General features: G+C 36.8%; 6 protein-coding genes across 12 annotated transcripts in view; 2 read left to right on the top strand and 4 right to left on the bottom strand.

Annotated features, from left to right (window-relative positions):
• Positions 1–13,280: 13,280 nt before the first annotated feature.
• LOC130950550 (disease resistance-like protein DSC1) lies at positions 13,281–20,507 on the bottom strand. The gene is made up of 7 exons (XM_057879075.1): positions 19,920–20,507; positions 18,038–19,085; positions 17,623–17,925; positions 15,985–17,521; positions 15,806–15,876; positions 15,159–15,513; positions 13,281–14,323 (listed from the first exon to the last, which is right to left on the bottom strand). Exons 1-7 carry the CDS (start codon positions 20,393–20,395, stop codon positions 13,392–13,394), a joined length of 4,722 nt encoding a protein of 1,573 aa, XP_057735058.1. The 5' UTR covers positions 20,396–20,507; the 3' UTR covers positions 13,281–13,391.
• Positions 20,508–30,570: 10,063 nt separating this feature from the next.
• LOC130950551 (disease resistance protein TAO1-like) lies at positions 30,571–36,661 on the top strand. The gene is made up of 6 exons (XM_057879076.1): positions 30,571–31,161; positions 31,763–32,804; positions 32,889–33,188; positions 33,277–34,933; positions 35,223–35,377; positions 35,524–36,661. Exons 1-6 carry the CDS (start codon positions 30,677–30,679, stop codon positions 36,553–36,555), a joined length of 4,671 nt encoding a protein of 1,556 aa, XP_057735059.1. The 5' UTR covers positions 30,571–30,676; the 3' UTR covers positions 36,556–36,661.
• LOC130950552 (TMV resistance protein N-like) lies at positions 34,256–42,682 on the bottom strand. 5 transcript variants are annotated; one of them, XM_057879081.1, is made up of 5 exons: positions 41,522–42,682; positions 39,770–40,853; positions 39,380–39,688; positions 37,697–39,280; positions 34,256–34,426 (listed from the first exon to the last, which is right to left on the bottom strand). In XM_057879081.1, exons 1-4 carry the CDS (start codon positions 42,595–42,597, stop codon positions 37,706–37,708), a joined length of 4,044 nt encoding a protein of 1,347 aa, XP_057735064.1. In that variant the 5' UTR covers positions 42,598–42,682; the 3' UTR covers positions 34,256–34,426; positions 37,697–37,705. The 5 variants fall into 5 exon arrangements, with proteins under 5 accessions (XP_057735064.1, XP_057735062.1, XP_057735061.1 ...); XM_057879079.1 differs by lacking the exon at positions 34,256–34,426 and adding an exon at positions 35,905–36,143; XM_057879078.1 differs by lacking the exon at positions 34,256–34,426 and adding an exon at positions 36,026–36,162.
• A 337-nt stretch (positions 42,683–43,019) lies between these two features.
• On the bottom strand, positions 43,020–43,768 carry LOC130948984 (putative wall-associated receptor kinase-like 16). Its single transcript, XM_057877830.1, has 2 exons — positions 43,746–43,768; positions 43,020–43,560 (listed from the first exon to the last, which is right to left on the bottom strand). Exons 1-2 carry the CDS (start codon positions 43,766–43,768, stop codon positions 43,020–43,022), a joined length of 564 nt encoding a protein of 187 aa, XP_057733813.1.
• A 16,569-nt stretch (positions 43,769–60,337) lies between these two features.
• On the top strand, positions 60,338–61,519 carry LOC130948983 (uncharacterized). The gene has a single exon (XM_057877829.1). It carries the CDS (start codon positions 60,338–60,340, stop codon positions 61,517–61,519), a length of 1,182 nt encoding a protein of 393 aa, XP_057733812.1.
• A 4,237-nt stretch (positions 61,520–65,756) lies between these two features.
• The window catches only part of LOC130950555 (wall-associated receptor kinase 3-like), a 6,005-nt gene continuing 5,765 nt past the window's right edge, over positions 65,757–65,996 (bottom strand). For all 3 annotated transcript variants that reach the window (XM_057879083.1, XM_057879085.1, XM_057879084.1), the window contains one exon: positions 65,757–65,996. This exon is cut by the window's right edge. In XM_057879083.1, coding sequence (XP_057735066.1) covers positions 65,870–65,996 — 127 coding nt within the window. In that variant the 3' untranslated portion in view covers positions 65,757–65,869.

Below are 65,996 nucleotides of genomic sequence, written 5' to 3'. Positions count from 1 at the left end.
ATCTCACTGAGGGTAAATTGTCTTATTCTTATAATTGAATTGTTTGAGTTTCTGTTTAATGAAGATTCATAAATCTGATTTTTGTTATTTTTTTATGATGGTTTTATAGTTCTATTTGCATTCTATAATTTATACTTGTTTTAATATGGTGTATTTTGGGTGTATTTCGTAGCCCCTCTATGGTATTGATGAGCAGTTTGTTCTCCACATACAAGCATTTTTCTCATACAAGTCTTTACAAGTCTTCTCCTCCTTTTATTGTTTTGAATCTAATCAAGTGGTTGAGGTGTGGTTCAATTTAGAAGAAAAAAATGTAGCATTAGAAGAACATTTTTCTGTATAAAAATGCTATTTGTACACTAAAATCAGCCACCAATGTATTTGTGTATAAATACATGTGTGGTTTAATTTATTTTCAATGTATATTTGTATTCCAATGTGTATTTTATACTGGTGGCTAACTTTGGTGGCTAATTTTAGTGTACACGTAGCATAACTCATTTCTATATTTGCAGCAAATTTGAGTGTAAAACGAAGATATTTAGGTGTAACACGAAGATATTTGGGTGTATTTGTATTCTGATAAGTTCTGCATAATTCAAAATTCTTCTTCTTTCTCATCCTCATCTTTTGCTGATTCTTTTTTTTATCATTATCACCATCTTCTTCTTCTTCTTCTTATTCATCTTTTTCTTTTTGTTTTACATTCTCAAGTTTCTTCTTGTTTTACTCTCTTAACAATAATAAAAACAAAAAAATCAAACAAAAAAGAAGAAGAAACACATAATGCTGCAAAATTACTTGGAATAAGATGAACTTACATTCATTTAACTAAAAGAAAGAAAGAAATAAGGAAAAGAAGAAGAAAAAAATGCAGCTTTAGAGGAAATATTTTTCTGTACAAAAATGCTATTTGTACACTAAAATCAGCCACTAAAATCATCCACCAATGTATTTGTGTATAAATACATGTATGGTTTAATTTATTTTCAATGTATATTTGTATTCCAATATGTATTTTATACTAGTGGCTGACTTTGGTGATTGATTTTAGTATACACGTAGCATAACTCATTTCTGTACTTACAGTAAATTTGGGTGTAATACGAAGATATTTGGGTATATTGTTATTTTGATAAGTTCTGCATAATTCAAAACTCTTTCTCTTCCTCCTCCTTATCTTCTGCTATTTCTTTTTCTTCATATTCTTATAATTCTTTTTAGGAGAAAAAAAATTAAACAAAGAAAAAAATACATAATGTTGCAAAATCAAAAGAAGGAGAAGGAGAAATACGACCATGAAGATGAAACACGCGAAGAAAAAGGAGGAAAAACACAAAGAAGAAGAAGGAGGAGGAGGAGGATAAGAAACGCGAAGAAAAAATGACAGTTGTGGTTTTCATTGAGAAAGAAGAAGAATAGTCGTTCATAATGGTAAAGGAGCGTTTTGGAAACGTGGTGCGTGTGTTAACACGCTTTTGTGGGCGAGCATAGCTTTTGTTGAGTTTGGCCCAACTCGTAAAACTTGTAAATCAAAAAGACTTGTATATGTAGTACAATTAATATTTTTAAACTGCATTCTATATTAATTAATTATCATTAATTAATAATTATTTATATTTTTAAATAAAAAATTAATAATTATTAATTACAGTTGCTTAAAATTAATTAATTAAAAATTATTTACCTATATTTTTTTATATCTTTATTTTTATGCAAATAATTACTTTTTTAACCCATGAATTTATATAAATTAAGCTAGTATGTTTTTAAACAATAAAGCTAGACAGCCAATTTTTTTTTGGCCAAATCTAATCAAGTTACACGTGTGTATTTTTTTTTTTTAATGTTCGCCTTGTTTCTTTATTTTTCTTCTCTTTTTCCGTTTGATTTTTTTATTTTTTATTTTTTTTCTCTTTTTTGTGGTTGTCTTCTTCTATTAACACCATATGGTAGAACATAGAACAAAAAAATGAAAACAAAAAAATTAGAAGCAACTATACAACTCAAATTGCTTCGTTATTTCTAATATTGGCATTACCAACTGTTACGGTCTGGCCCAAACCACTCGCGGGTCGGCCCGACCCACTGAGGACCCGACCCGAACGGTCGGGCGCGTACAACCCACTTCGCGAACTGGACACGCGTCCCTGACAGCTTTCCACTGCAGCTGTGAGGAAGCTTCGAGGAAGGTGGGCCTGTCCTTGCAGGGCCCACCTCTGACACGGTATAAATGGGGAAGGACCTGCCTTTCCCCTAAGGTACGTCACTTTTCCATCCACCATTTCCCCTGCCTGCACATTAGCTTACTAGAGCGTCGGAGTGTCTTTGCAGGTGGCACCCCCTCTCTCCTTCACAACGGGAGCTCGGCTACGCGGCAAATCCGGACCTAGTACAACCGCGATTGAGGCGTTCTCACCCCATCCTATAACCACCCGACCTGTCCGGCAACCGACAACCGAACATTGGCGCCGTCTGTGGGGAGCCTTAATGGACGCTGTGCCGGGTCCCGGAGACCAAGGCCGAGGAGCCGGAGCAGAAGGGGCGGCCTCTGTTGCCTCACTAAGAGGACGACGAAGGTCCCCCCGACAACACACTGAACAACACACAAGGACGCGACCTTTCGGGGGAACGGGCGGCGACAGCGCCATAATAATGCAAGAGCTACGTCACAGGGTCCAGAACCTGGAGCGGCAACTGGCCGACCAGGAGCGTGACGGACGAACTACCGATCCCAGCTACACCCCATCCTCCGAAAGCCAAGAAAGAGACTCCCACCGAAGTCGTCTGCGACGCGCCTCCGCATCCCGAACGGAAGCGGAGAGCACCCGGGAAGAGTCCCCGATTCCGAGGAGACGAAATGACACGATTATCTACTCCCGAGGCAGGGAAACGCGCCGCACAGCACGAGATCACGAAGACGGGAGGTCCGAGAGGACACGACAACCTGTGATAATGGGCGCCACCCCATTCCACCGGTCCATCCTCGAAGTCTGGTTGCCGAAGCACTTCGACAAACCAACGGACATGAGTTACGATGGAACTCAAGACCCTCTAGAGCACCTCACGGCCTTCGAAGCGAGGATGAATTTAGAGGGAGTAGGGGACGAGGTGAGGTGCCGAGCCTTCCCGGTAATCCTCGCGGGACCCGCGATCAGATGGTTTAACGGCCTCCCGCAAGGGTCCATCTACGGGTTTTCAGACATCAGTCGTGCATTCCTGGCCCAGTTTACAACACGAATAGCAAAGGCAAAGCACCCGATCAACCTTCTAGGGGTAACCCAGAGACAGGGAGAGCCGACCAGAAAATACCTAGATCGGTTCAACGACGAATGCTTGGAAATCGACGGCCTAACCGATTCGGTGGCCAGCCTTTGCCTGACGAACGGCCTCCTCAACGAGAACTTTCGAAAATACCTTACCATGAAACCAGTTTGGACGATGCACGAGATCCAGACGATAGCCAAAGAGTATATAAACGAGAAGAAAGCCACTGCCGCCGAGAAGAAGGTCACTACTGCCGAGAAGAAGTTGGAAGAGTCGACCGCCACGGTTTCGCGACTTGTCGAGCGTGAAATGGCTTTAGAGAGTCAGGTCGGCGCGGCACAAAAACGGGTGGCCGAGATTGAGAAGGAGAAGCAAATTGCGGAGGCTGAGCTGGCAGCATTGAAAACAAAGTATAAAGACGTCGTCAAGCAGGGGAAGGGTGCGATCCTGGCGACCAAGGAGGCCCTTAAAGCTCAGGTCAAAATTGTTGCTCCTGATTTCGACACGTCGGCGATTGGCGTCCTCAAGGTTATTAAGGACGGAAAGATTGTTGACGTTCCCAAGAAATGAATTTCCTGTATAAAACTTTTTGGTTTAGCCGTTTCGCTTTGGCCTTTGTGAACAATTGACTTTTTAGTCGTTTGCCCGTTTTAACGTAGTTAATACTTTCTTATTCGCCTGGTTGTGTTATCGTTTCTATTAACCGTTATTGGTTTATAGCTGTCGTCTGTATTAACGGGTCGTGGCCTTTTAGTGTAGTCATTTGCTATTGCGGTAGTTGATGGGCTCCCGGGGTGATCAGTCCCGGGGCCGCGCATCGTTGTCGAGTTGTGACGGAACGAGTTGTCTAGAAAAAGGGGTGAACAAAACAAAAGAGAGAAAATTTGCACAAGTATATCTTATTCGGTAATTGCATAAAAGGTCCCTAGGACATAACGAAAAGTACAGATCCGCGAATTGATACTTAGCTCGACTAGTCGGTATGTCGCCCTGTGTACTAGGAGTAAAATCTTCTCAGGTTGTCTGCGTTCCAGGTTCTTGGGACTTCCTCGCCATTGAGCCTTTCTAATTTGAAAGCCCCTTTGCCCATCACCTTTTTGATTCTATTGGGGCCTTCCCAGTTTGCCGCCAGCTTGCCCGCTCCAGGGGTCGGTGGGCCGATGTCGTTACGCCTTAGGACGAGATCGTTCAGCTCGAATTCCCTTTTGAGCACTTTGGTGTTGTAGCGTAGGGCCATTCTTTGTTTTAGCGCTGTCTCCGTCAAATGGGCCATTTCTCTGGCTTCATCTATTAGGTCCTTCTCCACGGCTTCCTCCACTCCTTTCAAAAGTAGCCGGGGGCTCGGTTCCCCGATCTCCACTGGTATCACCGCATCTAACCCGTATGTCAGTCGGAAAGGAGTCTCCTTAGTGGAGGACTGTTCGGTTGTTCGGTAGGACCAGAGGACCGAGGCTAGTTCGTCGGCCCAAGCACCTTTTTTATTGTCCAATCGCTTCTTCAGCCCTAGCAGGATAATCTTGTTCGCAGATTCCACCTGTCCGTTCGTCTGGGGGTGCTCTACCGAGGAGAACTTCTGTCTTATACCCAGGCCAGTGAGGAACTCCGTGAACTTCTTGTCGGTAAACTGCGTGCCATTGTCCGAGATGACGACTTTCGGAATCCCGAATCGCGTTATCACCTGCCTCCACATGAATTTCCTGCAATTGGATGAGGATATGCTGGCCAACGGCTCGGCTTCTATCCATTTGGTGTAGTAATCGATGGCGACTATGAGATACTTGACTTGCCCAGGACCGACTGGGAAGGGTCCCAAGAGGTTGACTCCCCACTGCGAGAATGGTCGGGAGGACGTTAACAGGCTTAATTCGGAGGCTAATGCCCTGTGAAAGTTGGCGTTCTCTTGACACTTGACACATTTTTTGACGAACTCCTTGGAGTCTGCCATCATTGATGGCCAATAGTATCCGGCTCGAATTAATTTCCTTGCTAGGGCTTTGCCTCCTATGTGGTGTCCGCAGCAGCCTTCATGGACTTCCCTGAGGACGTAGTCCGTTTGGTCGGGGTGTAAGCACTTCAGTAGGGGCTGGTTAAACCCTTTCTTAAATAGTTGTCCTTGGATGACCGCGTATTTGGCTGCTTCCCTTCTCAGTTTCACGGCGTCCTTTTCATCGTCAGAGAGTTTGCCATTTTCTAGGAAGCTGGTGATGGGGTCTAGCCATGAAGAGCCCATCCTTGACAAATGCAAAGTGACCACCGGCTCCCTCATCATACCTTGGATGAGAGATCGGTTGCCTTCTCCCGGTTTAGTGCTGGCCAATTTTGATAGGAGGTCTGCCCGTGTGTTTCTTTCTTTGGGCACGTGGTGGACCGTGACCTCTTCAAATTTTTAGCTTAAGTTCTTGACTTTTTCCAAGTACTTTTGTAATAACGAGTCTTTGGCTTGATAGCTCCCGTTTACCTGGGAGGTGACGACCTGGGAATCGCTGCATATTTCCAGCCTTGTTGCTCCGACTTCCGCTGCTAGGGTTAAGCCCCCTATAAGGGCTTCGTATTCTGCCTGGTTGTTCGAAATGGGGAATTCGAACCTGATCGACTGCTCGTATACGACTCATACCGGGCTTTCCAGGATGATCCCGGCGCCGCCTGACGTCTGGTTGGAGGCTCCGTCCACGTAGAGCTTCCACCGTGTGCTCGTTTCTTCGGTTGGATCCCCCGTTACTTCTACTAGAAAATCTGCCATTGCCTGCGCCTTGATGGCTTGCCGGGGTTCGTATCGAATGTTGTATTGGGAAAGTTCAATGGACCAAGTCATCATCCTTCCCGCCAAGTTAGGTTTTTGAAGTACTTGCCGGATTCCCTGGTCCGTTCTTACGACAATCTGGTGACCTTGGAAGTATTGCTTTAACCTCCGTGAGGAGGTCAAGAGTGCTAGAGCTAGCTTTTCCAGTTTGCTGTACCTTAATTCTGCCCCTTGTAGGGCTCTGCTTACGAAATAGACTGGTTGTTGAGCCCTCCCTTCTTCTCGCACTATAACTGCGGCCAGGGCTTCTCCTGTTATGGCGAGGTACAGGTATAATGGCTCCCCGTCCTTTGGCTTCCCGAGCACAGGGGGTGCCGCCAGGATTTCCTTGAAGTGCCGAAAAGCTTCCTCGCATGCGGGTGTCCACTCGAACGCTATCCCTTTCTTCATGAGGTTAAAGAACGGTAGGGCCTTTGTTGCCGATGCTCCGAGAAACCGGGATAATGAGGTCAGCCGTCCTGCCAACCTTTGGACGTCCTTGATACAACCTGGGCTCTTCATCTGGAGTATCGCTTGGCATTTCTCCGGGTTGGCTTCTACCCCTCTCTGAGTTATCATGAATCCTAGGAACTTTCCAGCTTCCATGGCGAAGGCGCATTTGAGGGGGTTCAGCCTCATGCCGTGTTGTCGGAGAAACGCGAATACATTTGCCAGATCATTCAGGAGGTCGTCGGGTCGCGTTGTTTTCGCGAGGATGTCGTCCACATAGACTTCCACTGTCTTGCCTATGAGGTCGTGGAATATCCTGTTCATCAGCCTTTGGTATGTTGCCCCTGCGTTTTTTAGGCCGAATGGCATCACCTTATAGCAGAAGGTTCCCCCCGGCGTTATGAACGCCGTCTTGTCTTCGTCTGGTCGGTGCATCGGTATCTGGTTGTAACCGGAGTAAGCGTCCATGAAGCTTAAATAACGGTAGCCCGCCGCAGCATCGACGAGTGCGTCTATGTTAGGGAGGGGGAAACAATCCTTAGGGCATGCTTTGTTAAGGTCAGAGTAGTCTACGCACATTCTCCACTTGCCGTTGTGCTTTTTCACTAGAACTACGTTCGAGAGCCACGTCGAGTAGTCTACTTCTCGTATGAAACCTGCTTCTAGAAGGCTGGCCGTCTGTCTGGCCACCTCCTCCGTCCTCTCCGTTGACATCTTTCTCCTCCGCTGGGCTACCGGGCGTGCTTCCGACTTGACTGCCAGATGATGTGACATAATTTTTGGGTCTATGCCCGGCATGTCGGCTGGTGTCCAGGCGAACAAATCCCTATTGGCCCTTATCATTTCGACCAAGGGCTCCTTCAACTCATGCGGGAGGTTCTTGTTGATGAACGTGAATTTTTCTTCCGTGTCACCGATTATGAATTTTTCTAGGTCTCCTTCTGGTTCCGGCCTGGGTTTGTCGTCTACTCTAGCGTCCAGGTCAGCTAGGAACACGCCGGACGCCTCTTTGGATTTCTTCCTTAGGGAGAGGCTGGCATTGTCGCAAGCGACTGCCGTCTCGAGGTCTCCCCTTATGGACCCTATAGATCCGTCATCGGTAACGAACTTCATGACTAGCAGCTTCGTGTTGACTATCGCTTCAACATCGTTAATCGTCTTCCTTCCCAGGATGATATTATAGGCGGTAGAATCTCGGAGGATCACGAACTCGGCCATCGCCGATCTTCGGCCTTGAGCCTGTCCCACTGAGATTGGCAGAGATATTACTCCATCAGGTTTGATGAAGTGGTCGCCCAATCCGATGACCCCGTGTTGGTGAGTCGTCAGATCGGCGTCCCTTAGTCCCAGCGCGTCAAATACGTTGCGGAACATGATGTTCGAGTCAGCCCCTGTGTCGACAAGGATGCGTTTGACGAGACCGGTTCCTACTCTGGCCGTGATGACCATGGGAGGGTTTTCCGGGGCGTCGTCGAACCATTGGTCTTCCGGGCCGAAAGAAATGGATGGAGGCTTCTTAGAGTTTCGCACCAACGAGGAGGAGACCGCCAAGACCTTAGCATCTTTCTTGTGCGCCGATCGTGACCTTGGCGCGGCGTTTTTGGCCGTCACCACGTTTATCACGGTGAGGCCGTGGTCTCTGTCTTCTGGCTCTTGTCGCCGCTTTGCCGAACGGATTTTGCCTTCTTCGTCTTGGTCGCGATAACGCCTCCTCGGCTCCCTGATAAGATGGGAGAATGCCGCTAGCTTACCTTCCCTTATCGCTTGTTCTAGCGCATCCTTCAGGTCAAAGCAGTCCTGTGTTTGGTGACCGTAGCCTTTGTGGTAGTCACAGTAGAAGTTCTTATTTCTTCCCGTACGGTCCTTGAGTGGTTGGGGCTTCGGCAGGATTCCTTTCTCGGCTATTTGCTGGTAAACTTCCATGATGGGAAGAGTGAGCGGGGTGTAGTTGGTGAATTTCCCGACCCGGGGGAACGACCTGGGTGCCTTGCTTGGCGCCTCTTCTCTGGCTTGTTCTTTTAGTCTTTCTCCGTTACCTTGTTGCCGAGGTTGGTTGTAACCGGACTGCCGTTTATTGGCAGCCACGACTCGGCTGAATCCTCCTCGTTTATATACTCTTTGGCTATCGTCTGGATCTCGTGCATCGTCCAAACTGGTTTCGTGGTAAGGTGTTTTCGAAAGTTCTCGTTGAGGAGGCCGTTCGTCAGGCAAAGGCTGGCCACCGAATCGGTTAGGCCGTCGATTTCCAAACATTCGTCGTTGAACCGATCTAGGTATTTTCTGGTCGGCTCTCCCTGTCTCTGGGTTACCCCCAGAAGGTTGATCGGGTGCTTTGCCTTTGCTATTCGTGTTGTAAACTGGGCCAGGAATGCAGCGTCGAGCTTCTCATTTGATTGGGTCAGCTGCTCCCGGAGAGTCTCAACTTCACCCTTAAGCTCATTATTAGCCTTCCCAGCTGATTCCAACCTCCTGCGAAGGGCCTCCATCCCGGATAGTTCAAACTCGGCTTTCCGGGCTATCACTGCGCCGCGCAAGAGGGTACGGTACATCGACCTCGCTTGCCCGGCAAGGGACGACTCATGAAAATGCTCCTCAGTACCGGGAATCAACTGGGAATCAATAAAGCTCCCGGCATCAAAATTCTTCTCCATCACAGTAAGAACCCCTTCAGGGCTGCTAGACATCTTCCTCTTCCTCTTCAAGCTTGGAACCTCCTCCACATCTTCATCGGCAGCAGGGTTGGACGTCGACCCCCCAGTACCAACCACTTCAAGAATCGGGGAAGCATGAATCGCCGTGCCGCCAGGAACCAAGGTATCCTGAGCCGAGGTGCCGGTCTTCTCGACCGTGGCCCCTTGCTCGGAACTGGCCTTGTCCTCCGGAGCAGCAGCAGATTTTTCATTACCTCCCTCATCGTCACTTGCGCAAAGGAAGGTTTGGAACAAGTTAGGGAGACCCGTGATCTTGGCAGACATCCCCACTGGAAAAAAGGAAGAGAGGTCGGTTAGTCGCAACGAATTGTTAAGAAATGCAAGAATCTAAGATACGAAACAAGTAAAGGCTTCTCACAAATATAATTACGACCGGCCTCCCGATCACCCATGAGGAGGTGAGGATTCACATGATTCCTCCCAAAGACTGCCATCAACACATCGGCAATCTTCCTATCCACCGCAAACATGCCCTTATAAGATACTTTAACAAAAGCATTGGACCCTGCCCCGAAGCTCCAATAAGTCGGGATAAGGCGTGCTCCCTCCAGCGACAACCAAAAGGGATGACGACCTTTAACAGGGCGGACCTTGAAGTATTTATCCTTAAAACCGTGATAGGAGTCCTCAAACAAACCAAAAATCCTCCGACCTTGGGCTGACCGGAAGGACATGAACCCATTCTTATGTTTCCCCTCCTTCGAAGGGTTTGTAAGGTTGAAAAAGAAAAGAAAAACATCTACAGACACCGGCAGCTCGAGGTATTCACAAACCATCTCGAAACAGCGGATTGAAGCCCAGCTGTTCGGATGCAACTGCGACGGCGCCACGGAAACCCGACCTAGAAGCGCCATTTGGAAGGCGGAAAATGAAATACGAACCCCAACTTGAGTAAACATGGATTTATAGAACCAAATCCAATCGGCGACTCGGGGAGCGTTGAAATTAAGCTCGTACAAGCGCTCATGAGGAGCCGGGACAAAGACGTCATAGTTGGCTTCCTCATCGGTCCCTCCGCACAAGTACTCGGCCTGACGGAACTCGGTGAGCTCCTCCTCGCCCATTTGGTTAGGAGAGTCCTTTACGTCGAAAACGACCCAGGCGTAGGGATCGTACGCCGCGGGAGAAGGGGAAGCCCAGGAGGTCGTGCGAGCCATACCTACATGGGGGGGACCACCCAGTCAGTCTAAGAGGCCGGTTGCTCGGGGCGAATATAGATACTACCCCCACTACTCCTCAACTAAGACTAAACACAGTTAAAAACATAAAAGCCCCAAACAGAACCTATCCTGGAATGGTACCTCCCCCAACACATCTAACCAACATCGAAAGGCTACATAACAACAAAAATCTAACAGATACAAGTAACAAGCACAACATAAAAGGGAAAGGATTCGAGAATTACCTGAATTGGTTATAGGAGAAGGAGGATGAAGTTGTAAGAGAAGAAGGATGAAGGGGGGACGTATGGGAGCACTACAACAACGTTCTGGAATTTTGGGGAGGAAGTAGCACGAAGATAGAAGAAATGAGAGTATGCAGAAACACAGAAGCATAAAACCAACTGTTTAAAAACTGCCTCCCAAGAAGCGCGAAAAACCTGGGGGCAAAATAGTCTTTGCGAACAGGGTTTTTTCACCCCATTATGAGCATTCAATGCTCGGCGCAAGGAACGAGGCGCCAGAAACGGTTGCTTATGCAACCAAGAGACACGCGCATTGGGGGCATGTCCCTCCGACGAGCGGCCGACCTGACGAGAATGAACGAAACGCGAGACGACACGCCATTGATAGCTCCCACGACTACCACTGGCGCGTGGGGGCACTGTTACGGCCTGGCCCAAACCACTCGCGGATCGGCCCGACCCACTGAGGACCCAACCCGAACGGTCGGGCGCGTACAACCCACTTCGCGAACCGGACACGCGTCCCTGACAGCTCTCCACTGCAGCTGTGAGGAAGTTTCGAGGAAGGTGGGCCTGTCCTTGCAGGGCCCACCTCTGACACGGTATAAATGGGGAAGGACCTGCCCTTCCCCCAAGGTACGTCACTTTTCCATCCACCATTTCCCCCGCCTGCACACTAGCTGACTAGAGCGTCGAAGTGTCTTTGCAGGTGGCACCCCCTCTCTCCTTCACAACGGGAGCTCGGCTACGCGACAAATCCGGACCTAGTACAACCGCGATTGAAGCGTTCTCACCCCATCCCATAACTACCCGACCTGTCCGGCAACCGACAACCGAACATCAACGAAAGGAATTTCGACCATTTCATTCTTGATAGCGTTCAAAAGAACCAACACTATCTATAGCTTTGTTAAAAAAAAAATTATTTCCAACCATATAGTCATATACACCAAATAGTGGAGACAAATCCAATCAACAATTTTTTTGGGTGATCCTTGCTCAATGGTACAACAATCCAATTTTTGAAATGCTCCTTTATTGTTCTTGGTAATGTCTAAAGACGCTTAGCATCAAATATTCAAACACATTATGCATGTCAAAAAAATTCATAAGCAACAAATAAGTGGGGCACACTTTTAACATTTTTATTATATGATATACAGACAATAAATCGGTTTAATAATATTCAATTTACTCAATTTTTTTTTAGTACTAATTCTACTATCTAAGACTAAATAATTTAACTCTTAGTGAAATTAAGCATCTCCATATATACATCTTTAGTGAAATTCTAGCTAGATATATCTTCTAATACTATTTTTATCCGCAATACCTGCACAAAATTACAAAAAAATTAGTAGTAAAAACACATTTTTTATTATATTTTCACACCATAGTGTCTTTTGTTTTCCTTATTAACTTTACTGATTATAAGACACCATGAAATTAATTTCACAGTTATAACTCTCATTGATAAAGATCTTTCTATTCTATTCTAAAAACTACATCTTTTTTTCATAACAGATCTATTATTACTTAAACAAGAAGGCAATATTTTGAATCACTACATCACCTACTCTTTAACCTCCAAATTTTTTAAGACTTTAAATTATGTCTCATCTAACTTAAGCAATACTTCGTTCATATATATTTAGCAAAACTATTAAACAAATTTTAGTGCATAACATAAAATAACACTACAAAATTTTAAAAGATGACTTATCCAATCAATAAAATATTTTGTGCAAAAAATGTTTGATGCTAGGAAACAGCAAGAATTATTAAAATAAAAAACGAAACAATACAAGTTTCAAGCAAAAAGTGTTGATAAAGAGGTTGAAGATCTTGACGAACAAATTCACCTTATTATTGAACAAACAAAAATCATCCAAATGAAAAGGATCAAGTTGAATAAGGACTTGGAAGAATGTGATGGCAAAAGGAGGAAACTAACAGATGAGGATAAGAATTGGGTAGCTGAAAGCAAGGAGCTGATGCTGACAATTAACAATTCTAAAGTCTCTTGTGCATCTGAAACATCCAAGCAGGAAAAGTTGAAGTTTGAAATGGGAAGGTTTTCGAATATCCTTTTCACAGAACTCAATAAGAAGTTAAACAAGATCAATGTTGTAGCAGGAGTTTTAAAAAGGTGTTTTCACAAGTTGCTTTAACAAGGTGTTTTAATGTTTGAATCTTTGAATGTAAATATACTTGTAATTAATTTTTTTAAACAAATGACATAACCATTAAAATCTATATACATCTATTATTATAATCAATTAATGGAGACTAAGATTTTTAAAATTAGACAAAATCAAGGATATTTTTAGTAAGATAATATAAATAGAATGTTTATTAGTAATTCAAGAGTGCGTAATTAGTTCCTCCAAGATGCTAAGAAGCTATAATTCAATGGCGTAGTCTACTCATCTTCACCTAAAAACCTCGAACTCTAATCTCACTCCTAGCTTAAAAAAAAATCTCTCTATAGACGGGCACGGTCAAAATTTAAATCTTGGGATAAAAAAAAAAAAAAAACTACCGTTAGGGAGCCAATGGTACTCATCCCAAAAAGTTAAACTGATTTTGAGATTCACCAAGGATCAAACTCTTGATCTTTCGGATCTAGAACTCTATCATCATGTCATGAAACTACTCATCCCAAAAGTTTAATCTGATAGAAAAATATAACACTAATGGTCTTTAATATTTTCTAAACCTTCATTGTACACATTATATAAAATTTCCATTGGTTACCTATACTTTCTCAAAAAATAATTTAGTTGCCACGGGCTTCGTCATGACCACCATTGTCAAAGTTGCTGGTGTCTTCTTCACTTTCAGTCTCCTCCGTATCAGATGGGGATACTATCTGCCCATTTTGAATCTCCTTGAAAGCTCCAAGCCTACTTAAATCAATGTCAGGGTACAAAATGGAAACTTGCGACCTGCAATTTTCAAACGACCAAACCAACTGAATTGCCGCCTCCGTAATCAGCTCACTCTCTCTTCTTTTCCAATAAGATTCTCTCTGAGCTCCTACATCTTTCTCATCTTCAAGTTTCTTTTCGGTTTCTTTCAGCGACTTTTCAGTTTCCTCATATTTACTTCTCCAAGAAGCCACCTCAGAATTCAAATCCTCAACTCTTTTCTCCAACGATTCAACATGTGAAACCCTCTCCTCCATTCTTTTCAATGCTTCTTCAAACTTTGCATTTTCTTCTCTTGCAACTCTTAACTCTTCCTCTCTTTCCCGTTTGGCCGCTTCGAACTTCATCTCTGCGTATCTCGCAACGCTCACTGAACGAAGACCTTGAACTTGAAGCCAACGACAAAGTGCCGAAACATCAAGGTCTTTTGTTATGGAATGATCATATGGATACAGAATATGATTGTCCACAAACTCTGTTATTTGGAGGCGTTTCGCTGATGCATCGAAGTGTTTTAGCAACTCCAGAGCAACTTCAGGATCATCCAAGGAGGGAATGGCAATTTTATCATGAGTTTGTGCAATAGAAGTAGAAGCATTTTCAGTTGGAACCTGGTTCAAATGGATATCTTCTACTCTTTTGCCTTTAATCTTCGAACGGGAAGAAAGAGAAGTTACCATAGCTAAATTTGTAGCTGGGGTTACTCTTTCAGGGTTGGCTTCAACCTTTGCCTTCAAGTGACGGCGGAGTTCTTTAAGAGGCAACTTAGGAGCCATGATCACTGCAAAAAATAGATCAAGGTAGTTGATATGTGTTTGGCAAAGTTAAACATGTGTTGTGAAACTAACTGTCACAACTTGATAAGAATTTTATCAAGGGTTATGTTAGGTATACACCAAAATCAGCTATCAAAGTTAGCCACCAGTATAAAATACATGTTGGAATACAAATACACATTGAAAATAAATTAAACTACACATGTATTTATACATAAATATATTGGTGACTGATTTTAATAGCTGATTTTAGTGTACAAATAACATTTTCCTTTTAAGTAATTAGATTAATGACAGAAAATCAATTTGATTCACGACTCAATGACCAAACTGCACATGTGTAAACTTAAAAAGACCAAATTGATTATTAAATGAAAACTCTAACACTAAATTAAGTCTTATCTCATTAAAACACTTTTCATTTATTTATAATCGGGTAATGTGAAAACTAATTTCCTTTAGATAATTTAATTAAAAAGAAGAGAAATATAGAGCGAAGGTTGTGATAGTTATCTCCATGTGATTTCAAGGATTCAAGGTTATAGGTTCAGATATGAAAGTAGCCACTAATATTTTTATTAGATTAGTGCTGTGTTACATGATAGCTTGTGATGCAAGTCAAGTCAGAACTAGAAGTTAGTTAGGATGTTTGATTATTTGTTGAGCCCACGTGACTTCTAGTTATAGTTAGTTATCAAGTGGTTGATTCTGTTACTTAATTGTGTTGCTCAGAATTGTTATGGAGGTTGAATATAAATAACCGAGGTGAACATTTCTGTTAAGCAGTACATTTCATCAGCATAATGAATGACAGAAAGGGATTGCTTAAAGGGAACTCACCGCCATGCGAAGGTATACTGGAATTAATGGTTTGAGCATGCTCAATCATTTCTTCTTTGTGTAGCTCTTGCAGTTTCTTAGCATCTATGTTTTGTTGTCCAAGATTTTTCGTTTGTTCTGCATTTGGTTCCTTTTGCTTTTCTTTGTATGGTTCATCAGCAGTCATATCACGCATGTTATGATGAACTTCTTGTAGTTTTTCTTTCAAATCTTTGACCTCTTCCATACCATTTGGCTGATCATAATAATTTTCAATTGAAATGTCCTTGGACACATTTTTATTGACTGAATCAATAGATAGAGGGGGTCCAGCTTCAGATTCAGTTGGTGATTCTAGATTTCCTTTGCCTTTGACCTGCACAATGTAATTGCAAAATAGGTATAAAATGATTCTACCTGTGTTTGTAATTATGGCATGTTTTGAGTAACAGGAATGAAGTCAACAAAGCTTTTTCAATACTTTTCTAAGAACTCAAGATCATAAAAGTTTCTACCAATAATGTTATGAAACGGTAAAGAATTATGGCAGAGTGATATACAACTATTTTTCTAACTTTATTGACTGATAAAACTATTTTATAATGTCAGAGTGTCGGTATATAAAAATTAATGTCTCACATAAAATAAAAGAAATTCTTTTGACTTACTATGTTGTTCTCCTCATGGCTTTCTCCACCACTAGTCTTGTTTTCATTGGGAGCAAATTTCATCTTCTCTTCTGCATGAAAATTATCTGAACTCTTAGTATTTGTACTGAATGGTTATTGAAGATGTATAATAAATTTTTTTTATTAAGTACATATTGAAAAAAATATTCAATGTGTACCTGCACCCAGTACATTGCTCTGCTTCTCATCAAGTCTTTCTTTCTTCAAGTATTGAGGTGGAGTCTGGACATGGCTGTCACTGTGATTTTGATATCCATGTGGTGCATGTAACTGCTGCTTTGATGATTCCTCCTCCAAGTCCTTTTTCTTCTTATCTAATTCCAGTAAAAATCTTTGCAATTCAGATTCATTTATGATTTGAACACCACATTCTTTAATAGTGATGGAGTCATCAGCTTCCCTGGTGTCCGTTGCAACACTGAACTCAAGATGAAAACTTGTCCCATATTGTCCAAGAATTTTGTCAGTGAGGAATGGATCATACCATATATATACAATATCCGAGTTCAATTCACTTATGGTTATGTCCTCCCACGAAGAATTCTTGCCTCCTGCAAAGTTGTATTCGCATCGGATTTTGGCACCGTGCATCTTCATTCCATGAGGCGGTGAAAGAACCACTGAATAGATAAAGCCAAGAAAGTTGGAAGGAGAGTCAGGGAGTTCAATTGTTATGGAGGAGGATTTCTCCGTCTTATATGCAAATTGCTCTGGGATTGTGTCTCCTGGCAAGCAGACCTCCACACTATTGTAGTTGTAGCTATGGACATCGGTTGCATAGCTTCTTACCGTGACATTGCTAGATACAGCACTCACCATTGTTGAATGGATGCTTTCCATGATTGAATGCAATGTGTGTCCGGCCGACAATTTCAAGCTATTATTGAAGGAGATGCGTTTCGTCTTTCCCACCATCTTTGTTGCCAGAGTGTTTAGAGCTGATACAGACTCCAATGAGATGCAGTTATCGGCTGAGAACTCCTTGACAGAGGATGGAAGCTCAGGCAGTGTCTCAAGAAACCTGCAATCCTTTAGGGACAAAATTTCCAACTCTTGAAGACGCTTGATGGATGCAGGCAACCTGGTCATATTGCTTCCATCTAGCCTTAACTCGCGCAATTTCGATAAGGCATCAATGTTGTCAGGGAATTCAAGTAAGTGATTACAATCCTTCAAATGTAGTATTTGTAGAGATGATAAGCCGTTAAACAGTTCTTGCAACTGATGCTTCTCAATTACTAGTTCACTGTATGAATGCTTCAACTCCTTGAGCGATTTTAGGGTTGATAACTGCTTTGGAAGATGCTTAACTCTTGAACCTTCTAAATTGAGGCATTTGAGCTTCTGTAGCTGCCCAATTGATTCGTCCAGCTTTTCAACCTTTGTGTTACTCAAATCCAAGTTTTCAATTAAATCTGATGATACTGCAAATTCATTGAGATTTGAGCAGCCTTTGACACTTATGTGCTGCAGAGACTTCAGATGCCTTTTGGCCTTAACACACTGCAAATTTGTGCACCTATCCAGTATCAAAGAAACAAGTTCGTTGGAGGAAAATACAGATGAATTAAGAGTAGGCAAAGTCTCGCAGCCAGAGAGATTCACCCATTTGAGACTTTTAGCCTCAGACAAATCTGGAAGCTCTTCTAACTCTCTGCATTCACTTAAGTCAATCCCTTCTAAATTATGGAGTTCCTGTTCCAATCACACAAGGAGCTGAGCCAAAAATCTTCATATTTGAATTTAATAAAAAAAGAAAATGTGATACTCATGAGTATGTATGTTTATATCTTTACCTGCTTCTCATTCCAAAGTTTCTTGACACGGCTGTGCGGCATGTGAATCTCAACAAGTAACTCAGCACAAAAACTTGGTGGAAGAGTGTTGAAAGGGTACTGATGCCACTCAAAGTACCTTAATTTACCAGAAAACGGTTCAAGGTGTGTAGGAAGGATCATCTTACCAGAACTCTGACCCGAGGGGATATATAATTTTAGAAATCTCAAGCTATTCATCCTTTCGAATGTGCCAGGACTCAAACGCAAGTCTTTAATTTTAGACAAATCTAATATTATGCCTTCAACTGTATCAAGACTCTCCTGAAAAACAATGTAACCAAAAAATGCAAAATAAGCTATGATATAATGATATAATATCCAAATAAAAAGGTATGCAAAACAAGAAAGCATACAGATACAACCTGTTCTTTACCTTGTTATCTTTGAGTACAACACGAATTTCTTCAGTATCCCTCAGTCGGCTACGTTTTCTAGGGTCTTTTTGTTCCTTGCGTACGATCTCGTAAGCCATTTCTCTTAGCAAGCCATGCATTTCGATTGTTTTTTTATACGGAATAGTAGTAATCAATGCCTTACATTGAAGGATATCTATTCCTCTTGTCGCTGATAAATCACAGGCATTTAATATGCTTGTGACAAGATCTATCTTTTCTCCATGGAAAAAGAATGCAATGTCAAGAAATATCTCCTTGTCTAGGTCTTCCAATTCATCATAAATCTTTCTAAAGGCAGTATGAATGCGCTGATCTGGATGCTTCTCGAGCTTTTCCAAAGTACTTTCCCAGAACTGAATGCTTTTGGATCGAAGATATGAACCCAAAAGGTTCAGAGCTAATGGAATTCCCCCGGCATACCTAACAACCTTATTTACCAGACTCTCGTAAGGTTTTGGAGGGATGCTTTCCTCAAATGCTTTCAGGCTAAGAAGCTCTATAGATTTTGAATCGTTCCATTGTTGAACTTCAAATATCCAATCAACTCTGTTTTCAAGCAAATGCTTATGTGTTGTTGTTATAATAAGTTTACTTTCTCTACTATGGCTCTTGTACCCTTCACACACTGCTTCTAACAATGGTTGATCAAAATCATTCACATTGTCGAGGATAATGAGAACTTTCTTATTGCTAAGGCTGCTAATACTGAATCCGGTTACATCAGTAGAAATTTCTTCCCTCAATAGCTCTGAGAGAAGCCTTTGAGGCGTATATTCTTTCGCATTTTCCGCATAGCAAACATGGTCATAATGAGGAAAGGATTTTGCAAATAACATTTTAGCAATGGTTGTCTTGCCTATTCCAACCATACCCCAAATTCCAATTACTCGGTGTTGCTTCATGTAGAATTTAACATTTTTACGGATTTCTTCAATTCCAACCAGGCCTGTTGGTACAATGGGGTGCTTTAGAATACGCATTTTCAATACATCATTCACAACCTTTCTGATGAGCTCATGATCGTCCCTACAATGAGTTGAGAAACATAGGATAAACATAACTATGAAATTAAATAGAAAAAGTCTAGACCTAGCAGTTTTATTAAAATTTAGCTAGTACTTAATTGAGAAATTTTACATGATTAGATATAATTTTATACCATTAAAAACATTAATAATGGTTAATTAATGAATATAAATCACAAAATTTGTGAGCTTTCTAATACTCCTCAATTAAATAATCACAAATATTTTAAAATAAAAAACCAGAAATAGATTAATTGTCATCTCAAGTAATTCAACTTTTATTAAAGTAGATTTTATTATTATTTTAATATATAAAATTTTCAAAATTAAAAAAAAAAATATTTTTCTTTAGCCGGTGTTTTATTTCTCTATAGACACTTATTAGTTAGCTAAAGTAACCAAAACAAGATGTATTCTAATTTAATTATTTTGAAACTAAAACTTTATGTAACTTCATTTTTTTAATTAATTTACAAATTTGATCACAAAAATAATACAAATTTATTAAAATACCTTTTTTTAAAAAAATGGTAAGACAATATAGGCAACATTAACCACAGGTTAATAATAATAATAATAATAATAATAATAATAATAATAATAATAAACAAATTTTCCAAATTTATAAATCATGTGTGGTCTCTCAAAACAAAATATAAAAGTCTAAGGAACTAATATTAATTTAGTTAATTAATTTTAAAATTAGTCAATAAAAAAAATAAAAAAGAAACAAAAAAAATAAAAACAATAAAAATATTTAAAATTCAAGTAAAATTAATATCTGAAAGTAAAATAAATTAAAAATAATATAGAGTTTCTCATGATATATACTTACGCATAGTTTTTGGAGTGCCATCCAGAAATATTAGCTGATTTCTTGAGAGCCTGTCTCCAGTTGCTTATCTTGTCTCTGTTGGATTCACTTTCTGCGAGATCTCTTTCGTATTTTGCAAACGCCTTCTCAAAACTCCCACTTTGGTGGCGTATATGTGACGGATCTGTTCTATAGAAAACTGGGATAACAACCTGACCGTGATCTTCCCTCCATTGAATAATCTTGACGAGCTCTTCCAAGCACCACTTTGAGGTCGCGTAGTTTTCTGAAAAAACCACGATGGACATCAGCGAGCTCTCGATGGCTTTCTCGAGTGCCGGCCATACTTCGTCTCCTCTCTGGAGAAGACAATCCATGTATGCCCGGATTGTCTTGTTTTCCAGAGCGCTAAACAGATGGACAGTGAATGTTTCGCGGGTGTCCTCACCTCTGAAGCTGATGAATACATCGTATGTTGTTGTACAAGAAGACGACATATATTATCGTAATGCACCTCTAATTAACTACTACTCAGATGATTGCAGACCTGCATCGCCTTTTAGATCTCTTTCTACTAAGACAAAATCTTTTGATCTCACGGCAGGTCAACCATTGCTAAGGTTATTATTAAAATTTAAAAACAAATATCTTATGTTTACATTAAAATCAATCATTAAATTTATTTATTATATACTTTTATATAAATTATAAATACATATTGAAATATAAATATACGTTAAAAATAAATTAAATTACAGATATATTTATATATAAATATATTGATAATTAATTTTAGTGTATAAATAATATTTTTATATTAAAAATTTTAAATATTTAAAAAATATTATTTACATACTAAAATAAGTTATTATATATACATATATATATATATATATATATATATATATATAACTAATTTTTAGTATGTATTTTATATTTTTATATATATTTTATTTTGATAATTGATTTTAATTGTTAATTTTGATGTAATTTAACATGGTTGTAAATTTTTGTATTAAAAAGTTATATGCACCATGTTTCCTGCATGATCTCTTGTATATTTTTTTATTTTGATATTAAAAACAATTAATAAAAATTTTATTTTTACATAAAAATATAAAAAAAATTTATGTAAATTAAGTCCATTCCTCATATATTGCTCGTAATTTTCAAGTCATCATCTAGTGACACTAGAAGAAGGAAACAAGATAATTACCTACAACCAAGACTGAAAATTAAATAAATAAGACCAAGAACACTTTTAAAGTTTGGGAATATAATGGCCGGCTAACAATTAATTAAAAAATGAAAAAAATGTAACTAAAAGACTAAAAAAAATGAAAGCAGTTGAATGAATTATGGAGCAAAGCACATGACAAGTGCATAACAATGATGTTTGTCCCTGGTCCAGTGTTGAAATACTTTGGTTTTCCCATCTATATATTTATATTTATTTATTATATATTATAAAAATTGATACCAAACATATAATAGAACGAATTTATGCCATATTACTTTTTGCATTTGTATCACATTAGCAATTTTGCATAGATAATAATTTTATAATATAAAAATTAGATTTTTTATAGTATTGATATGTTATTGGATAAAGTATATTTTTTGTCTTTTAAGTTTGGTAAAAGTTTTAAAAATATCTCTAAATTTTATTTTGTTTCAATTTTATCGCAAAAGTTTTCGATTTGCATCAACTATACCCCTGGCCGCTAATTTTTCAAAAAATTTAGCACCAATTTAACAAACAATTTCATAAGAACAACCTTCAACATAAGCAAATCAAGCATAATTTCATACATTTTTGTTAGATTGGTCTTAAATTTTTTGAAAATTTAGCTATCGGAGATATATTTGATACAAATAAAAAACTTTTGGAACAAAATTAAAACAAAATAAAATTTATGAATATTTTTAAAACTTTTACTAAACTTTAAGGATAAAAAATATACTTTATCCTATATTATTTATCATCAACCATTATAAAAATTGAATTAATTTTAATATGCCACTAAACAAAATTTAAAACTTCTTAATCCATTAAATTTAATACATAGCATTATTATTACTCAATTGAATTAAAAAATAACAATTAAATATAATTATTATCTTATTAAAGTAATATATTTTTCTTTGTATGTTTTTGTTAAATAATTATATTAAATCATATACAAATGGCCAAATAAATATTTTGTCCATTTTTTTATAAATTAATCTTTAAATTTAATATTAATTTACATATTATCAAATCCATCCATAAACAATATAAAAATTTAAATTTATACTATATTAATATAGCTAAGTTAGCTCAGGCAGCGACTCACGAGAGAGAGAGACATGCAATGGGGAACTTGAAACAAAATTTTGGGGGTTAGATAGAAGATAATTATTAAAATATTTTTAATATGAATCCCATTTAAAATAAGTTCGTCTAAAACCTCATCTCTCTTATTTGGGTGATATTGCCAAATTTAAAGTCGTTTATCAGAGTCTCGTTCCAAAGAATTAAGGTCAAACTCATCAGATGCAACTCTTTAAATTTTTAAAAGTTGTAACTCATTTTCTTCGTGATTCATTAAAGTATAAGAACTATCTACACAAGTTAATATTGTAAAAGTTATATGTTCTCCGATCCTTTTTGAATATTAGTCCTCTTCTTAAAAAATGCATCAATTCTTTGATTTTTTTTATGATTCTTTTATATAAAATTTTGAATATATATCCTATAAAATATGTAAAAAAGAAGTAAGAAGGACAAATATTAAAATTTATAATATTTATTAAATTTTTTTATCAATTTATACAAATACAATAATATCAATACTTATTGAATATTCTAATATTTTTTATCATATAAAAAATTAAATTAAATAAATAATAAAATATAAAATAATATTAAATTACATAAATAAAAAATATCTAATTTTTTATATTTGAACTCAAAGGTACAATGAGTGTTGCTTATTGAATAAAGAGATGCAAAATGTGAATATATTCAGTTCAGTTTACATTTAACATGTTTTGAATATTTAAGCTAAAAATTATTGTGGAATAAAAATAAGAGATAAAAATTAAATTTTAATATTTTAAATCATAATAAAGTATTTAAGATAATTAAATTATTTTTTATTTTTTAAAAAAATATTACTAATTTTTTTAATAAAAATTTGAATTGTCTCACCTAAACTCTGCCCTAGAAACATGGAAGGATGGAAACATTTTGTTATTTTTCTTTCTTTGCAACTCGACTCACAAAAAGTTTACGTGGGAATAGCATTCCAAAAACATGATTCCCTTGCATTAAGGACATCCAGCAACCATACATAAATGTAACTAAATAACAAAGGAAAGAGTAGTATTAAGAATAGCACTGCCAAGAAGATGAGACGGCCACTGTTAGAATTAAATTAAGGAAAGAATGGAAGGTCAAACACACACACACACATATATATATATATATATATATACCTATTCAATCCATACGCATTAGTGCCATGCCATTTATAAGCAAATCTCCAGCCACATGGCTACACTTTTTATTAGTTATGCTTACAAAGTATAGTCTTTTCTAATAATAGGCTATGCTTTGGACCGCTTTTTATGTACACTTTTTGGTATAAATCCTTTTATAGTGTGTAAGAGATAATTTTTTTTTATAATTTTTTATTTGTTATCAATTTTTTTTTAATAGAGATCACTTTAATAAAGACATTAAAAATATCTTTTTTTAAAGACGATTACATATGTCAAATTATGATAGGATGTTTTAAATAAACCGGTTAATAATATATTTTTTGATAAATCATAATAAAATCGATTTATTATAATAACAATAATAAATTCAATTATTTGTATTATATTTATTAGATCCAATTTAATCCGATTAATTTATACAATTTGAACCGAATTATATTTAAAATGTATTATAAAAAGATAAATATATCCCTAATTTTTTATTTTACGAACATTTAAATCTCTAAAATTTAAAAATACAGTTAAGTCCTTTTTTAGATCAAATTTAGGCCCAGAACCAAAAAAACACGGGTCAAACCCGGGTCCGGATTCAGATTTCAAACTTCTTCCTCCTTCTCTAGGTTGCTGCATGTGTGCTTCGCGCCGCTCTAACACCTCCGAACTTCCAAGAAGACCTTCATCCGCCGCGAACATGCCACTGTCGCCCGCTTCACCGGCTAGGCCGGTTCCTTCTCGTGCTCGCATGACCGTCACGACCGTCGTCGGTTCCGCAATTGTCGGTCTTTCCTTTGCGTTGCTTCTCTGGTTCCATTGCAGCTTTGGTGACACTTCCACACCGCCGTTCGCATCGCCGTCCACCCCGCCATTTGTTTAGCTTCAAGCCCCTTGTACCTGTCCAAGCCCAAACTATATAATGTTTCATATTTTGTTCCCAGTGTGAAACTACCAAGTGAAACTAGTTAGTTTGTTACTTGCAGGATGTCTTTGATCTTCTTTTCCACATGGCCAGAGATCAGATCGAAGAAAGTCTTCGAACCAAGATGGCTTCCTTAAAGGTATCTATATCTTTCGATCTGTAAGTACTTTAGATAGAATTGGCCTGTTTTGATTATTAATGCTTGAAAGTTGAAATATGAAGGAGTGCATGCATCAATTGCAAGATGCTCAGAAAGGGGCTGAAGTTACTTCAGAGGCTACTGAAAGGGAACTTGAGCTTGAAGCACAACTTGTTGAAGCAAGGAGCATTATACAGGAGCAGGTAATGTTTCATACTCTTGCAATTGCAATCACAAGTTAGGAAAATCAAGAACTAACTATGAAAATTGAGGAAGAATAGAATAAATAACCTTGTATCTAGTCAAATGGTTTTTTCTTCCAACAAATCCAAAGTCTTTCTCTTAATCACTATTTTCAATGTAACAACATAGTTTCTTGGTGCTGGTGTGTATGTGAATTTGACAATGCATTGCCTCTCTAGGACTGAGAATTGTGATAATGTGTATTTGCAGGCATCCATAATGTCAAAACATCTTTCCAAGTCTGACCGGCCAAGGTACTCTTAGATTTGTTAAGATCTGTCAAATTATGCATGGATACAGCAAATTAACTTGCTTCAACAACTTTTACAGGGACTCTATCATCCCATCGGCAGCTGAGGTATGTATATTATAGTATGGTTTCATTTTTTTTTTCTTTTTAAAAATATTTTTTCATACGAGAATTCGGTTATAGATTCTTTTTAATAACCAAGACACTCTCAATTCATCAGTGAGATGCTGAGGGTTTTTTTAGTATAAACATGTGGATTTCTTGTGGTTGATTGATAAGTAACCATGGGCAATAATTTGCAATGCGGTATACGTTATTTTGTAAAATGATTAGGCCTCAAACAAACATGATGTTTCGTTTTACGCAGATTTCCGGTTGTTGAGTCTACTATCCTGTTTTACTGCAGTGGTATAGCATAGACTATTCTAGTCGTAGATTTTGCAACTGTAAAATTTGACAGGACATTAATACAAAGATTTTGCAATTATTTTTGAATAGTCTGAAAATATAGAAATAAGTTCATCTTTGAATATAAATTAACCAATGTTCTGTAGAGTGATAAGAAAAAGAATAAAAGAAAAAATAACACAAATTATTGCTGGAATAACCTATCTCGAAAATGATGAACGACAATGATCAATACAAACTAAGAAGTGTATATAGTTGCTATATGTAAAGAATGAAAAAAACCACGAAGAAAGCAAATCAATTCATATCAATAATATAGCAACATCTTGGGAGAAAGCAACAATTCATATCATTGATGACCTTCTATAATTTACTGTGACTTTATTGAAAAGAAAGGCACATTCATTAATTCATATAACAATATTATGAGGTGGATGGATACTAAAAAATAAAGGAAGATGGGAGGAAAATTTCTTGAGAGATAAATTCTCTATTATAAAAAGCTTATTTAAAAATATACAAATAATATATAATGTTCAAAATTATTTTAGGCGAAAGAATCTTTTTCATTCTCCATTCACAGTTTCACATTTAAAAATCAACAACAGGTCACATTCAAAAATCAACAACAGCGGGGAGTGAAGAAGAAGAGAAGAACCGAGGAAGTGAAAGCAGTGCCACTTACCTTCGACGGCGACATGGACAGCGCTCGGCAAGACGACAGCGAGTAGCGACACAGCAGGGAGTGGCGACATAGCTGCGAGCTGCTCCAAGTTCGAGAGAATCCAGGGAGGACAGGGACAGGGGAAGGAGGACGCCGAACTACAAGGGAGGAAGCAGAGGCGCCGACAGAACGGACGGCGGTGGCACCGAGCCAGAACCGTAGCAGGGAGAACTTAGGGTTTTGGTAGGGTGAATTTGACTTGGGTTCAGCGTTCAGGGGATAGTGATATATGGATTCACGTATTGGGGGGTGGGGTGGGTGCTAGGGGGAATGGGTGGGTGTTAGAGGAAAGGGGTGGGTTTGGAAAGTGGACCGGACCATTTCTCAAGTTGGTTTCTAATTAAATCAATTAGACCGGTCGGTCTGGCCGGATTTTAAAATATTGAAATTGGTTTTATTTTGGTTAATTAAAAAATTTTAAAAAATTGGTTCACTTAAAACATTCAATAATGTGACAACACTAGACGTATTTATAAAAAGACATTTTCTGCAATTATATGAGAGCATTCCTTTTTTAATATAAGAAATAAAAAGCATATAAGAGAGATTTACACAAAAATAATACATATAACATTTCGCTCTCTATTGTTACCTTTGTTAAAAGAATTTGTCAACATATAATATTGTGTATCATTCAATTTTCTTTTTAATTTATCGATAAGAACTATGACTTGTTTTTTTTTTTCCTTACCATCGCGCAAGCTAATCAGAGAAAAAAAAGAAGAATTGTTATATTCATTGTGAAATCGTGACATTTTGTGGCGTATACTAAACATTATCTTTTTAAGAGTGCGTAAGTATAAATTATTTGGCGTAAAATGAAAAAATAAAATGTAAGATTCGAGAGCAAAATATGAAAAAAGAAATTATCTATCTATTAATAAATATAAAAATTGGTACAAACTTTAGCTATACAATCAATTTAAATTATTTTATTTTTTAATGATATCATTCAACAATTATAAATAGATTTCAATCGATGAAAATCAATCCATCGTTCTTAAGTAAAAGAATAAAAAAATAAAAAAATATTTATTATTATTATTTAATTAAAACATAAAATATTAATTAAATATAATAAATATATACATTGAAAGTGTGATAATAATAATATACATATTTGGCATATTTATGCATATTGCACATGATTCTTATTATTATTATTTCGTTTATGAAAAAATATAGGGAGACAATGAGTTTAGTGAACAATGTGAATAATAGAATTAAAAAAATTAAAATCAGATGATAATTAATTTAATTAATTTTAATAATTTTGAATTTTGAATTTTAAAAAAATAAAAATTTACAAATGGTGCAGTTACGTATACAGTAACTTTCTTTCTCCGCGTGTGATTTTCGTTCTGCAGAGCCTTTCTCTCACCCATTTTTTTTCTATCTCTCCAGTCCGACGCCACCAAGAACACCAGCCGCCACCGTCGCCGCCACCTAGAACACCAGCTGACGCCGCCCAGCTCACCATGAACGCCCGAGCAGGCACCCCCTTCGCGCATATTGTGTCCCTCGCACACCCTACCAACGCACCAACCGTGCAAGTCCCACCGCAAGCCGTTGCCTCCCGTCGTGTCATTCGTGCGTTGCCCTTTCTCCCACCGATTCGACTCCTCCTCCTCTTCCATCTTTGATCGTTGCGCGTTCGGGTTTGAATTCCACGGAGCAGATTCGCAACCTCGCCTAACCGAAGTTGTCATTGCATGACTGCTCTGTCGTCTGATCTCCTCCCTTATCTTCATGTGTTGGCGTTGACTCTCTTCACCCAGTAAATATGCTAGATGTTCAACTCAGTAGGTAGGTAGATGGTTATTTTAATTCTTAATTGGATTGTTATTTTGTTTGATTTAGTTTAAGTATATACAATTAACAAATTATGGATGGTCATTTCACTAGGTAATCGGATAATTATTTTAATAACTACATGGATGGTTGTTTGATGACGATCCTACGACGGTAATGGGAGAGGAGGCTACAGGAGGTGGACGATGATGGCCAATGAGGGAGCTTCTAATAGCTGGAGAGGTGGAATGATTGATGAAGATGAGGGTGACAGGCAGGAGGAGAAGAAGGAATTTGGATGAATTCCTTAGGTAAATTAGAATTTGGATAGTTACTTTTTTGAAATAATTGTTTGTGATTCTTTTTTTCCTTGTATTGGGCCAAATTCAAAATTCATTGTTTACATGGTTAAAATTCTTCATTGTCGGTAAAAACAAAAAAAAAAAATTATTGTCTACTTAATGGAGTTGTTCATTTATTAATCTCTCATACCAATTATATTGCAGAAAGCTCTTACAAATAAATTCAAATCTAACACATCTTTTCACTTAATTATCGTGATTATAAAGTTATTTTATAATTTTTTATTACATATTTAGTATTTTTATTCTCATTTATTTTTCTTTTAATTTTTTCTTTAATTTTTTACAAACTAAACATCACATGAAAAGACAAAACATAACAATTAAAGTAGATGTAGAAATAGAAACAACAAACAAAGATGTTGTATAATTTTAATATAAAAAAATCTGTATTTTTTAAAAATAAATCAATTCAAATTCCTAAAACAATAAACAATATTCAAGTTTGTATCACAATTTAGTTGAATAATTATATGGAATTATACAAATTATCAAATAAATATTTTATAAAATATTTTTAATATATAACACTTAAAATATAATATTAATTTACATATCATCTAATCAATTTATTTTTTTAATTAAGTCACCGAAAAAATCTCATTTTTAGAGATAAACCTTAAAAAAAATAACTACAGAAACACAGATTAAGACAAAGAATAAATTACATAATATAATTAATTTATCTCTTTACATCATTCACATATCTCACTTTAGTTTAAATTTAATTTTGATGCATTAATCATTTTTAGTTTATATATTTATTACATTTAATTAATATTTTATATTTTAATTAAATAATAATAGTTATATATATATATAATTTTAAACTCATAAACAAGAAAACTATAGAAACAAAAATCTCAAATGATTTTTACTGGAAAGAAAAATAGTTTCCGTGATAGAGGTAAAAATAAAATATATTTTATTATCCAAAATATGCATGGCAAAAATAATTTACGTTTTTTAGACGAATTTATCTTTTAAAGCAAATGTCAAATACTCAAAATTTATTAGTTTTGTAACTTTTAATTTAAAGAGTGGATACCTATTTGATCTCTAATAATTTTTTAAAAAAATTAGGAGGTTCCAGACAAAAAAATATTCTTTTCGATCTTTCATATTTAACTTTGTGAGATTGATTAGTTCTTGTGTCAATGACCTCTATTCAAAACATACTTAAGTGATACGTTAATAATTAATATATCCTTCATTTAGTTTTTATAAGTAAAAATAATTTAAAAATTATTAATATTTCTTAGTTTTACACAGTAAATTTAGCTATGGCTAATGTATTTAAAAAAAGTAATAGAAAAATAAAAATTAAACTAAACGGCTTTGATAATTATCTTTAAAAGACAACAAAACTCCCAACAAAAAAGAATTTGTTAATCCTAATTTGTTCTTATTAGATAAATTAACAATTTAACATGCTATGTAGATTTATTTCGTTAATACTAATAGAAAATATTGACAGGGACTAATCAATCTCATAAAAATAAAGATCAAAGGCTGAAAAGAGTATTTTTTTATTAAGAACCTCGTTGTCTTTTAAGATAATTATGAGGGACCGTTTAGAATTTTTTCTCTAATTTAAATGTTGACTATTTAGTTTTTTTTTTTTTTTTTTACAAATTAGACACCCGAGTTTAAGGGGAAAAAAAAGAGTGAATTAGTAAAATAGTATCCAAAAGTTCACACCGCTAACAAAAATAATCTCAAAAGATACTAACAACAAATAACTTCGAAAAGATTTAAAAGTACGACAAAAAAAATTAGATATTAAATATATATTCTAAAAAAAGATTTTAATAATCATATTTTGATGTAATTTTTTACCAGTATTAATAAAAAATAAGATCTTTTTATCTTTAAAATTCGATAAATTTATATCAAGTAATATTTTATAAAAATATTTTTATTGTGAATGACTAAGTATTTTTGAAAAAAAAAACTGAAAGATCAAATTTTATTCTGAATATTTTTGTACTCCTTCTAAATATTTATTTAAATATTGTCATAAGAATTTAGATCAAATGAATAAATTATTTATTAAATATCAATTTTTTAATTAATTATTAATTTTTTTTACATTTTTAAATTATTTAAAAACGGTTTATCATAATATCTTTTAAAAATTTTTTTGTCAACATCTGCTCATAACTTCACAGAAAAGTAAACACCTCAGATAAATTCGGTTGAGCCCCTACTCTAAAAAGTCTTTGTATTAAAGTGCAATGGACCCGTTTTGAACGGTGGACTTAGTCATATTGATTACACTCTTTCAAGTCAAAGGATGCAGGTGAATAATAAAGGAAAAAAGATTATCAAGTTCATATTAGGTGCTTTATAATATATAATTCAATCTAAGCCAAGTCATTGGGTTGGCCATGAACACACACATACTCTGCACTTGTTCTAATTATCTTCTGCACTAAACTTTCTAAACCAATTCGGATATGTCTTGCTCAACCAAGAAATATGATGTTTTTCTTAGCTTCAGAGGCGAGGACACACGCACAAACTTCACTAGCCATCTTTACACTGCTCTTGATCAAAAGTCAATCAGAACTTACATAGATTATCAACTCAACAGAGGAGAAGATGTTTGGCCACCACTCGCCAAAGCGATCGAGAACTCGCATGTATCGGTTGTTGTTTTCTCAGAGAACTATGCTTCTTCAAAATGGTGCTTGGAGGAACTTGTCAAGATTCTCCAATGCAGAAAGGATTTTGGCCAGGTTGTTATTCCAGTGTTCTACGAAACAGATCCATCACATATAAGAAAGCAAAGTGGGAGTTATGAGAAGGCATTTGCAAAACATGAGCGTGATCTTTGTGCAGAGGGAAGATGCAGTGATTCCAACAAACACAAAGTAGAGAATTGGAAAGCTGCTCTCACTGAAGCTGCCAATATTTCTGGGTGGGACTCTCGGAACCACAAGTAAGTTACATAAAATCGAGTAAACATCTAAAATGGTACCGGAAATATTTTGGCGTTGACAAAATATATCATGTAAGAACTAAAGTCTCTATGGTCTTGAACATGTGTTTGACATTTAAGTTATGGTTGGACCATTTTATCAAATATCCATAATCTTTCAGAGAAGACAAATATCAAGTATCCATATCAATGAAGAAATCTTTCTCAGTATTGGCTTTTGTAGTTCTCTTTAAAAAGAACATTTTGCCATGATGTGAATGTTTCACTTTTACATAAGTACCAAACACTATCTGAAGTGTTAGAGGCTTAGAGCACACGCAACACTCACTTCATAACACAGTTATAATATATTAAGAGAAATGCTTTGAAATGATAGATTTCTATTGATTAATGTATATTTCAGTCATGCAAAATTTAAATGCACATAAACTTGGATAAAAGGTAAGAAAGGAATGGTAAATGAACTCTTATTTTCTTTGTTAATTATGAATGGTAAAAAAAGCCAAATAAATTCATAGTTTCTGTACTTAATTTTCATATTTGTGATGAATTTATTTAGTTTATACTTCCTTACATCTCCTTTCCCCATCATTTTTGCAAGGGACGATTCTCAACTGATTGCAAACGTGGTTAATGATGTACTGCAAAAGCGTTACTTGAGGCACCCTATTGAACTAAAAGGCCTTGTTGGAACTGAAGAAATCTGCAGAAATGTCGAATTGTTAATGAAAAGAGTTCGAATAATTGGAATTTGGGGCATGGGTGGAATAGGTAAGACAACCATTGCCAAAGTGTTGTTTGCCAAACTGTTTCCTCAGTATGACAATGTGTGCTTTGTGGTGAAAGAAATCTCAGTTGATAGGCTTCTGTTCGAGCTGTTAAAAGAAGAAATTTCCACATCTAACCTGGTAGGACTCGCATTCGACATGAAGAGGCTTAATAACAAAAAGGTCCTCATTGTGCTAGATGATGTGGATAGTCTTGATCAATTGGAACATTTGTGTAGAGATTTTCGAGATCTAAGTGAAGATAGTCGACTCATCATAACTACAAGAAATAGGCAATTGCTTGCTGGAAGAGTTGATTGGATATATAAGGTTGAGAAATGGAAAGCATCTGAATCTCTACAGCTTTTTAGCCTGGAAGCCTTCAAGGAAACTCATCCTCAAAGGGGTTATGAAGATCTCGCCGCAATGGCAGTTAAGTATGCTGGAGGCATTCCCTTAGCTTTGAAAGTTTTGGGTTCGTATCTTCGTTCGAAAAGTATCAAATTTTGGGAAAGTACTTTGAGAAAACTCAACAAGTATCCCAATGAGACGATTGTAAATTTGTTGAAGGTAAGCTATGATGGATTGGATGATCTAGAGAAGAAGATATTCTTGGACATTGCATTTTTTTTCAATGGAGAAGAGAAAGATCATGTCATAAGCATACTAGATGCCTGTGGATTTGAAGCAAGTAGTGGAATAGATGTTCTTGAAGATAAAGCTTTGATAACCATTTCATATAACAACACAATAGAAATGCATGAACTGCTACAAAAAATGGGTTTTGACATAGTGCGTAGAGAATGTAGCGGAGACTTTGCAAGACGAAGTCGATTGAGGGATACTGAAGTTCGTGCTGTACTTAAAGATAATAAGGTAAGAAAATGTACACAACTTCTTTTAGACATGCTTTCAGTTGGAAACTGTTGCTAATGTGATTCCATCACCTTTTTTTTGCAGGGGACTGATGCAGTTGAAGGCATAATATTAGATTTATCTCTAATCAAAGATATTCATTTGAGTGTTGACACATTCAAAAAGATGAATAACATGAGATTTCTAAGATTCTATATCCCCTTGGGTCAGAGTCCTGGTCATGTGTACCTTCCAAGAGCTCTTAAGTCATTTTCCAATAAACTGCGGTACTTTGAGTGGAATGGATATCCTTTGGAGTCTCTTCCTTCAACTTTTCATGCTAAGTTGCTCGTTGAAATTCGCATGCCGCACAGTCGTGTCCAACAACTTTGGAGGGGAAAACAGGTAAGGATATATACATATACCTAAGCTCCTTTTTCTTATGTCTATTAAAATTTGAAGACTTACTTTCCACTATAATGTCTTGTTGTAGGAACTTGATAATTTAGAGGGCATTGACCTAAGTGATTGCAAACATTTGATAATGCTTCCGGATTTGTCGAAGGCGTCAAGACTTAAATGGGTGAATCTATCAGGTTGTGAGAGCTTGTGTGCTCTTCATTCATCTATTTTGTCCTCTGATACACTTGCCACTTTGATACTAGATAGGTGTACAAATCTGGGGAGTGTGAAAGGTGAAAAGCATTTAAAATCTCTGAAGAATATTAGTGTCAGTGGGTGCTCAAGTCTCAAGGAATTTGCAGTGTCATCTGATTTAATTGAGAACTTGGATTTAAGCAACACAGAAATTGAGACGCTAGACACATCAATTGGGAATCTACCTAATCTTATATGGCTCAATTTAGAAGGTTTGAAGCTTAAGCAACTTCAAAAGGAGTTATGTTTCTTGACATCACTCAAGGAGTTAAAGCTTTCTTACAGTGGACTAGTAATTGACAAGCAGCAACTGCATGTGCTGTTTGATGGCTTGAGATCTCTACAGATACTCCATCTGAAGGATTGTGCTAATTTGTCTGAATTTCCCGACAACATTGGCGCTTTATCGAAACTACAAGAGTTAAGGCTAGATGGAAGCAGTGTGAGGAGTTTGCCTACAAGCATCAAACATCTTTTAGCGCTTGAGATTCTGTCGTTAAAGAATTGCAGGGAGCTTCTGAGCCTACCGGAGCTTCCGTCTTTCATCAAGGAATTCTATGCCCCTAACTGCACCTCATTGGAGACAGTATCAAATTTCAAAAGCTTTGCAATGAAGATGGTGGGAAAGACAAAACACGTTTCATTCAAGAATAGCTTGAAACTGAATGAAAACTCACTGTATTCTATCATGGAAAGCTTGCATTTAACAATGTTGAGTGCTGCATTTCACAATGTGTTGGTAAGAAGATTCCATGTGGCCATCCATAGTTATAATTATAACAGTGTGGATGCCTGTTTACCAGGAAGCAGAGTCCCCAAGCAATTCACATTTCGAATAACAAACTCTTCCTCCATTACCGTTCATCTTCCTACCTGTTCCAACTTGCTGGGCTTCATCTACTGTGTGGTTCTCTCACCATCCAATGGAATGAAGCAGTGCGGTGCAAAAATACAGTGTGAATGCAATTTGGCAGGAGGCCTAAAGGCTACATGGCAAGATAAAGCAGTTAGTGAGCTGAACTCGGATCATGTTTATTTATTGTATGATCCATTCCATTGTGACAACATTCTCAGATTTTATGAACCAAAGGTCTATTTTGAGTTCAGTGTAACAGCTGACACAGGGGAAGTTGATGGATCTATAGCTATTCAAGAGTGTGGTGTACACCTCATAAGTGATTCAGAATTGCAGTGTGTTTTACCAGAACTGGAAATGGATTTAGACAAGAGGAAGGACTTGGAGAAGGGATTGGAGATAGAATCTGGAAAAGCCAGATGGTTATATCCATATGCCTCCGAGGATCACAGCCAAAATCTGGTTGCGCCTCCCCCTCCCCCTCCCCCTCCTCCTCCTCCCTCAACCCCTCCACTCCCACAACCAAAAACTAGAAAGAAAGTAAGGTCACACAAGGAGAAAAGTAGCAGCAAGAGAAACCGGATGCAGAATCCAGGAACGGAATTATGCGTGCAATGTTGCTGCGATAGGAAAGTAGGTATGTAACTCTGACTAATCTTTTATAGTGTGTGCATCTGTGGTTGTTGCTCATTCCTTTGATGATTAATTAATAGCATTTATATATGTAACCAAAAAATAAATAGCATTAATATTTAAGTTTTAACAATCACACAATACAAGAAGTAAAGTCTTTACACGAAAACCAACGAATTTATCAAAAGATGTTATAGGACTCGAGTAAGGTATGTCTTTACTCGGTGTTGAATCTATCACTTTTTGTGTGTGTGTGTGTGTTTTTCAACTTATCATTTGTTTCTTGTTTGTAGCCACAGAAGAAATGAAGTCTGAGATTATTGAAATAGATCCTAGGAGTACAGACCATTTTTCTGATGTAGAAGAGAGAATGGAATCTAATTGCAAGAAAATCAAGAATGGTGATAGAAAAGGTCTTGAGGAAAATAACTCAGAGTCAACAAAAGCTGTAAGTCAATGGTTGTTTTATTTTGAAAAATTTTCTCATTCATCTTAGTTATGATGTGCTAAAAGTATAAAACATTAACACTTCCATTTTAGTATTTTATAAATATAACAACAATGTCATTTTGTCAATCTGATTATACTGCCTAGGTCAAAAGCAAAGGAAATGAAGAAAGGCCAATTGATTTTGATGCTGGATTGGATCTGCTTGTTAATTCAGATTCAGCCAGCAAAGAATATGCGCCTGAAGACATGCCACTTCAAAACTTTTATGATCAACCAAATACCATAGGAGGATCTAAGCACTATAAAGAAAATCCAATGCTACTAAGAAGACAACTCCTGGTTCATCCTGAAATTAATGATCTGACCGTTGAAAAACCAAACCAGGAAAGAAAAAAGGAAAGAATGGGTCTCGACAAACCTAAAGTCGAAGATGAGCCAGATGAAGATCCTCTTGCTGAACTTGAGAGCATCTTGTTGGGAAGACAGAAGTCGTTGCTGAAACCAGCCTGTTCTGCAAGCGATGTTGCCATAAGGGAAGCTCTGCATAATCTTGAATGCATACTCGAAAAGTCACTTGAAAACATTCTTGGTGACATTGAATTACAACACAAGTTACAAATTTCTTTGCAATGCATAGAACAGGCATCAGATGAAGAAGTTTCTCCCAGTATAACAAAGCTTGTCAAAAGCATGACATCTTCTGTTGAGGATCTGATCAAAAGTTTTGCGTCGACCCAAAAAGTAGTTGAAGACCACACTAGCCGCTTGGAACAAAAAGAAAAACTTGTGCAGAAAATGTTAGATGCTAGGAAACAGCAAGAATTAGTAAAAGAAAGAATGAAACAATACAAGATTCAAGCAGAAAGTGTTGAGAGAGAGGTTGAAGATCTTGACGAACAAATTCGATTTCTTGTCGAACAAAGAAAAATCATCCAAATGAAACGGACCAAGTTGAATAAGGACTTGGAAGAATGCGATGGCAAAAGGAGGAAACTAACAGATGAGGCTAAGGATTGGGTAGCTGAAAGCAAGGAGCTAATGTTGGCAATTAACAATTCTGAAGTCTCATATGCAAGTGCAATATCTAAGCAAGAGAAGTTGAATGAGAAATGGGAAGGTTTTCGAGAATCTTTTTCACAAAAGAAGTTAAAACCTTATCCTAGAATAATGTTGTAGTAACAGTTTTAACAAGCTGTTCTAAACTTCTAATCTCTTAATTTTTCTCTCTGATCCCAGTAACAATAACATACTGTGCAGTCAGCTAAATGGATTAGTGTGTTCATCATAAATCGTATTTGATCCCCTATTCGTATTCAAGTCCACCTTCTCTAATTCCAAACTTAAACTAGAGAAAGTTTAAAATAGTCAAACTTTCTCCAGATCCAAACATTAGACTGCTCTTTACAAGATTAAAAGGGGACCAAAAACCTTCTTTAGTTCCCAAAGGAGTAGTAAACTGCTACAAAATTGAGTGCTTTACAAACCTCAAAATGTGTCCTTCTTCACATTTATTAGATTTGGTAACTTTTCTTATTAAGTTTATAATTTCAGAAAAATATATCTAAGCACAATTTAATCTCTCTTCTCATGCACAACTAGCCATTTCAGGAAATTCCTACCATTACTTGGCTCTATTTTAGTGTTGTGTTAAGTTTAAATACCCCTGATTCAACCAATCAACCCCCTCCTCGGGCCAAAGTATCATATCCAATATTCCAATCAAGTCTATCAAAAGAAAAAAAATAGATTAATATGATTTAAGAATAAAATTATATATTTTTAGGTTATTAAAAATTAAATTAATTAATCTGTTGCCACCTTGTCAAATATGTACTAGTTAGTAACAAACACCATTGGTTAAGTAGTAAGCAAACTCATTTCCTTTTCAATAGTGTTGAGTTTAGGTTGTGGACAAAGAAAAAAAATATTATGGTAGGAAATTTTTAAACTGGATAAATCGAATTTAAGGTAACAATGTCTAAACAATAGAGCCAAAAAAAACTTGTTGAGAATAAATTATGTATGAAACCAAATCAAAATCATACGAATTCTCATGAATAACTATAAAATTTGACTATAAGATTATGAGCCAAATTATCTATTATATTATTATATATTTTTCAGCTACAAATAGTCAAACTATTTTCATGAATCTTATTTCATCTTCAGAATTTGTCAAGAATGTAGTAAAAATAATTTATTTTTCTTTCTTTCTTTCTTTTCAGAAGAAGTTATCATCACGTTGTGAGAAGCTACAAAGAGAAAAAGAAAGTTAATACATGAGTAAGAAATTAAGAATTCAGAAGAAGAAAGAAACCTGTGTCCACTAGCAAAGTTCTTTGAGTTTCTTTGTGGAAGGGAGTGGTCCTCGGTCACTGGAGCTTCCAACTCCAACCCCACCTTCAGTATGCTCCATCTCAAGAATACCCCTAGGCCTTTTGTTTTCCATGCCCAGCTCCAATTCCAATTCCACCTGCTTCAACCGAGAATCAGGGGCAACAAGTGGATAAACCGCACACTCTCTGATCAACCAGTCATGATCCTGATTCCACTGAAATGTGCAACAGTAGAAATAGAATTCAATTGTGACCTTTAGGTTATTGTAACACTCGCTGTGACTCCCGTATTTTAATTTGTATGCCTTAATTGCCTCTATGATGCCACCACGGTCAAATGACATATAAATATGATCAAAATCCCGTTCTGCAGGAACGTCATCAAGAAGAATTTTACTAGTTGAATATTTGTTCATGTCACTATCTTCCAGGTGGCATTGATACTGAAGAATAAGGCCATATTTGATCGGGGAAGGCCAACCGGGTGCGATAACAACGCAGAGAATGAAACTAGAACAGAGATCATAAGGCTGATCAAGTTCAAAAGTTATGGAAGCTCCCTTTGTTTGATACGTGAACCACTTTGGTATTCTGTGGTCTTGGTAGAAGATTCTGAAATTGATATCTGCAAAAATTGCTCTTCGTCCTCCCCCTCCTCTTCTTTTAATCCTTCTTAACTCATATCGGTGCGCTAAGTCCCTTAAATATTGATGGAATGAATCAGTATGTTTCTGTACATGGAAATTCACACAATTATGAAATGAATCATCACTTCTGCCATCTTCTTTCGGCCTAAAATTTGTTAAACTTGATGATGCTATGGGCAACAATGTGCAGTTGTCTGCTTCCAAACGAATAATGGATGATGGAAGCTCTGGCAAAGATTGAAGCCTCCTGCAACCCTTTAATGACAATGTTTCCAGTGCTGAAAGATGCTTGATGGTCTCCGGCAACCTCACCACATAGCTTCCATCCAAAGCTAACTTTTGTAGCGACGATAGCTGGTTGATATTGTCGGGGAGCTCAAACAAGTAATGACAGTCCATAAAATACAGTTCACGCAATGATTGCAAGCCATTAAACACGAGATGCAGGTTTTCTTTGGAGCTTACACGGCTGCATCTATGTAGCGAAAGCGTCTCAAGAGATTTCAAACAAGACAATTCCTTTGGAAGATTCTCAAGTCGATGCCCATCGACATGTAAGATTCTTGCTTTGCTGAAACGCCCAATGGATGGGTGTAACACTTTGACTCCCATCATTAAATCCAAGACTTCAACTTCTTCTGAAGACACAGAAAATTTAGCTAGACTTTTGCAGCCACTGACATTGAGGTGCCAAAGTGATTTAAAATGAGTCTGGCTTTCAAGCGTCTCAAGCTTTGAGCAGCCAGTTAGATCCAAACGCTCAAGTGTGCTGCAAGATAAAATGGATGGATGGATGTTGCTTAAACTTCTACAGCCAAAGAGATCCACATTTCTAAGATTTTTTGCCTTAGACAGATCAGGGAGCTCCACCAATTCTTGGCATCCAGCTAGGTTTACATCCTTCAGATTAACAAGATCCTATAACAAAGAAAATGGAGACATCACAATGGGAAATCATTAGTGGAAAGTGCCTTTTTCTGGCTAAAATCCGAAGCAAGGTAATACACATGGACAAACCTGCACTTTGTTCCAGAGTCTTCTAAATTGACCATTAGGCATTCGAAGAGTGACAAGCTTTTCAGGACAAAAATTTGACGGTAGAGAAGGCAAAGGATATGCATGCCACTCAAGGTGCCTTAATTTCTCAGAAAAAGACTCCAACTCCTCAGGAAGCTGCAGACCAGATAATTTGCCATGCTCCCTTATGGAGATAAAGAATTTGAGATATTTTAGATTAGGCATCTTTTTGAAAGTGTCAACACTCAAGCTTAGGTTTTGTCGAATTTGATATGTATCTAACTTCATGCCTTGAATTGCACCAGTTCCCTGACAAAAGCACAGAGAAAAAAAGCAAATTGAATCAAATTAATGAGAGTCTTGTTAAAAGGAAATGTGAGTGTCTGTTACCTTATTGTTTTTGAGAACATCACAAGTATCGTCAAGATCCCACAGGCGACTACGATCTTCAGGATTTTCAATAGATTCTTGACGAACGATCTCCCAACCCATTTGTTGTATCAAGTCATGCATCCCTACAGAATCATTAGATATAGTTATGAGAGCCTTATCAAGAAGGGATCTCATGCCAATAACTGGATAGAGGCTGCAACTGTCTAATAGACTAACTATGTTTTCTTTTAGCTCTCCCTTAAGAAAACACGCAATGTCTAGAAATATTTGTTGCTCCTCATAATCTAACTCATCATAACTCAACCTTAGCACAGTTTGAATTTCTTCATTGGGAATCTTCTCGATTTTGTTCAGCGCACTTCCCCATTCAGCTTCAGTTTTAGAATGAAGGAAAGAACCCAACACTACTAAGGCTAGGGGGACACCTTTGCAATAGTTAACTGCCCTTCTTGACAGCTCTTTATATCCCACTTCAGGAGAGTCTTCATTAAATGCATTCAAGCTGAACAATGTTAGGGATGTAGGGGAATCTAACCCCTCCACCTCATGTATTTTCTCAACTCTCCGGTTTTGCAGCACACTTTTATCTCTAGTTGTAATGATGATCTTACTACCTGGACCATAGGATTCAAGCTCCCCAACCAGGTATTTCAACTGCTTTGAACTACTCACATCATCAAGAACTATGAAATTGCTTTGTCTGCGGATCCTGCACTCAACAAAAGTTGATTTTGCTGTGCTACTTTGGCGAACTTTTTCATTCAACAGCACTGAGTAAAGTTGATCACGTAAATCATGTAGTCCTTGCACATGATCTCCTGATCTTTCCCGTATATTTTCCAAGAAGCATGAACCTTCGAACCCATGAGAGTATTTGTCAAATATATATCTCGCAATAGTTGTTTTGCCTATCCCACCTATCCCCCATATACCAACCGATCGAGCTTCTCTTAGTAATGATTCTAAAGGGGCAGACTTTTCCTGAATACCAACAAGGCCGTTAAAATCATTGGGTGGGTAATGGTAAATTAGCTTTTGCAAAACGTCTTTGACAATCCTTTGAATGAGTTCAGTGTCATCCCTACAGTATGAAATAGAGCATAAAAATTTTAATTGTTAAGTGAAAGAACCATTATTCATTATAGCGCATTGATTGCAATTTAGATTTTTTAGATTCCTTAAAACTATATATGCAAATCTATCCTTGAACTTTCTTAAATATGTGTTCCCCCTAAAATAATTGCACTATACATTAGGTATGAACAAATCTAATATACAATTTTGATATAAAATTTTTTTATATTTTATACCAAGTTTGGAGTAAAGATCCAAATGACCCTAGAAATTTGTCTTGCGCCTTAAAATAGCTCCCCAAATTTCATTTAACCCAATTTAAATTCTCAAATGTGGGTTCTTGATGTCTTTGGATTCATTTTCGCTTTGCCCAACTTCCCTGTGACTGAGACTTAATGGAATTATCATAAACTTGATTGTCACCATCAAAATTTGGAATTCAAATTAGATTAGTTGAAATTTCAAAGGACATTTTGAGGCGTGAAACAAATTCCAAGCGTCATTTGGCATTTTGCTCATTATATTTGCTCACCATGGATTAAAAATTTATCAATCAGACGTGAGACTAAAATACGCATAACATTAAATTGAGGGAGGTAAAGTGCAATTTAGTAGAATCCATTTACTGAATAATGAAGAATTTCTCAGTTTACTATTTAGCAAACAAATCATTACCTATAGGAGCGAGAGTGAGAATCCCAGCCAGCCAAATCAGCTGCTTCAGCCAGAGCATCCTTCCATTTTTGAATCTTGTTTATATCAAGCATGGAATTTTGCATGTGCTTCTCAAACGCTTCTTTGTAACTTCCATTCTGCTTCCTTACATGTGATGGATCAATCTCATAGAACACAGGTATAACAACCTGTCCATATTCTTTTCTACACTCCAATATCCTCACGAGTTCTTCAAGGCACCACTTGGAGTCAGCATAGTTCTCCGAGAAGACGATAACAGACACATACGAATCCTCGATTGCGCGAAAGAGCGACGGCGAGATCTCATCGCCTTTGTGAAGCTCGTAATCGATGAAGGTCTTTATTCGCTTTCTGCACAGTGCTTCGTGAAGATGGCAAGTAAAGTTGGTGCGCGTGTCCTCACCCCTAAAACTGATAAACACATCGTACTTTCCATGAGTACTCAACGGACCAACCAAACGGGAAGATACTGAAGAAGAAGGAGGTGGTGAAGGAGGAGGAAGCTGTAACTGCCTTACGGTCGGGTCGGGTTCGGGTTCGGGTTCAGATGAAGCGGCAGCAGAATCAAGAGGGAGGTTGGGGAAGAGGAAGAGTCGCATGCGAGCAGTTTTAGGGGAAGCGCTGTGGAGTTGATCGTACTCGATCATCATGTTTTCGAGGTCGTCATCGTCGGCGACGGAGATAAGGGAGTCGAGATCCTCGCCGGGAAGCTGGTACTTGAAGGAGACGTCGGCGGAGGCGGAGGCGGCATTGCAGAGGGTGGCAAGCTTGGCGAGCATTGCGGGGAAGGTTATGGTGGTGCGGTGGACGTAGAGGATCTTGGTGTGGCCGCCGATGTAGGAGAGCTTAGTGTGGTCGAGTGTGTTGCGTTGAATCTTGCCGCCGTAGCTGCACATGAATTTTGCCTTGTAGTTCTCCATCTTCTTTATGCTTTTTGGATTCTGGATTTGGAGTTTGAGAGAGTAAAGAAGCAGAAGAAGCAGAAGAAGAAGAAGAAGAAGAAGATGTGTTTGAGATGGGAAAGAATAAGGATGCGGGTCAACGCAAATACTCATCCATTTATATGGTCTGGAAAAGAAATAAAAAATTCAAAATACGCATATCAGATAGTGTTTTTGGTGCTCCATACCACTATACCAGGATCACTTGTACATTAACCATTTTTTCTTCTTTTAGCTAGTATTATACACCGAATTTATATGTATCCAATATTCCAGTCAAATCATTACCATAAATTTTTTATTGATAAATCTTCTGGAGTGTTATTTATATTACTGAATACAATATATCTTACATTGAATCGGTACACGATTCGTAGCCACTGCTTTGGACAATGCTAGTGCCATTACTGCCATGCTCAAATGTGACAGATGGATCGTCAAACAAGCGAAGACTCTTGGTCAAACTTAGGTCTGAATTGTGTTTGATTTGATGCTTCTCTCTTATATTCTTCAACTCCATTGCAACCATTCCCATGCTAGGCCTTTCTTTTGCATGAAGTCTCAAAACACTTTGCTGCAAGTAGAGCAACTTGGATGAATTCGTCTTCATTTTCTTTATTCACAATCCCAGTTTCAAGAATATCAAGCCAGCAATTCTTTTCCAAGGTTAAGATGAACTGCTTAGCAAGAAGGGGAAATCCCCCTTCTGGTTTCTCAACATGAATTGTTTTCTCCCCTATTATCAGTTCGGCGAGAACGACACCAAAACTATACACGTCACTTTTCTCAGTAAGTTGGCCTGTGTGAATATACTCTGGGTCCAAATAATAAAGATCTAATCCAATTTCATGCATCGAACTCAAACTTAGATTCCTAAAATCAAACAATAATTTGGGAGTATAAGTGTCATCAAGGAGAATATTGCCACTTGAGACCTTTGAGTGGATAATTGGTATTGTGGAACCTGAGTGCAAATAATCTAGAGCTCTAGCTGCCTCTGTTGCTATCTGTAGACGAGTTTTCCATGATAAGTTGATCTTCTCTTCCTTGTGTAGGTGGTCAAAAACGGTACCATTACTGAAAAATTCATAAACCAGTAAAGGAACTTCACTCTGGCTTTTACTTGATCTCTCCCTTTTTGTCTTTTACCATTCAATAAATTACAAAAAGATATACATTAAAAATAAAAACTACAATCTGCAAAATATAAAGGAAATTGATATTTCAACAGCCTCATTTGCTATAGGTTGAATCAGATTTACTTGACTCTGTTTGATTTCCTCATTCTGGCGGAATGCTTCTTTAATTTAACCAGAGAGCACTGTCCAAGTTGATGAACTCTTTAGAAAACTTCTCAAAACAAAAACTTCAAACCATGGTTCTTTCTCCTTGTCTACAAAAAAAAAAAACAATTTCTTTTGTATCTCCTTGCATGTTGCTGAAATACTCTCTTCCAAGTCAACTCCTCGAACTATGTGCTACCAACTTATCCCTAAATTAAAAAATTTGAATATGTGCCTTTTTTGCTTGACTGAAAGCATCAGTAAAGCAATATGTTCAATGGTAAACTCAGATCTGAACCCTTGAACTACAACTTTGTCCTCAAAAAATAATTTTATCCTTTGATTCACAGCAATGATTATCAAAAATCACTTTCTCCATTTATCCCAAATTGGAGTAGTAGAGAGTTGAAGAAGAAGAAAAGAGAGTAAATTGCATGCAAATAGAAATAAATCACCTTTAACTTCTGACTTAGTTTGAAATGAGTGATTAGACCTTTGTCTTTTGTATTAAGCTTTCTCTTTCTTTCTTTTTTGATGAAATGTGTAGGGAACGAAGCTTTCTCTCTCTTTTCTGTGTATCTGACCGAAAAGAAAAAGTGAACGTTAGTTTTGGAGAGTACCACCTTGGTGGAATCAACTTGAGTGAGTAACATGGACTTGGGTTTGCTTCTTGCTATTCAGCCTAAGTGATTTCTTTTGATATATTATAATTGGGCCTTGCTTGTAAATTTTGCACACTTTGAGAGCTTCAAATCCTGTGTTCCATTTATTTGGGCTGCTGCAACATTGACTCTTGGCCTACATCACTTAACCAAATGCAATCAAACCTAATTGGGCGTTCAACCCAATGAAATAATATTTGTCATTATCAAATTAAGTTAGTTAAATTCTTAACTCAACAAAACTTTAGGGACGATTTTGTAAGCAAAAAAAGGTTGGAGACGAAAATAATTTTCAACCTATACCTTAGAAAATTGAAGATGTTTAAGTATATGTTTTGGACGATGTTTATTTTATTTTTTACAATGTTGGTTTTATTATTTTGTTTCAAAAAACTTGGTTGATGATTATGTTTATTACATAATTAGGATTATAAAGACTTTAATGTTTGTAAATTTAGAAATTATATTTTTTTATATTTTTAGAAATTATAAATTGATTGAAATGGTTGTGAAATTATATATTATTTAATATTTAATAATTATTAAAAAGAGAGAATTGACGGGCTTAGTCTGCCAACTAGCCGTTAGGTGGGGCGAGAAAGGAATTCGAGACCATCTCACTATACAGGAGCAGGGTGGGGCTGTCCGCCAAGTGACAGGCTTTTGGTGGGACGAGACGCGCTAGCCTGTTTGTTACTCCTAATTATATCTAACTAGATTAAAATTCGCGCGATATGCATAGAGCAAAATTAATTATAATATATAGTATAAAGAGTAAAGTATCGTTTTTATCCCCAACGTTTAGGGTAAATCCTATTTGTGTCTCTAACGTTTAAATCGTCCTATTTATATATCTAACATTTGTAAAAGTGAATTCAATGTTATCCTGCCCTCAATGATCCACTCCGAAAAATAGCTCATCAAAAGTTGAAACTAATTCATACAACATTTACATAATTCACTTTTCTAGGGACATAATTGAATCTAAACACAAATAGTAGGTATAATATTAAAATCGAACACATTCAAGTGAGACCTAATTGAGAATGAATACACCCAAGTGAGAATAATTGAGAAATATAATCTGATTTGTTAGTATAATTGATAGTAGAATATCATTGAATCACTTTTATAAACGTTAAGCATACAAATAAGACGATTTAAATATTAGGGACATAAATAGGACTTACCCCAAATGTTGGGGACAAAAACGATACTTTACTCTAGTATAAATTTAAAATGTTATATATATTGTTTAGGAATATATTAGATCATATGTAAATTAATATTAAATTTAGAAATTAATTTGTAAAAAATATTGCACAATATATTTATTTAATTTAGCAATTTATATATGATTTGATAATATTGTTAAAATTAAAGTCGTTTGAATATGGATAATAATTATGCTTAATCATTATTTTATAATTCAATTGAATAATAATAATATAACTTAAATTTAATTGATTAAAAAGTTTAAAATTTTGTTTCGTAGCATATCTAGATTAATTTAAATTTATAATGGTTGGTGATAAATGACAATTTAAAATAAAAAATTAATTTAAAATTTAATAATTATAAAAAATAAAATTATACATAAATAAGACTATAAATAACAAAAATATTCGATTGAAGTTTATTCACCTGATTTTTTATTATTATTTTTTATTTTTATTTTTTAAATAGTTACTTTTGTTTTTTTTTTATTTATTTTTTGTTATATTTAAATATTATGGTATGATGATGAAATTATTAAATAAAATACAAGTATGAATATTATTAATATTTTGATAATTAAAAATGATATTCAATTTTTTTATTTTATTTTTCTTGAATCATGACAACATACATTTTTAATAATATTATTGCAACTAAATAATATTAAAAAATATAAATTATTGAAAAAAAATAATATATAAACAACAAAATATTATATAATTTATGAATGCAATTATACAAAGAAATACAAAAATTAATGAATACAATCACACAATCAGCAAATATATACCTTTAGCAACTTAAAAAAAATAAAAAAAAAAACTATGATAATCAACCAATTGCGCAAAATATTAGTAAGAATGGAAAAGGATAAGGAAAAAGAAAGAGGAATGAGATTATATGAGAGGAGATAAAGAAAATGTGTGAAGTGAATATTAATTTATATAGTAAATATAAGAATGAGCGATGAGTATGAAAGGAGAAGAAAATGAATTAGATTTTAATTAAATTTATACCTATTAAAAAGAATTGACATTAACATTAAAAACAATAGTGTAATCTACGTAAAAATAAAGTGTAAGAGAATATAAAAAATTAAGATTAAAAAAGAATCCTATAACATCATATAAAAATAGGTTATTATGAGGAGATAAAAATATAATGAAAATTTTATGGCATAATATAATATAAAGATAGAAGATTGCTCAAATTATGTGAATTAGCTACTTATGCTGTTGTGACATCATGGTAAAAAGCTATTAGAAAGCTAACAATGTATTTAGAGGCTACCTTTAGCTCTTTTTTTTTTTCTTGGACAAAAGAAAACAATTTTCAATAATAGGAAAGTCAAACGGCATTTACAAAAATTAAAGAGAAATATCAATTTTAAATAGATAATAAGAAGATAAATATCCTATAGATTGAACTATAATCTAATAGCAAGTTCAATATTCGATTACTAAAAATCTTAAAAAGTAAAAACAGAGATCAAATAGGATCTTTTTTGTTTTTAAATCTACACACATGTGTTGCAAGTCAATAAAATACATCTTTTTCTTTATATAGACTTGAATATTCTCCGATTCTAAAAACTTTTTTATGAATAAAACTATTTCTTCGTAAAGTTTTCCTTCAATATCTGAAAAGATCAGTAATATTAAAGTACTACCAGTAACCATAAAGAGAACCAAAACACCACCACAAAAAAGGAAAAAACCACAGATGAATCATAAGATCAAGAACTCAGAGGTAAACTCAAGTCTGAAAGAAAGTTAGTTTAGATGTAGATTTGGATTTCAAATCTAAATCTTTGAAAATAAAATAGAAAATAAGGAGAAAGGAGATATAGAGGCGGCAGAGCAGTGTGGACGAAAGCGGAGGAAAAGAGAGACAGAAAAAAAAAAAGAGAAAGAAGGAGAGACAGAGAAGACGAAAAGAAAGGAGAGGTTAAAGGAGACAGGAGCATAGAAGGCAGGGGCGGAGCCAGGTGGTAGGAAAGGGGGACAATGGCCCCCTAATTTTAATTTTTTACATGTAAATTATATGTAAATTTCAATTTAACCCCATAAAATTTTATTTTAGTTTTATTTTATTGTATAAATATGTTGAGTTAAGAAATTAACTAAATTAATTAGTGATGACAAACATTATTTTTGGGTAAAATAAATAATTAGTGTTGATCAATTTTAATGGCATATTACTAATTATTTATTTCATGTTGCAGGCCAAATTCAATTTTGGCAGCCCAAGTTGAATGAATAACAAAACAAAGCTAATAGGCTGAATGGAAAGTGTGAATAAAGACAAGCCCAAGTCATTCATATCAAACAAAGAAGCATAGCAAGGCACCACGGGCCAAAAAGAGAAGAACCCGATCCAAGCTTGAAATTGTTTTCAATTTCCCACCATTTTGCTCTAACCAAAGCAACGTTCCTCTCCTCTCTTATCAAATCACATCAAGACTTCAGTAAAGTAAGAAAGAGAAAGAGAAGAAAAGCTTCCTCCATAAGCCAGTAACCAAAGAAGCAAGAAAGAGAAAATCTAAAGCTTGAAGCACAGAAGCCAAAGCAGAAAATCTAATACAAATCAAAGCTTAAGAAAGGTAATCCATCTCATATTGCATGCATCAGATCTTCATCCTTTCTTCCCTACTCTCTGTTCTATCCGAAAATGGCATTCAAGGAAAAAGTTGATCTCTGTTCTTCACTGCTACAAATCCACGGTCACAAGAGATTCTTGGGGACCAAGTTGCATCTCTATGGTTCAGATTTGGTTGACCATTGGAAAACAATTTCGGTTACTCCTTTGTGGCTTTCGGTCAAGTTGGAAAAGTCAGAAGGAAAGGTTCTACTTTGATGATTGAGAAGAAAAAGTGAGCTTGTGGGTTGGTGAAGCTCAAGGCTCAAGATGTTGACCTTGGAGGAAGAACCAAGGAACATGCAAGGAGATAAAAAGAAGCTTGTTGTTCATTCTGAAGCAAGGAGAGATAATCAGTGAACTTGAGGTGTTTGTTCTGAGAGAGCTCTTTGAAGAAGTTCAACTAACTGGACAGTGTAACCAATTCAAAGGTGCATTCCGCCAGTATGAAGAACTAAATCAGAGGCTTGCTAATCTGGTTTTTCACATAGCACAGAGGCTGTTGATGAAGTCAATCTCCTTCATGTTTTTCTGATTGTGATGTACTTTTCTAAGCTTATCTTTCTGTAATTTCTTGAGAGAAAAGGCAAAGTGAAAGAGCTTAAGAAAAAGCCATGAGTGAAAAAGACTGAGAGATACACTTGAGAGAAAAGCCTAGAGTTATTTTCAGATTTCTTTAGGTTGGTTAAGTGTCTTGCATCTCATACCTGTTTGGTATCCCTTTCTTAGTTGGGTTAGCACTAAGAGTAAATAGTTAGGTGTTAGCATAGCCAATGTCAAGTTAGGTTAGAACTTGAGTGTGAAATTGGTGTATGTAATACTCTTAACTATAGTGAAATTCTTCCATATTTGTGGAGGAGACTGGATGTAGGTTGCATAGCACAAAGCAACTGAACCAGGATATATGCTGGTGTTAGCTTTTTTCTTCTCTGTCATGTTCTGTTTTCTGATATTCATGAGACAAAAATAAATTGTCTCATAAATTTCCGCTGCTGAGTTCAAACAGAATCAGATTTGTAACTTTGCTTAAAAAGGGTCAAAACAGCAACTTCAAAGGAAGGCATAGATTCAACCCCCCCTTCTCTAAGCCTACCACAACCTTCAATTGGTATCAGAGCTAAGGTCTCAAGAATCAAGCTTAACCGCTTGGAGCAAAGATCCAATGGCGAACAACTTAGGCACAACCACAGTTGCCTACACCCTCACTGAAGGTCAGTCAAACAACCGACCACCTTTCTTCAACGGGAAGAACTATTCCTACTGGAAAGAAAGGATAAGGATCTTCATCCAATCCATTGACTACAACCTATGGAAGATCGTTGTGAGTGGCCCAAAGATCCCAACAAAAACAAGTGCTGATGGAGTGGTGACTCCAAAAGAAGAAGCTGAATGGAATGAAGATGATAAGAAGAAGATAGAGCTGAATGCTAAAGCAATCAACCTTCTTCACTGTGCTATCAGCTTTGAAGAATACCGGAAGGTGTCTAGATGCAAGACAGCCAAAGAAATCTGGGAAAAACTCCAGGTTACACACGAAGGCACTAAACAAGTAAAAGAAACGAGGATTGATATGCTGCAAAAAGAGTACGAGATGTTTAGCATGAAGGATGGAGAAAGCATTGATGAAGCGTTTGAGAGATTCTCAATCATAATCAACAACCTTGATGCTATGGGTACAAACTATGCAGAACAAACATTGGTGAGAAAACTCCTTAGAAGCCTCACAAAAGAGTGGGAAAACACTGCCACTGTCCTAACCGAGAGTAACAACATAAGTCCCATAACCTATGATGAGCTGAGAGGAAAACTCCTTGCCTATGAAGCCACACACACAAATACAGACTCAAAGAAAAAGGGAATAGCCCTTAAGTCACAAATAGAACCGAAAGAGAGTGAGTCAAGTGATGGTATTTCAGATGACGAGCTTTTGTTTTTTGCTAGGAGATTTAGAAGGATGTTGAAGAGCAAAGGCAAATACAAGGGCTCAAGTTCAAAGGAGCACAAGATAGACTTGAGCAAGGTGACGTGTCATCATTGCAAGGAGGCTGGACACTTCAAATCAAACTGTCCAAAGCTCAAAAAGGAGGACAAAGGAAAGAAGGAAAGGAAGAGAGTACTCATGGCAGCTTGGGAGGATCTTGAGAATGACTCAAATGAAGAAGAAGAATCAGAAGGAGATAACAAAGACTGCTTCATGGCTGGAAACAACAATCTTGATGAGGTAAATTATTATGATTTGACCATTGAGGACTTGCATGCAATTATTGATGATCTTACCTTAAACACCTCAAAACTGCTTGACAAATACAATGAATGCAGATCTGAAAGAGATGTGCTAAGAGCTGAAAATAATTTTTTAAAAGAAAAAGTGAAGGAAACTGAATGTGCTTTGGACATCATTGAAGAAAACAGATTTCTAAAATCTGAACTTGAAAAATTAAAAGGAAAGCACATTGTGGATCCTTCTCATGAGTTGATTGCTGAAAATGAAAGATTAAATGATAAAATTAAAAGGTTGAATGGTGACTTAGCAAAATTTGCTCAAGGTTCTAGTAACTTGGACAAATTACTTGCAAATCAAAGACCATTGTTTGAAAAATCTGGTTTAGGCTACATAGCCAAGGAAGATGCAGTTTCCAATATTTTCACTATAAAATTTGTGGCTTCTTCATCAAATACCAAAACTATACCAAACAAAGTTGGTGTTGAAAATGCTCCAACATTTGAAGAAAAATTTGATGAAGTATACACAAGTGAAACTGAGCATTCACCAAAGACTGAACCGAGTTCAAACCGGCCAGGTTTGGGTTACATTTCGAAAAATGAGGATGTTTTCAAGAAACCACCATTTTACAACAAAACCTCATTTTCGAAAGGTAAAAATATTCAAAAAAATTCTGGTGAAAACATTTTTACAAAGGGGAATAATTATAACAAAAATCAGTTTGTCAAAAGAAATGCATCTCCTCCAAAAACCAAAAAATTCCAACCATTTAATCATTTCAAGCAATATAACTCACCTCAATTTCAGCGGCACACATCAGAAAATCATTGTGTTAATTGCAAGAAATTTGGTCACTCATATGCACAATGCTTCATTGAAAAGAGAGTTGTAGGAAACAAAGTTTACAATGTTGTTTGTAATTTCAATGCACTTGGGCAACCAAGATGGATTAACTTCAAAGGATCCAAATTAGTTTGGATACCTAAAGCTACTTGAAACTCTTCATGCAGATTTGCCTAGCATCCAAGAACAAACAGGACATGTGGTACATGGATAGTGGATGTTCAAGGCACATCACAGGAAGGTCAACCTACTTCATCAAACTAAATAAGTATGATGGAGGTTCTGTGACCTTTGGAGATGATGGTAAAGGTAAAATCATTGCTGTTGGAAAAGTAGGTCATGAGCAATCTACTTTCATTGATGATGTGCTTTTGGTATGTGGTTTAAAACACAATCTTTTGAGCATAAGTCAGTTGTGTGATTTAGGATATTTAGTCGTTTTCAAAAGGCTTGAATGCTGTGTTGTAAATGAAAAGACAAATGAAGTGATTTTTGTTGCCAAGCGTTTCAATAATATGTATGGACTTACTCTTGATGAACTAAAAGATCAAAATGTAGCGTGTCTCCACTCTAAAGATTCTGAAAAGTGGTTATGGCACAAGAGATTGGGCCATGCAAGTATGTTTCAAATAAACAAACTTGTAAAGAAAGAATTAGTGAGAGGTCTTCCTTTGATAAAGTTTGACAAAGACATCACTTGTGATGCTTGCCAAATGGGAAAACAAACAAAAAGTTCTTTTAAACCAAAGGAAGACATCTCTACTAAAAGACCACTTGAGTTGCTACACATTGATTTATTTGGTCCAACAAGAACTCAAAGCCTAGGTGGTAAACATTATGGTTTAGTAATTGTGGATGACTATACTAGGTTTGGTTGGGTTTTATTTCTTGCACACAAAAATGAAGCCTTTTCGGCCTTTGAACCTTTTTGCAAGAAAATTCAAAATGAAAAGAATTTGAAAATCTCTTCTATAAGAAGCGATCATGGAACTGAATTTGAAAATAATTTGTTTGAATCCTTTTGTGAGGAATTTGGAATATCTCACAACTTCTCTTGTCCAAGAACACCACAACAAAATGGTATTGTGGAAAGAAGAAATAGAAGCATACAAGAGATGACAAGAGCTATGCTTTGTGAGAGTAATGTTCCAAAATTCCTTTGGGCTGAAGCAGTTAACACGGCTTGCCACATTTTGAATAGAACAATCATAAGGAAATTTTTGAAGAAAACCCCTTATGAACTTTGGAAAGGCTACCCACCAAACTTAGATTACTTGCACATCTTTGGATGCAAATGTTTTGTTTTGAATAACAAAGAAAATTTGGAAAAATTTGATCCAAAGGCTTATGAGTGCTTGTTTGTAGGATATTCCACAACTAGTAAAGCATATAGAGTTTATCATCAAGATGCTAGAATTATTGAAGAATCCATACATATTACATTTTGTGATACTAACTTGGTGCAAAGCATTTTGGAAGATGGTGATGCAGGAAATCAAGTTCAAAAGGATGATGAAGCTGCTCAGAATCATGGAAAAGAAAATTCTAGACAAGCTGAACCAGAAACAGCAAATGCTGAAAATTCAAGAGACAATTCCATTTTGTCTCATGAATCTGAAGGAAATTCTGCAGACAGCAGCATACAGAATCCATTGGTGACCGAATCTGCCTCCAAGTCTACCAGACCTCGTGAATGGAGATTCCTGAAGAATTATCCTGAAGAATTTGTAATTGGGGACGTCTCTCATGGAGTGCAAACTAGGTCTTCCACTAGAAAGGCAAATGAAGGTTCAAACATTGCCCTCCTCTCACAAATGGAGCCTCAAAACGTCAAGGAAGCCCTTAGTGACCCCTCTTGGATTAAGGCTATGGAGGATGAGCTTCTTGAGTTTGAAAAGAACCAAGTGTGGACGTTGGTTCCAAGGCCAAGTGGAAAGAAAGTGACCGGTACCAAGTGGATATTTCGGAACAAGTTGGGAGAAGATGGTAGCATTACAAGAAACAAGGCAAGGCTAGTGGCACAAGGATATGACCAAGAAGAAGGAATAGACTTTGATGAATCCTTTGCCCCTGTTGCCCGAATGGAAGCCATAAGACTTCTCCTAGCCTATGCTGCATTTTGTGGTTTTAAATTATACCAAATGGATGTGAACTGTGCATTTTTAAATGGTGTGATAGATAGAGAAGTATATGTGGAGCAGCCTCCTGGTTTTGAAAATAAAGAGCATTTTAATCATGTTTTTAAATTGTTTAAAGCTCTCAATGGTTTAAGACAAGCTCCTAAAGCTTGGTATGAGAGACTTAGCTCTTTTCTTTTGAAAAATGGTTTTCAAAGAGGCACCACTGATACAACTCTATTTATCAAGAATTCTAGTGATTCTTTTATTTTAGTCCAAATATATGTTGATGACATTATTTTTGGATCAGCAAATGAATCCCTTTGTACTGAATTTGGAAAGCTCATGACAAGTGAATTTGACATGAGTATGATGGGTGAACTTAATTTTTTCCTTGGGCTACAGATTAAACAAACTGAAAATGGTATTTTCATTCATCAAGAAAAGTATGCCAAGGAATTAGTTAAGAAATTTGGTCTTGAAAATGCCAAAATCATGGGAACTCCCATGCACCCGAATTCTAAATTGGATAAGGGAGAAAATGAGAAAGATGTTGATGAGACTAGGTATAGAGGGATGATTGGTTCTCTTATGTACTTAACCTCCTCTAGACCCGATATTGTGCAAAGTGTTGGATTGTGTTCTAAGTTCCAATCCAAACCTAAGGAGTCACATCTTTCTGCGGTTAAAAGGATCATTAGATATGTTCATGGCACATCCAACTTTGGTCTTTGGTATCCTAAGATTGATGACTTTTCTGCAGTTGGTTATTGCGATGCAGATTTTGCTGGTGACAGAGTTGATAGAAGGAGCACTTCTGGTTTATGTTGCTTCCTTGGAAAGTCCTTAAATGTTTGGTCAAGTAAGAAGCAACCAACAGTGGCCTTATCCACTGCAGAGGCTGAGTATATAGCTGCTTCTTCTTGCTGTTCTCAGCTTTTATGGTTAAAAACACAGCTTGCTGATTACAAATTAAATGCTAAAAATATTCCCTTAATGTGTGATAATATGAGTGCCATCAATATTTCTAAAAATCCAGTTTTGCACTCTAGGACTAAGCATATTGAAGTGAAATTTCACTCAATAAGAGAACATGTCCAAAAGGGGGATATTTGCATTTAATTTGTTAAATCAGAAGAGCAATTAGCAGATATTTTTACTAAACCATTAGCTGAAAATAGATTCTGCATGCTTAGGACTTGTCTAGGAATTTTGAGTTATAATTCTTTATTTAAAAAGTGCTGATGTGTTTGCTGGAGAATTTTGTCTCACGAACAGGTATGAGACAATTATGGGCAGATGATGAATGTTTCCTTCAAAACAGCGTGTTCTAGGCTTATTGCAAGTGAAAAATCAATCTGGGCCAACATCAATTCAGATCTGGGTAGTCCTATATGTTTCATTAATTCAAACCACATCTGGGCCTAATGTGAATGTTACATTCTTACTTGTGTGTTTAAGTTTTCATTAAAAGTTTTTTTTTGTGGCCCGAAAAAGGTTTTTTTAATTTTTGACTTTGGTCCAAAATGAATTTCAATTTAATTCTGATTGCCTTTCAAAGTTTAAAATTAATTTTCTGTTTTAATTTAAAAATCAAATAAGATCTTCTCTTTTATGAGGTCATGTCTTGTCAAGTCTTTTCAAATGGTGATGCAGTTGCATGGTTTTAGAAATTTGCTTTTGGGTACGGTTACCAACACTCCCTCTCTTCCCTCCATAACTTCTCCTCAACCCTTCGGTTTCTTCCCTCTCACACCACTATCTCTCTTTCATCAAAGGCATCATTTTAACCAAAATGAGGAAGAAAGTCATTGCAAAAAGGGCTCCTCGTGAGTAGATTTACAAACTACCCACAAAGCCTTCCACTCGCTCTCAAGACCGAACCTTTACCCCGTCTCCTTCTCCTCCTACCTCTCCTCCTCGCTGTGACCCCATGGCTCGAACCAAGAACACTCCAAGGTTCCCTGCCTCTGCCAAACCAACTCCACCACCAAAGGCGACGCCTTCCAAACCTGCCTCTTCAAAACCTGGCTCTTCAAAGCCACCCTCATCCAAAGGGAAGCGTCCGGCGACGGAGGAACCTGTTCCTGAGCCACAACAACCCAGGGCAAGGTAAGTTCCTGTGCGTTCACAGAGAGGTAACACTCGAGTCCCTCTCAAAAATGTTAAAGAACCAGAAATTGGACCATTTGATCACAAAGCCCATTTTATGACCTCTCATTCAAACTATAACCCCTATAGATTCAAATTTGCCATGAATAATGATTTTTATGAGGGAATCATCCAGTATCGTACCCTATGCTCTTCATTTCTCGCTGATCTGCCTTCTTTGAAAAGAAAAGGTTTTCCTTTTGTTGACAACTTAATTTTTCTAGACTGGAATCACCTTTTTGACATCAAAAAACCTGTTTATCCATTGTTGGTCAAAGAGTTTTATGCAAACATGACTTATCATGAAGGCACCGCTCATTCGTATGTCAAAGGCCGAGATATCATTTTAAACAATGAGACCATCAGTGAAGCTTTAAAGTATACTGATGTTGGGCCTTGTGCATACACGTCAGTTAAGTGGGATGAAGGAGTTGGTGTTTCTTACAATGATGCCCTGGCTAGCATTTGTGAACATGTTTCCTTAATAGATGGCATTACACCCACACACAAAGCCCTAGGATATGAACGTGCTCAGTTGCACCGAATGGTCAACCACATTATACTTCCTCAAAGTGGTTCATATCAAAGGGTTTCATACACTGACACTCTTGTCTTATATGCCATTCTCACCAAAACTGAAATTTCATTCGCATATTTGATGGTTAGATACATGTTTGACTCTGTTAGAAGTGAAAAGGACAAAGCTCTTCCTTATGGCATGTTTCTAACTTGTATTTTTGAGTATTTTGGTGTTGACTTGACCAATGAGAAATATGAAAATAGACATTCATATCTAAAGGGAGGTGGTTCAGTGAAACAGAACAAAGGACCCACTAGATCTGAAAGAGTTGTCCTAGATGATGAAGATGATGATTTTGTCCCTGAGGATTCTCCTGCTCCTTCCACTGAGGGAACATCCATCTCCACTGAAAAGAAATCGGCTCTGCTGAATGTGGTTAAGGATGTTGCTCAAGAGTTTGTCTCCCAATCAAATCACTTTATTGCCATGAGAAAGGAGCAAAGGAAACTAGCTAGCAAGCATGAGAACTTTCTGAAGAAATCGAGGGATAGGGTGGTTGTGCTCATGACCTTCATTGATAACCTTCAAAATGATGAAGACATTGCCACCGATGGTGAAGAGGAAGCTGCTTCGGAGGGGGATGGTTCTGATGCCTAAGATTTGTCTCATAAAAACTGCTGCTGCTACTCTCTTTTTGTCTCATGATTTCTGTTTCCTTTGTTACTTTTGCACTGTTTCAGTTTGGATGACTGTAATAACTTTTTACTATGCTGCACTTTTGATAGTTTATTTAGTGCTTTATTATGTGCTCTAACTCTTTTCTGCAGGGTACAAGACTTTCTTTTTGTTGGTCTTTTTATCATCCGCCCTTGATGACAAAAGGGGGAGTAGTAGGAGCAATAGCTGTTTGATTATTTTTTTGTGAACTTTGTTTGATATTGTGAACTGTTGTGAATGAGGCTGGAAACTTACTTTATGACATGTTGCTATCTGACTCTGACCCTGATGTATTAAAATTTTTTAAATTTAAACTGTCACTGTTTGCTATACTTTTGGTTGGTACATAGCATCTGTTTAATTCCATAGAAGCATATGTAAACAGGAAAGAAGAGAAGAGCATAAATCCAGGGGGAGCTAAACTTGAAAAGGAAAGGGGGAGCAACATAAAAGCAAATGACAAAAATCAAAGGGAGTTTCTAAACCTTACTTCACTTCCTTTTGATTATTGCTTAAATCATGTTTGTCATCAAGGGGGAGATTGTTGAGTTAAGAAATTAACTAAATTAATTAGTGATGACAAACATATTTTTGGGTAAAATAAATAATTAGTGTTGATCAATTTTAATGGCATATTACTAATTATTTATTTCGTGTTGCAGGCCAAATTCAATTTTGGCAGCCCAAGTTGAATGAATAACAAAACAAAGCTAATGGGCTGAATGGAAAGTGTGAATAAAGACAAGCCCAAGTCATTCATATCAAACAAAGAAGCATAGCAAGGCACCACGGGCCAAAAAGAGAAGAACCCGATCCAAGCTTGAAATTGTTTTCAATTTCCCACCATTTTGCTCTAACCAAAGCAACGTTCCTCTCCTCTCTTATCAAATCACATCAAGACTTCAGTAAAGTAAGAAAGAGAAAGAGAAGAAAAGCTTCCTCCATAAGCCAGTAACCAAAGAAGCAAGAAAGAGAAAATCTAAAGCTTAAAGCACAGAAGCCAAAGCAGAAAATCTAATACAAATCAAGCTTAAGAAAGGTAATCCATCTCATATTGCATGCATCAGATCTTCATCCTTTCTTCCCTACTCTCTGTTCTATCCGAAAATGGCATTCAAGGAAAAAGTTGATCTCTGTTCTTCACTGCTACATGTAGCAACCCTCAATTTTAAAAATATAAATATAAATAAGTTATAATTTATTTTATAAAAATTAGAGTTCTTTATTTTAAAAAAAAACAAACAAAGAAAAATTAGCCAAGATGGTCATATATATATAAACATATATACATGAATATCGTAATAGAGGGAGGGGAGAACGTAACGAAGGGAAAAAAAACGTAAATTCTTCCAAACTTCCGGCTTCGATTTCTGGAAATCTGTAACTCCAATCAAAAATCTAATCCGGTAAGAGTATTCGTAACCTCCTCTTCTACACGTTGACACCATTCTTGATTAGTGGAAGTTGACAATGACGTAGCTCCTCTTTTCTTTGGATTTGGCTAACGAGAGTTTTAGGAGGCAAAGACGATTCTGGACGTTTTCTTCTTCGATAGCTCGGTCAGAAAGTTTCTCCAGAGTTTTGAATATTTTGATTCCGTACGAAGGTATGGTTTTGGTTTCTCGTAGTTAATGTTAAATGTCACGTGAAAACTTAGGCTAGAAGACCTTAAGATAGGAATGAACTGAGTGAATAATTGATGGTTTGTGTATATGGTATAAAATATGAGGTTTAGCTGTTGTCAATAATTTGCTGTTGAAGTTGGTCGGTTTGAACAAAGATTTAATATTGGTATTTGTTTGATTATGAAATAATTTGTTACTGGAAATGATTTGAGTGACTGAGAGGTGTTTGGTTTGATAGTTGGGACCCTTGAAGGGTGGCAGAAATTTGAGTCTTAGAGGAGATAATGCCAAAATTTCTTTAAGAATTGGAGTTTGATTTGAGGTGGTATTTTAAAAAGAAAGAGATTATTATGTGGCTTGTGTATTTGAGACTATTTGTTGACCCTCTGTCGCAAGATGTGACCGGGCACTTTAACTCCCCGGATTCCTCCATGGGCATGCATATAAATATGAATATTGAATATTATTGAGCTTGGAGTTTAACTCCATGGAATACTATACTATTGAGCTTGGAGTGTGACTCCATGGAATATTATATTTGAGCTTGGAGTTTGACTCCATGGAATATTATTGAGCTTGGGGATGCGCGCACAGAGGGACTGTCCAATGGTTAACTACCAGGACTTGTCGGGTTGGCTGTATAACCGACAGATGAGACTCATCAGCCATAGGACAGGCGTACATCATATGCATTTGTTTGTTTGCTTGAGTGTGCATTGTTTTGGTTTGTTTAACTGTTTAATTCCGCTTATCTGCTACTTGTTCTACTTGCTGTAAATGCTTCTCTATCTGTGTTTTCCTTGCTTGAATTATATGTGTATGTTTTTTGGGAAATTCCTCTTGACGAAGGTGTGAGGAGAGAAGGTTGTTCCACCAATGTCTCGGAGGATTGGAGGAGTCAGAAAGTGAAGTATTAAGTTAAAGTTAGATTTAGAACTAGAATACCTTAGACAATTTACCTAACTTCCAGTTTAGTTGAATTCTTAAGCTGAAATCTGAGTGTCGAAGTTTTAGGAATGCCTCTGGCCTTCCCGAGACCTTTTATATTAACTATGCGGGCACCTTTACCATACTGAGAACCTCCGGTTCTCATCCCATACTACGTTGTTGTTTTTCAGATGCAGGTCGAGAGACACCTCGTTGAGCGTTTGGGTATCTTCCTTACGAGCGAAGAACTGTCTTTTGGACTGTCATATTTTGTTTTAGGCTATGTATATATGTTTATAGAATCTCCGCATGTATATTTTGTGTTTTGTCCCTCCTAGAGGTCGACTTGGAGATACAGGGGTTTATTTTGTGGTTTGAGTTTTATTTTGGGTTGTACATATACATAATTATATACTCTGGTCGGCCTTAGCTTCGCAGGTCGAGTCTGGAGCTTGCTATCTGAGTTTTGGAACTCTGATATGTATATATATGTGTTCAGTTATATTTCGATTTTACCTGCCCGTTTTACGAATATCCATGCGAGTGTGTCACGATTTTTCTGTTTATCAATTTGATTAGCTTGTTCTTCAATGCTCCTAGATATGATTTCACCCAACTATATCTATGTAGATATCATTTTCTTTTAGAGGTCGTAATACCTTGCCACCTCTGCTTTACGACTTAAGCGTAAGGCCCTGTGTGGTAGGGTGTTACATTATGGTATCAGAGCAGTTCGTTCCTATAGAGCCTGAGGGATGGACTGATTATGCTTCTGGGCATACTCTGGGTGTGTGTATGTGCTATTAGAATATCTGATTGATATATGTGGCATAAACGTTCATGAGCATGCATTTGGAACTTGAAGCATTAGACTTGCGATATTGAGACTGATCAACTTAATATCACTTGTTTGGTGTGTGAAGGGACCAGATGTCGACTCACGGACGCGGTCGCGGCCGAGGTAGAGGTAGGATAGGCACTTTTACTCCTGGCCTGGCAGGGAATGATCCAGTAGACTTCATGGCTGCCCTGGGAAATATGGCTGCGGCTATGCAGGCGACAGCCGAGGCACTAGGTAATCAGATAAACCAGGGTAATCACGGAAACAATAATGATGAGGATGGTCCCATGACACTTGCTACATTTCTGAAAGTTCACCCTCCGACCTTTAGGGGAACCTCAAATCCTACAGATGCAGATAATTGGATTCAAGCTATGGAACGGGCACTGCAGGCTCAGCAGGTTCCTGAGGAGCAATGGGTTGTGTTTGGAACTTATCAGCTGCAAGGTGAGGCTCAGCATTGGTGGCAGGGGACACGACGTATCCTGCAGCCAAATGGCGCTGTGATTCCTTGGGAGGTTTTCCGAACAGAGTTCTATAAAAAATACTTTCCTAATTCAGCCAGAAATGCCAAAGAACTTGAATTGATGCAGTTAAAGCAGGGACAGATGACTGTTGCTGAGTATACTAGCAGGTTTGAGGAGTTATGTCGCTTTTCTCGTATTTGTCAAGGTGCGCCTGATGATTTTGCTGAGTGGAAATGTATTAAGTATGAGGGAGGTCTTCGAAGTGATATTCTGAGCTTCGTTGCACCAATGGAGATCAGAGTGTTTTCAGAACTGGTAAACAAAAGTAGAGTTGCTGAGGATTGTCTGAGAAAGGCGACATCAGATAAGAGTGATCAGCGAATTTTTGTTAGGAAAGATCAGGGAAGGAACTTCGCCCCTAGAGGACAAGATTTTAAGAGAGGCGGTTATACCCCACAACCACATTTGGGTCAGAATAACTTCCAGAGATTCAGTAATAATAACAGCCAGGGAAGAGGCAAAGGAAAGCAAGCTCAGACCCCACCGAATGATTTAACTTGTAGAAGGTGTGGAAAGTACCACCCGAATACTCCGTGCAGGGCTGGTTTAGGTGTATGCTATTACTGTGGTGAAGCTGGGCATTTGTCTTGGAATTGTCCAGAAAAGAAGAAGAATCAAGAAGCTGGAAAGGCACAACGTCAGGGACGCGTGTTTACTATGACAGCGGATGGTGCTGGAACCGCAGATACTCCGATTAGAGGTAATCACGCACTGATAATCGAAATTTCCGACTGCCTTGCGTAGTAAATAGCACGTAGCATTCATTGTAGTACATTACCGAGTTGTGAGCCTTGTGATTTTCAATTGAGCGATCGACTAAAAACCTCCGAATGGTGAGACAGAACGATAGTTGGTCAGCCTAGAAAAGTGACTAAATTCTTAGAGAATAATAATAAGAGTGGCGCAGCAATAGTGGGTTGAATTATTATGAGTATACAACTTAAGTTATACATAAAGAACCGGAAATGTTGAGAGTTGTGCGGGACAGTTACCTGAAACCCAGAGATGGTAAGTTATGAGGAAGAGACATGACATAGGTTGAACTCGTAATTGATAATCGGTTATGTGTCAAGAGAAAGAGTAAGTTGTGATAGATTTAGTGTCAGAGGCTGAACCAGTTTCGATTGAATTACGAAAGGTGACACCATTAGAATCAGCAGAACCTGGGAGCTAGATGAAGCGAGTATTAGAAGCGATGAACCCGTCGTTCCAATACCAACCTGCCTTATAACCTTTCTGCATCGAGTTTATCTTGTATATTCCGCTTTGCGTAGACTTTTAAGCCATAAAAATATCCTGAATTTGCAAACTAAACATGTCAAATCTTACTGTTTTTCTTTGACATGTTTAAGAAGGGAAGTTACGTTAGTATGAGTCTTTTCCATTTTATATCAATTTTCGAGGGCGAAAATTTTTATAAGGTGGATAGGATGTAGCAACCCTCAATTTTAAAAATATAAATATAAATAAGTTATAATTTATTTTATAAAAATTAGAGTTCTTTATTTTAAAAAAAAAAAAAACAAACAAAGAAAAATTAGCCAAGATGGTCATATATATATAAACATATATACGTGAATATCGTAATAGAGGGAGGGGAGAACGTAACGAAGGGAAAAAAAAAACGTAAATTCTTCCAAACTTCCGGCTTCGATTTCTGGAAATCTGTAACTCCAATAAAAAATCTAATCCGGTAAGAGTATTCGTAACCTCCTCTTCTACACGTTGACACCATTCTTGATTAGTGGAAGTTGACAATGACGTAGCTCCTCTTTTCTTTGGATTTGGCTAACGAGAGTTTTAGGAGGCAAAGACGATTCTGGACGTTTTCTTCTTCGATAGCTCGGTCAGAAAGTTTCTCCAGAGTTTTGAATATTTTGATTCCGTACGAAGGTATGGTTTTGGTTTCTCGTAGTTAATGTTAAATGTCACGTGAAAACTTAGGCTAGAAGACCTTAAGATAGGAATGAACTGAGTGAATAATTGATGGTTTGTATATATGGTATAAAATGTGAGGTTTAGCTGTTGTCAATAATTTGCTGTTGAAGTTGGTCGGTTTGAACAAAGATTTAATATTGGTATTTGTTTGATTATGAAATAATTTGTTACTGGAAATGATTTGAGTGACTGAGAGGTGTTTGGTTTGATAGTTGGGACCCTTGAAGGGTGGCAGAAATTTGAGTCTTAGAGGAGATAATGCCAAAATTTCTTTAAGAATTGGAGTTTGATTTGAGGTGGTATTTTAAAAAGAAAGAGATTATTATGTGGCTTGTGTATTTGAGACTATTTGTTGACCCTCTGTCGCAAGATGTGACCGGGCACTTTAACTCCCCGGATTCCTCCATGGGCATGCATATAATATGAATATTGAATATTATTGAGCTTGGAGTTTAACTCCATGGAATACTATACTATTGAGCTTGGAGTGTGACTCCATGGAATATTATATTTGAGCTTGGAGTTTGACTCCATGGAATATTATTGAGCTTGGGGATGCGCGCACAGAGGGACTGTCCAATGGTTAACTACCAGGACTTGTCGGGTTGGCTGTATAACCGACAGATGAGACTCATCAGCCATAGGACAGGCGTACATCATATGCATTTGTTTGTTTGCTTGAGCGTGCATTGTTTTGGTTTGTTTAACTGTTTAATTCCGCTTATCTGCTACTTGTTCTACTTGCTGTAAATGCTTCTCTATCTGTGTTTTCCTTGCTTGAATTATATGTGTATGTTTTTTGGGAAATTCCTCTTGACAAAGGTGTGAGGAGAGAAGGTTGTTCCACCAATGTCTCGGAGGATTGGAGGAGTCAGAAAGTGAAGTATTAAGTTAAAGTTAGATTTAGAACTAGAATACCTTAGACAATTTACCTAACTTCCGGTTTAGTTGAATTCTTAAGCTGAAATTTGAGTGTCGAAGTTTTAGGAATGCCTCTGGCCTTCCCGAGACCTTTTATATTAACTATGCGGGCACCTTTACCATACTGAGAACCTCCGGTTCTCATCCCATACTATGTTGTTGTTTTTCAGATGCAGGTCGAGAGACACCTCGTTGAGCGTTTGGGTATCTTCCTTACGAGCGAAGAACTGTCTTTTGGACTGTCATATTTTGTTTTAGGCTATGTATATATGTTTATAGAATCTCCGCATGTATATTTTGTGTTTTGTCCCTCCTAGAGGTCGACTTGGAGATACAGGGGTTTATTTTGTGGTTTGAGTTTTATTTTGGGTTGTACATATACATAATTATATACTCTGGTCGGCCTTAGCTTCGCAGGTCGAGTCTGGAGCTTGCTATCTGAGTTTTGGAACTCTGATATGTATATATATGTGTTCAGTTATATTTCGATTTTACCTGCCCGTTTTACGAATATCCATGCGAGTGTGTCACGATTTTTCTGTTTATCAATTTGATTAGCTTGTTCTTCAAGGCTCCTAGATATGATTTCACCCAACTATATCTATGTAGATATCATTTTCTTTTAGAGGTCGTAATACCTTGCCACCTCTGCTTTACGACTTAAGCGTAAGGCCCTGTGTGGTAGGGTGTTACACTACAAATCCACGGTCACAAGAGATTCTTGGGGACCAAGTTGCATCTCTATGGTTCAGATTTGGTTGACCATTGGAAAACAATTTCGGTTACTCCTTTGTGGCTTTCGGTCAAGTTGGAAAAGTCAGAAGGAAAGGTTCTACTTTGATGATTGAGAAGAAAAAGTGAGCTTGTGGGTTGGTGAAGCTCAAGGCTCAAGATGTTGACCTTGGAGGAAGAACCAAGGAACATGCAAGGAGATAAAAAGAAGCTTGTTGTTCATTCTGAAGCAAGGAGAGATAATCAGTGAACTTGAGGTGTTTGTTCTGAGAGAGCTCTTTGAAGAAGTTCAACTAACTGGACAGTGTAACCAATTCAAATGTGCATTCCGCCAGTATGAAGAACTAAATCAGAGGCTTGCTAATCTGGTTTTTCACATAGCACAGAAGCTGTTGATGAAGTCAATCTCCTTCATGTTTTTCTGATTGTGATGTACTTTTCTAAGCTTATCTTTCTGTAATTTCTTGAGAGAAAAGGCAAAGTGAGAGAGCTTAAGAAAAAGCCATGAGTGAAAAAGACTGAGAGATACACTTGAGAGAAAAGCCTAGAGTTATTTTCAGATTTCTTTAGGTTGGTTAAGTGTCTTGCATCTCATACCTGTTTGGTATCCCTTTCTTAGTTGGGTTAGCACTAAGAGTAAATAGTTAGGTGTTAGCATAGCCAATGTCAAGTTAGGTTAGAACTTGAGTGTGAAATTGGTGTATGTAATACTCTTAACTATAGTGAAATTCTTCCATATTTGTGGAGGAGACTGGATGTAGGTTGCATAGCACAAAGCAACCGAACCAGGATATATGCTGGTGTTAGCTTTTTTCTTCTCTGTCATGTTCTGTTTTCTGATATTCATGAGACAAAAATAAATTGTCTCATAAATTTCCGCTGCTGAGTTCAAACAGAATCAGATTTGTAACTTTGCTTAAAAAGGGTCAAAACAGCAACTTCAAAGGAAGGCATAGATTCAACCCCCCCTTCTCTAAGTCTACCACAACCTTCAAAATATTTTTGACATCTCTCTAATATTTTATCTAACTTCGCCCCTGATAGGAGGGTCACCGCGACTTAGACTGAGGCAGCGGCGGCAGCTCTGAAGAGAGCTTTGCGGTTTATCTCAACGGGAGAGAGAGAGGAGCTGCACTAGAGTTTGTACTAGGGTTTTCAATTATATAGATTAGACAGAATTGATTTTGAGTTATTTTTAGCTCTATTTTAGTATATTACTAATACAGTAATACTAATAGATGTAAATTTTAATTTTAAATTAGTTCAATTACGATAAAAGTCTAATATAATACTCAAAATATGTTCTACTAGAGTTGTTCTAAATAATTGAGAGTTAGTAATAATTAGTAGTTATAAATTAGTATTTATTATAATAATTGATGAGGGTTTCTATAATACTTATATGGTTTCATACAATAATTATATACACAACTTAAATACAATATCATTTCCTTAATCTCCTCATTGAGTTCTAACATATATTACTGAGTTGAATATTATAACTTACATTGAATCAGTACATGATTCTTGGACACTGCTAGTTCTACTACTGCCATGTTCAAATGCGCTAGATGTATCATCAAACAAACTTAAGTCTGAGTAGCGTCTGCTTTGATGCTTCTCTCTTATA

This window comes from Arachis stenosperma, chromosome 9, assembly GCF_014773155.1.
Source record: "Arachis stenosperma cultivar V10309 chromosome 9, arast.V10309.gnm1.PFL2, whole genome shotgun sequence".
Taxonomy (NCBI): Eukaryota; Viridiplantae; Streptophyta; class Magnoliopsida; order Fabales; family Fabaceae; genus Arachis; species Arachis stenosperma.
The sequence above is the reverse complement of the archived record's forward strand: the minus strand, read 5'-3'. Positions and strand labels throughout refer to the sequence as shown.

Coding starts and splice junctions, on each gene's coding strand:
- LOC130950550 (XM_057879075.1), bottom strand. CDS start 20,395: ATGTCGTCTTCTTGTACAACAACATACGATGTATTCATCAGCTTCAGA. Junction 19,086..19,919: donor TGGCACTCCAAAAACTATGC/GTAAGTATATAT, acceptor AACTCATTGTAG/GGACGATCATGAGCTCATCA. Junction 15,514..15,805: donor GCCATGAGGAGAACAACATA/GTAAGTCAAAAG, acceptor TACATTGTGCAG/GTCAAAGGCAAAGGAAATCT.
- LOC130950551 (XM_057879076.1), top strand. CDS start 30,677: ATGTCTTGCTCAACCAAGAAATATGATGTTTTTCTTAGCTTCAGAGGC. Junction 31,162..31,762: donor TGGGACTCTCGGAACCACAA/GTAAGTTACATA, acceptor CATTTTTGCAAG/GGACGATTCTCAACTGATTG. Junction 35,378..35,523: donor ACTCAGAGTCAACAAAAGCT/GTAAGTCAATGG, acceptor TATACTGCCTAG/GTCAAAAGCAAAGGAAATGA.
- LOC130950552 (XM_057879081.1), bottom strand. CDS start 42,597: ATGAGTATTTGCGTTGACCCGCATCCTTATTCTTTCCCATCTCAAACA. Junction 40,854..41,521: donor TCTCACTCTCGCTCCTATAG/GTAATGATTTGT, acceptor TTCATACTGTAG/GGATGACACTGAACTCATTC. Junction 39,281..39,379: donor GACTCTGGAACAAAGTGCAG/GTTTGTCCATGT, acceptor TCTTTGTTATAG/GATCTTGTTAATCTGAAGGA.
- LOC130948984 (XM_057877830.1), bottom strand. CDS start 43,768: ATGAGGAAATCAAACAGAGTCAA. Junction 43,561..43,745: donor AGGAAATCAAACAGAGTCAA/GTAAATCTGATT, acceptor TGAATTTTTCAG/TAATGGTACCGTTTTTGACC.
- LOC130948983 (XM_057877829.1), top strand. CDS start 60,338: ATGTCGACTCACGGACGCGGTCGCGGCCGAGGTAGAGGTAGGATAGGC.